The sequence below is a fragment of the Schistocerca americana genome, chromosome 5 (genome assembly GCF_021461395.2).
Source record: "Schistocerca americana isolate TAMUIC-IGC-003095 chromosome 5, iqSchAmer2.1, whole genome shotgun sequence".
Classification (NCBI taxonomy): domain Eukaryota; kingdom Metazoa; phylum Arthropoda; class Insecta; order Orthoptera; family Acrididae; genus Schistocerca; species Schistocerca americana.
The window spans coordinates 543,200,652-543,272,740 of NC_060123.1; the positions used below are offsets into that span (position 1 = coordinate 543,200,652).

At 43.6% G+C, this 72,089-nt stretch overlaps 1 protein-coding gene across 1 annotated transcript; it reads left to right on the plus strand.

Annotated features, from left to right (window-relative positions):
- The first annotated feature begins 4,367 nt into the window (after nt 1-4,367).
- Nucleotides 4,368-14,258, plus strand: LOC124616270 (trypsin alpha-4-like). The gene is made up of 2 exons (XM_047144574.1): nt 4,368-4,736; nt 13,741-14,258. Exons 1-2 carry the CDS (start codon nt 4,368-4,370, stop codon nt 14,128-14,130), a joined length of 759 nt encoding a protein of 252 aa, XP_047000530.1. The 3' UTR covers nt 14,131-14,258.
- The last annotated feature ends 57,831 nt before the right edge of the window (nt 14,259-72,089 follow it).

Below are 72,089 nucleotides of genomic sequence, written 5' to 3' on the forward strand. Positions count from 1 at the left end.
AGATTCCTGTTACTAGCGACCAGATAACTTCACTATTACACTCAGTTTCAGACTCAGTAGAATGATTTTGTCGACTGCAATGCAAACTGTCCCTCCTGCGGCGTGTAAACTGTCTTTCCGGTGAACATTCCAAGCCTCGCTAAATATCTCAGAGCCTTTTACTTCGGTATTTAGCCAGTTTCAGGTCGTAAGAGTAATTTGACCTTGGGAACTTTCCAGGAAGGCAGAAATTCGGGATCTTTGTTTCGAATGCTTCGACAATTTAATGATAAAATTTTTTAAGTCGGCCTGTGTTTACTCTGTACGCGGTCTGGTGTCCCTATATGCGTATCGACTGGCAAGTGTTCATAAGAGTACCTCAAACTGCAGCTAAGCCTAAAAGAAGCCCCATGTACTCTTCACAAGTATTCTGCTAGCCAAGTAGCTACTTCCTGTGTGTAGAGCACACCTAACCTATCAAGAGGAGTCCTACAAATCCCCACCCGATAATGCTGGTCCAGAAATCTGCGAAACCTTTGGTTGAGACCCTCCGCTTGGCTCCAAAACAAAGGAACCCGGTCATCCCTGGGAACGATGGTGCAAATTGCGAGCACTAGTTGCACCCCACGTGTGAGGCCAGCAGTATTCGCTATTTGCGATAGCCGCCTGTATGAACTGCCACGAGCCGGCCGCGGTGGTCTAGCGGTTCTAGGCGCTCAGTCCAGAACCGCGCGACTGCTACGGTCGCAGGTTCGAATCCTGCCTCGGGCATGGATGTGTGTGAAGTCCTTAGGTTAGTTCGGTTTAAGTAGTTCTAAGTTCTAGGGGACTGATGACCACAGATGTTAAGTCCCACAGTGCTCAGAGCCATTTGAACCATTTTTGAACTGCCACGCAACAAGCGTCTTTGGCGCGCGACATGAGCCACATATTACAGACGACTATACCCTCCACGCTCGATAGCCTCAGGCAAGGCCGCCTCCACATCTTGGATGAGACTCCCCGCCAAACATATCGAGTGCATGTGATCTTTCTTCTCAGACCTGAACACTGTCTTCCTAAGGGGCTCCTCAACGTGCCTAACATTGCAGCTCCTAATCACTCGCAAACATCTGATCACGTGTTCATACTAGGACCCTGCTGAAGTAACGGCAGCCCGTCACTGCCATCAGTATTGTAGCAACTATTTGCAATTAAACGTCTATCTTGTAGAACACGGTGACTGTCAGCTTTGCAAAGTAACGTTATTCACAATACATTCATCGGGGTCATACAATCGATTTTATTCTGTGGGACTTTTTCCCATGCTGTTTAACTAAGATGATCCTACATCTACGGAGATGTCTGTTTGAATGAGATAGTCATATAATAACGAATAGCTCTGCGAGAATGATGCCGAGAGAAAGAAACAAACGAAATTACGTTAGCACACTTGGTTTATACAGGGTGAAAAGTATTTAAACCGACAAACTCTGGGAGGGTGTAGGGGACATCAAAACAAATATTTTTCCCTAATGTCATTTTTGCCTGTGAGGATTATTCAAACCGGTGGAGGCCGTATTACGCTCTTCAGTTGTTAGAGGCCGTATTACGATCTTCAGTTGTTAGAGGGCGTATTACGCTCATCAGTTGTAGGCAACTGCTGTCCACCAGTGTACTACTGCATTGTCTCTGTTTACTGATGGAGCGATACACCTGGAGTGAGTGCACTGCGTACTACGCAGCGTACCAAAACGGACGAGCTGCACAGCGGGTTTATCAACAACATATCCTAATCGGCGTATCCCGCATCGTACGACCTTTGCTGCTGTGTACCAACGTCTGCATGAGACTGGGTCATTTAGCAAATTACCTGGACAGCGACGCCGTCGCACGGTAAGAAAACTGCAATTTTAGGAAGCTGTCTTGCTGCATGTGGAGCGGGATCCTTCAATCAGCACTCGTGCAATCTCACGTAACGTAGGGACCAATCAGACGAATGTAAGAACAGTCCTTCGAGAGCAATTGTTACGTCCATTTTGTTACAGCGTGTCCACAACCTGGAAGCAGTTGATTATCCACTCAGAGCACAGTTCTCGCTGTGGTACGTGGAACAGTGTGAAATGCATCCTGCATTTCCATCATCTGTGTTGTTTACCTGTTAAGCAACATTCGGGCGTGATTGAGTCTTCAACATGCACAAATCGCATGTTTGGCGTGAGGATAACCACATGCCACAGTTACTAGCACTCGTCAAGTGCGGCTCTTCGTTAATGTGTGGGTCGGTGTTGTTGGGGACTGTTTAATTGGGCCGTATCTGCTAGGTAGGCCATTAAATGGCAGGCACTATTACAATTTTCTCGCCGGAGCATTGCCAGAATTGCTGGAAGGCGTCCCACTCCCAACAAGACAATGCATGTGGTTCCAACATGACGAGGCGCCGGCACATTTCAGTGGTCATGTGCGTCGATTCGTGGACCGACGGGTCCCAGAAACGTGGATTGGCGGAGGTGGTCCTGTACCACGGCCTGCTCGATCCCCAGATATGTCCCAAAAAGATGGTTCAAATGGCTCTGAGCACTATGGGACTTAACATCTGCGGTCATCAGTCCCCTAGAACTTAGAACTACTTAAACCTAACTAACCTAAGGACATCACACACATCCATGCCCAAGGCACGATTCGAACTTGCGACCGTAGCAGATATGTCCCCTCTTGACTTTTTTGTGTGGGGAGGAATGCACAACCTTATCAACGCAACTCCTGTTGCATCAGAAGAGGATCTGGTTGTCCGGCTAGTAGCAGCAGCAGGAACAATTCAGGATACACCCCGTGTCAGACAGAACATGATCCGACGTTGTACCCTTTGTTTACGTGTCAATGGAGACATTTTTGAAAATATACTTTAATTGAAATTGGGTTGCGTTAATGTGTTGTCTCTTGGTCATAAAAAGTGGATAAGTATTTGTTGGTTTAATTAATTTTCCGCCAGAGAAATCTTCCTCTACCGGTTTAAATAATCCTAACAGGAAAAAAATGAGATTAGGGAAAAATATTTGTTTTGGTGTCCCCTACGTCCTCCCAGAGTTTGTCGGTTTAAATACTTTTCACCCTGTAGAATCAAAATCTCTGTCGATAGTTGCATGGATTGGGTTCAAAAATTGTTCAAATGGCTGTGAGCACTATGAGACTTAACTTCTGAGGTCATCAGTCCCCTAGAACTTAGAACCACTTAAACCCAACCAACCTAAGGACATCACACATATCCATGCCCGAGGCAGGATTTTGAACCTGCGACCGTAGCGGCCTCACGGTTCCAAACTGTAGCGCCTAGAACCGCTCGGCCACTCCGGCCGACGATGAGTGTATTAGGAGAATAACGTACCCAGTCATACAGCAACATCTTTGAGCAACTGTTCGTGTGCTACAACATCCTTCAAATAGACTGGTTGGCCCAGAGTCACTACCTGAACGCCATGAATCTCCCTTCGATGTGAGTTAGAACGTTTAATTCGTAGCAGATAGCAGCTTCGGCTCTTGAGGAAAAATGGACGGCTATTCCTGAACAGACATTCAGACATTGGGAATGTTCATAACACGACGTGATGAAGGCAAAGTGTGGACTCACACCATATTACTATCGATTAACAGGCTCCCAGGTATCTTTGATGAGGTAGTGTACCACCCTCAAAACGACATTGTAAATATGGCTTAGTGATTATGAGTTCACTGAGAAGCCATTTTGCATATCATTTGGTTGATAGCAGCTATTTTCCATTAAAGTGACGCCCTTCTTTACTGTTTTCAGATCTTGGCGGTCAGTTATATTGATTCTTTTCGGTTTATTTTTACTTCTGTGTTAAGTAAACATTGGGTACTTGCGCAGACAGGAGAGTGAGTATGTGTGAAAAACTGTAAGATCATCGTAATTTATATTTTCATCATTTCCCTAACTATTTCACGTAAACGACAGTGAAAGTTTTCCACTTACTATATTAATCTATACCTTAGTCGATTCGAGATGAGCTAGCGCTCTTTACCTTGTTTCATATATGTACACGAAATTTTAAATCGGGATATTCCATCCTGTCCTTCATAATATTTCAAGAGCCTTCAGTGACAAGAAATGATGACACAGATTTGTGGGGTTATGATACATGAAGTTTTTTAGGAGCAAAATGATGTGCAGTGGGCATCGACTAGTTACATATACACTAATTTCAACCCTGCCACCTGATTATTCTGTTATCCTTTACATATTCAGACAGGTCAGAAATCTGAAGTGGTTGTTGACAGATATAAGAAAGTGGAAAATACCGGTAGTTTATCTAGTGTGTAAGAAGAAAGATAACAAATTGAGTGTAGCTGCAAATATAAAGATGTTGCAAAGCTGGACCACAGTAGCTGCGATGATGTTGCGCCTCCTCCTCGCGGTCCTGTGTCTGGTGTCTTGTGGCCTGGCCGCCCCCCGGCCGGTCAGGGTCAGGGCCAGAGGGGACGGCCGGATAATCGGCGGCACTGGCACCGACATAACTAGCTACCCGTGGATGGTCTCCATGCAGATCAACGGCCACCACTCCTGCGGGGGCTCCGCCATCAGCAGCTACTGGGTGCTGACCGCTGGCCACTGCCTCTACGGTGCCAACATCGGAACGTACAGCCTGAGGGCCGGCACCACGACCCGCGAGAGCGGCGGCGTCGTGACCGCCGTGTCGTACGGCGTACTGCACGGCAACTACGACCCCAACACGATTGACTACGACATCTCGGTACTGCAGGTGAGTGTGATCTACTTCCTAGCACTGCCCGATTCAGTTACTGTACCGGCTCTGTTCCACAGAATGTAGTGGGGAGAGGTACTGGTCATTACAGAGCATCATGGTAACTTTTGTCAAGTGAACCCATACTGTTGGTTAATAAAAAATGCTAAGAAACGAAGTTCTTATGGCATGTAATAGAGCAAGGCTATTTGTATAAGTAGATGACACAACGACTAATACTGGTTGCTATGAGGGGCAGTCAAACGAAAACCGAACACCTGTCTTATCAGGACCATGCAATGGTTCCATTCAGAAGAAAGCACCATACGCGTTAAGACATTTATTTCACTGGGAGACGAGAGATGATCAATTCCTGTCTCGTAGAATCTGGGCAGCTGCTGACGGATTCACGGCCACACTCTTTCACTTCCTCGTCAAACTGAAAGCGATGTCCACACATGTATTTCTTCAGGTCGCCATTAACACATACTGTCTGTACGGAGGATGTCGTAGTGTTTCTCGACCAAAGAGGTGAAGTGTAGCCTCCTACGTATTGGAAGTGTGGGAGCGGGTGTTATTGCGCAACTTTGTCACAGCATTCCGATAGCCAGAGGGCAGACGGTGAAGCTAAAAATTAAAACATACCACATTCCCACGCCATGGATATCTAAAATTGTTGACACAGGTTCCGGTAAGATAATGACGACCTTCTTCTCTGACTGCAGCGACTCTGCTCGTCGATTCCCTCGAACGTGGGACCCCAGTCAATGCGCACCACAACGAAGACCCTTTGCAGAAGCTGCTGTGAACCATAAGGTCACAACACCCAGGGTTACTGTCGGACGCACTTATCCTTTCGTTCGATAACGCTTGCCCCCACACTGTCAATCGGTAGAGGTCTTCAGATGTAGTCATCCTGTTGTACCATAATGCCTACCTCCACACTGAAAATTCGGCAAGTGTTCGCTTCAGCGATGTCTGCACCACGTGATACAGTCGCTACCGTTGCTGCGTATGTTTTCCGGGGTCCCGGGCTCGACTCCCGGCCGGGCTCGGAATTTTTTCTCCCAGGGGACTGGGTGTTTGTGTTGTCCTCATAATTTAATCATCACCATTATTGGTGATAGTGGCTAGATTGGACTGCTTAAAAATTAGACTGTGTAAAAAATGGGACTCTCTACGGTTGCTGACGACCGCGCAATTGGATCTCCCCCAAACACCACAATCTTCGTTTCAGAGGTTCAGTTAGGAAACGCTGCAACTTCCTCCGTACAGCTCGGATCTTTCACCAAGTGATTTCAACATCTTTGGTGACCTGAAGACAGTCAGGGGTGCACCTCAATTTCAGACAGCCGAGGAAGGGCAAAAGTGGGTATTGCTCCATCAGCGGCTAACCGCTTTCTACGGAGCAGGACCTGATGGTGCCGTCTCCCAGTGTGATATATGTATCAATGCGTATTGTGATTTCTTTTGAATGCAACTGTTACGTGGTCCCGGCCGGCCGCGGTGGCCGAGTGGTTCTAGGCGCCTCACTCCGGAACCGTGCGACTGCTACGGTCGCAGGTTCGAATCCTGCCTCGGGCTTGGATGTGTGTAATGTCTTTAGGTTAGGTAGGTTTAAGTAGTTCTAAGTTCTAGGGGACGGATGACCTCAGATGTTAAGTCCCATAGTGCTCAGAGCCATGTGAACCATACGTGGTCCCATTGTCGTTAGCGTTATGTTTTTATTTGGCTGTGACTTATACTTTGACGTGAGGGGCGGTCGTAGGGTGCATATTTCGGATACAATATCTGAATACTTGCTTTCTACACCGCCACTCAGTTTAACATTACATCAGAAATTGACTTCCGTTAACTGAAAAACAAACGCTATTAGCATTCGCCAAGGCAGAAGTCTATAGTTCTTATCGAACTAAATTGCACCTATGGCTGTCAATTTCCTCCCAGTCCCGCCTCAGATAGGGATATTATTATCTAGGAACAACCCTAAGTTAACTCTTCAGAATACATTAACAAAGCCGCAAAAGAACACTCTCTTGGATAAAGGGTCAACATTTAACAAGCTTACCAATAAAATAACTTACCAATAACATGACTTAAAGTTTCACTCTGTCCGATTACTTTTTTTGGGTCATTAGTCTTCCGACTGGTTTTATGCGGCCCGCCACGAATTCCTCTCTCCTGTGTCAACCTCTTCCTCTCAGAGCAGCACGTCCTCAATTATTTGCTGGGTGCATTTAAATCTCTTTATTCCTCTACAGTTTTTTCCCTTTACAGCTCCCTCTAGTACCATGGAAGTAATTCCCTCATGTCTTACCATACGTCCTATAAACCTGTCCCTTCTCAATATCAGTTTTTTCCGCATTTCCTGTTCTCCCACATTCTACGGAGAATCGCCTCATTCCGTACCTTGTTAGTCGACCTAATTTTTAGCATTCGTCTGTAGCACCACGTCGTAAATGATTCGATTCTTTTCTGTTCCGGTTTTCCCACAGTCCATGTTTCACTACCATACAATGCTGTACACCGGACGTTCATTCTCAGTAATTGCTTCCTTAAATTAAGGCCTATGTTTCATACTAGTAGGCTTCTCTTGGCCAGGAATGCCATTTTAGCCAGTGCTAGTCTGTTTTTGGTGTCTCCCTTGCTCTCTTTGTGATTGGTTATTTTACTGCTTAGGTAGCAGAATTCCTTAAGTTTATCTGTTTCGTGACCATCAATTTCGATATTAAGTTTCTTGCTGTTATAATATCTGCTACTTCTCATTAATTTCGTCTATCTTCGAGTTACTCTCATTCCATATTTCGTACTCACTACACTGTTCATTCCATTCAGCAGATCATGTAATTCTTCTTTACCATCACTCTGGATAGCAATGTCATCATCGAATCGTATGACTGATATCCTTTCAACTTTAATTTTCATTCGACTACTGAACCTTTCTCTTCTTTCCGTCATTGCTTTTTCGATGTACACGTTGAGCAAATATAAACTAATCGTCACCTGGTATATTGTCAATTATCTTTTCCATTCTTCTGTGTTTTGATCTTGTTAACAACTCGAATGCGTGATCTGTTACACTGATTGTGGAATATCTCTCTTACTTGTCAGTTTTTTCAGCCATCGGAATTGTTTGGATGAAATTCTTCCGTAAGTCAGATGGTATGTCGCGAGGAACATGCATTCTAAACAACAACGTGAATAGCGTCCGATTACCATCACTTTCTAAAATCCTAAAGGAAATCTGGTATGGATAATATAATAAAACATAATAGGACGAAGCACTAACCGCTATAAGAAATTTCTTAAAATACAACACTTAACATTTTTTCGTCACACAGTCTGGCTACCACTGTTTTAGAGGATACTGCAACCACCAGAGTAAAACATATGTCAATATACTACCTCGATTATTTGGGCCATACAACATTAACGCCCAATACGCACAGTAGTAGCAAGTTCACTAACTCAAGCCCCAGAGCCAAGCTAATTGTCAGTAAGAGTCCCTGCCTTTGAGTTCTGCAGTCAGCATGTGTGCCCTGTCTCACAGTGGGTGCGCTCTCGAATACAGCCTAGATCAAACCAGTTACTTAACCTAATGGATGAAACGTCCCTCTTGAATTTCATATTCCTTGGAATTCCGTGTATCACTTCATAATAGCTTTTTCCCTTCCTGGGAGTTCCACTGCGCTCGTATAATACTCGAAAGTATCTAAGATAATTACGATTCATGAATTTCTGGGTGATAATCCGGATTCCGGTACAAATGCAACCCATTAAAGTGCTGCAGACAACGGGGCCAAGACTCAGATCACTAACAGCACGACACACTTCCCCTAGCTCCACAATTTAACCACCGCCGGCAGTTTCCTAGGTTCACAACCTGTTGCCCACCCAGGACGTTCCAGGCACTCTTCAGTGCAATCGGTTATAGGTGCCAAAGATCCTCATGACAACTAGAGAGGGTCGCCAAGTGGCACTACACCAAGATTATCAGTAATTTAATCAGGTATTGTCACTCACTCATATAATACACTGAAAAAAATGTTGATCTCATACTCTTTAGATCTTGATTATCGAATTAAGTGTAAATTTTATGTAAAGTACTTATCCATTCCATAATGTAGTATATAGTATATGATTTTTGGCGTGCTGGAAACATTTCATTGCGTTCGTGTCATGTTTCACCAAACGATAACATACTCTCTGGTGACAAAAGCCATAGGATAACGACATGCACTTCTGCAGACGGCGGTAGTGTCGTGTACACAATGTAAAAAAAAGGCAGTGCATTGGCAAAGCTGTCAATGACAGGTGATCCATATGAAAAGTTTTCGGACGGTAATATGGACTGAAGACGGCAATTAACAGACCTTGAACCCGGAGTGGTGGTTGCAGCTAGACGTGTCGGACATTCAACTTCGGAAATCTTTATGGAACTAAATATTCTGAAATTCACAGTGTCAAGAGTAGGTCGAGTGTACCACCATTTAGACATTACCTCTCACTACGGATAACGCAGTAGAAGACGGCCTTTACTTAACGACCGAGAGCAGAGCAGCGTTGTTTGCGTTGAGTTATGAACGCTATCAGACAACAAAATATCCTGCGTGGACTAACCATACAAATTTATGTGGCGCATACCGCAAACGTATGCGTTAGGCAGGGCACGATATTTAGCGTTAATGGGTTATGACAGCAGACGACTAAAGCAAGTGCCTTTGCTAGAAGCACGACATCATCTGCAGTGCCTCTCCTGCACTCTTGACTACATCGGATGGACGCTAGACGACTAGACGACTTGGTCAGATGAGTTACGATCTGAGTTGGTAAGATCTTATATGGTTTGAGTGTGACGCAGACTCCACATATCCATGGGGCCAAGCTGTCTAAAGGCATTGTACAAGTTGGTGGTGAGTCTATAATAGTATGGGCTCTATTTGCATGGAATGGATTGCGTCCTCTTGTCCAACTGGAGTTAGGTAAATTGTTATATTCGACCACTTAGGGACAGTTCGCAGCCATTCAACGGTGGAATTTTTATGTATGACGATGAACCAGGCCACAGCTTTCCTCGATTGGTTTGCAGAACATTCTGTAAGGTTCGAGCGAATCATTTGGCCACCCAACGCCCAACATGAATAACATCGATCATTTATGGGACGTAAGCGAGAGGTCAGTTCGGGCACAACATCTTGCATCCCCAACACTTCCGCAGTTATGGACGGATATATAGGCAGCATGGTTCAGTATTTCTGCAAAGGACTTCCAACGAGTTGTTGCACTATGTCGGGCAAAAGGATACCCAACACGATACCATGACTTACATCGCCTCAGCATAATTTTATCCCTAGTTAATTCCATTTTAGTTAATTTATGACCCTAATTGACTATTCCAGTAACCGTTACGAGAGAATAAAGGGAACAATTGAAGTGATCATGCAACACAGTTACAGGCGTTCGCAATGAAGGGGAGGTGCGTGCACATGAAGGGGCAGTTACCCTTTCTGGAATCACAGAAGCTGTTCGCGGGAAATTATGCCTCTTCTTTGGCGCGGTCGGATTTCGACAGTGCCCTGCGTTAAAGAGAGACGTGGAGATCTACAAAATATTGTGAAAATATAGACCCATGATTATCCTATGTCTCTCCATCATGAAGTCACAATCGAGCCCTACGAAAGAACCATTCCAACATGGCGCTGCACCATTTCCTCCACCTGTTCCCAGCCTCAAATAAACTGAGCTAAGTATATCTGCCCAAATTCCATCCACATTATCCACAAGGAGACTCTGCCCTCCTGCTGCACAGCTTAAACTAAACAGTAGTCTCAATTTGTCGGGGGACGAAACAGCCCTTAAACAGCTTTCTCATACCACATTCAGTTTTATAACTGCGCAGCGAGTGTAGCAGGTTCTAAAGAATGCAATCATACTGTACTTCATCTATGGGCCAAAGTGAGAAAATACCAGTTTTTTTTGGGCTAGTGGCGAGGAAGAAAGTGAGAAAAATCGATGTCGAAAAGATCTACACTTCAATAAATGAAGAAATGGGTTTTCAAACTGAATTGAGTGCAACATGGCTCGAAATGCAGCCTTAGAATTGCTAATTCAGCTGTCCAATTGGCATGGCTTCGCATATAACGTGTAATACTGTGGGGAGGGGATAGGTAGGGGGGCATGGATCTCCTTGTTTCAATCCCTGACTATCAAGATTCAATTGTACTGGGTGATTCGTGATTGTTTTGTGAGGTTACCCTACATTAATCTCGTTCAGTGCTGACCCAGACTATCCTTTAACCTAATAACAACAAAAAATATGACTCTGAAAACGCGTATTATTGTATCCTTAGTTTCGCCTGTCAACTTTAAAAAATGGTAGGTATCCAAATAATGTCATAAATAGATTAACATGATGAGGTAAGCAGTTTTATAAGCAGTTTTATTGGCGCCATAACTTTAATAAGCATTTTTAAAGTTTCTTCCTGTTCCTACACTTTGAGAAGTATTAATCAGTTAAATTTTTCTGTTTTTCTGTTAGTAAACAATAATAATTTCTGAGACTGTAGGACATAAAAAATGGCAATTATATATCCTTGCCCACTCTAGGTACATTTCTGTAGACGGCCGTGCGCGCTCCCATCATCTCTTAGTGAAAGATGTGAGCTGGTAGCACCATTGACTGTTGAGATATCAACGACGATAAAGCTTTCCCACAAATAAAATTCATAAATTGGAAGACTACAACGCTGGTTACTTTATTCATATATAACCAGCTCAGCTATCGTTTATTTCGCCCCAACGCTACGATAATCCTTTTGTTATCAGCACTTTATTTTTACTTCCCATATTGTTGGGACAGAAATTAGTATTTCTTTGTTATTGACGCCAGAGTTACAGCATCGTCAGTAACAATAGTTTTATCGTCTTCTTAATCCTTCGTCTTCTTCTTCTAACCTTGTCGGCTTCAGTGCCCGGCTTTGTCTGTGTATTCAGTGAAGATTGAAAAAAAAAAAAAAAATGGAAATCACAACGTCCCTTGTTCTTCCTCATTGGGTTAAAGTATAATGGTTTGTTCCTCAAGTAAAGCAAATCTTCCTCAATATTTTAACTTTTGGTCTTTAAAAACTTCTATTTTTCTTCATGAACGAAAAATTATGTTCGATTTTCATGAGAAAGTACGAAAAACTCAACGATTTTCCTTGCAAAATGGAACCTATTTTTTTCGGCCATACGGAAAGCACCAGTACAGTATGCCAGTCAAGCCGTCAGCATAATATTAAAAAGAGAAATCAGAGGACGAGGATCAGCTGTTGACAGTGACGCTGTAGTACTATTGTCTAAAGGGAAAAAAAATGCTACTTACTGTTGTAAAACGGGAAACTTACATCTTATGCCAACAGTAAAAGATATTTTTATGTGTTACTTGGTGCGAAAATGTCTACGATGCGTGAAAGGTTGTACACTTACTACTTGCTTCAAATGGCTCTGAGCACTAGGGGACTTATCTTCTGAGGTCATCAGTCCCCTAGAACTTAGAACTATTTGAACCTAACTAACCTAAGGACATCACACACATCCATGAATGAGGCGGGATTCGAACCGGCTACTGTAGCTGTGGCACGGTTCCGGACTGATGTGCCTAGAACCTCTCGGTCACAGCGGAACGGCAGTTCAGTTGGAAGTAAGGAGTGCAGAACTAATGAATGCTTTAATTTAAAATCTGAAGTTGAATAACAAATGACAAAAGAATAATTTTTCGTGTGCTATTATTAAAAAATTAGCACTTCTCCGATTATTTCCTGTACTTGTACTTTGAAATCTTGCTTCTCGCCAAATTTCATGATTCTACGCCAACGGTAAGTAGCCTATAGGTTTGGATGAGAGATTTTGCGAGTGTCAAAGTACGTGACGTAAATGACTCGAACTTTTGATTGTCCTTACTTGGAAGGTTAATTCTGTTATCTGGCCAAGAGACAGTAGACCTCAGTATGTGGCATAAATTACAACTTGATCCGCCTACCGTTTCCTGATAAAAAGCGGCGTTAACGGAATGACGAACAGACGGAGACAAATAAGAAAAGACAAACACCTTTTTTCCCCGTACAAATTTACAGTTTTAGGATTTTTCCTTTAGTTGTACTGTGAAACCTTGTTTCTTGCCAAATCTCATGATTTGGCATCGGAAAATACCTATAGGTTGTGATGAGTGAATCAAACAATGTGACATAGACGGACGTAGCTTATGAGTACATCGACTTAAAAGCTGTGCCAAGAGACCTCAGGCCTTAGACATGACATAAAACTCGACTTGATACACCCTCCCATCCGTGAGAGAAAGAGGAGGTAACAGAGGGACTGACAGAACGACAGTCGGACTAGAATTTAGCAGAAATGTTTTTCGAGCGGTATAGTTACAAATTTACAGTTTTGAGATATTTCTCTTCGTTTGTACTGTGAATTCTTATTTTTTGCCAAATTTCGTGATTCTAGTCCAACGGGAAGTACTCCAGTGATTTCTATGAGTGAGTTAGAAATGTGTTAAAATATGTGCCGTAAATGGCGTATTTTTCGATTGCATTTATTTGAAGATTGATTTTTTACAACGTCAATGGGCCACAGACATCAGTGTCCAACCCAAATTAGAACTTTACAACTTTACGCGTTCGTGAAAAAAAGAATATGAAAGTCGAAAAGAGAGAAATACAAAAAAGTGATTCTGTAGCGGTTCGATTTTTACCTGTTGCAAAACTGAGCTCTAAAAATATGAAATTTGCAAAAGGAAACCTGAATCCCATCTGACGTTGGTCACAACACTGAACTAGTTACGACGAAATAAATAATCGATCGAAATATGGGACTATTTTCAGTTTCTATAATCAGTCATATTTGCATCTAATGTGTCTTAAAAGTTTAATTAAGAGTTCCTTGTATGTCTATATTGATTTGCTAACTGGCTCATTGTGTGTCCCGATGTCCCCTACGCACATAATCAGAAATTAACGAACTGCTTGTTACCCTGCAGGCAGCCACTCCTTTCCCCGTCGGTGGCTTCATACAGAGCGTGGGTCTCCCTGCCGAAGGCTACGACCCACCAGGCGGGCTCGCAGTCACCATCACTGGCTGGGGCGCCACAGCCACCACGGGGTCGGCGCCGGTCAGGATGATGAAGGTTGACATCACCGTCATCGACCGCGCCAGCTGCGTGTCCAGGTTTGGCGTCACCGACCGCATGATCTGCGCCGGCGAGGCCGGCAAGAGCACCTGCTACGGAGACTCAGGCGGTCCGCTCGTCAGTGGCAGCACTCAGGTCGGCATCGTCTCGTGGGGAAGGGAGCAGTGCGAGTCCGATGGAGCCGTCTACGCTAACGTCGGCAACCTCCGTTCCTGGATCAGGAGTACCACAGGAGTCTGATCATGTTCTCTCATTCTATCTGCATTAATGTAAAACGAGTTGCAGCCTAATTAGTTTTGATACAAACTCAGAGCTTCTTAAATTTCAGTCTCCTGCCAAGTTTAGCGTGATCGTGTGTGTCGTACGTTATTATCAGCAAATAAAGAATATTATCTCTTAATTGAAATATATTTTATTTTCACTCATTATTTTCTGGGAGTAGGTGGCAGGCGAATTGCTGTGTGAAAACGTAATTCGTCAACATTATATTACTGTAATAACTTCCAAGATATGGATCACGGTTGCCGATGGCGTCTGATCAAGTTCTCTCATTCTATCTACATTAATAAACAGGTTGCAAAATAATCAGTCCTCATGTACACTCAGAGGTTCTCAAACTTCTGTCATGTATCAAATATGCCTTTACGGTTTGTGTCAAAGATTAGTAGCATCAAATAACGGATATTATCTTTAACTTGGAAAGTATTTTTGATCAATGCTTTCTGGGAGTAGGTGGCAAGTAAATTACAGTGGCAAAATGTGATTCGACACAAGCAGCGACGTCATATTACTGCAATGGGTCTCAAGTGGGAAAAGGTATACGCAGCTTTTCGCTGTTGCATTCCGAGGAAGCAACTGGACATACCTCAGCTTACAATGGTTTTGGGTAAATTATAGGCATCTGTAAAGCGATTAACGTTGTTCGTTAATTGTGCAGTTGCTATGTGTGTCTTGTATTAGAGCTGGTAGATACCTACTCAATGCGTACCTGTAAAAATGACTTCGCTGGATACGTAAGGTCGCCGCTTCATCCAATCAGTTTTCCCACAGTGAAGACATCATAACCCGCATGGTACTGTCGTCCTCCGATTAACATGATTGAGAAAACTCTTTATTTTTAAACTCCAAGAGAAGTTTATTAAAATTTTTTCCGTCTGGGTCATCACAAATGTATGATTTTTCTCTAAAACATGCTTTTTATTTTCGTTACTTCGAACATAGCCATTGGTATGAAAATAACACGAACATGGTCACTTGAAAGCTTGGGTTTCTTCTACTTACGGCACATTCTCTTTTTATTTGACAATTATGTGTTGTATATATTTCATTTTGACACGTATTTGCCAGCCTAAGTGGCCGTGCGGTTCTAGGCGCTGCAGTCTGGAACCGCGAGGCCGTTGCGGTAGCAGGTTCGAATCCTGCCTCGGGAATGGATCTGTGTCATGTCCTTAGGTTAGTTAGGTTCAACTAGTTTTAAGTTCTAGGGGACTAATGAACTCAGAAGTTGAGTCCCATAATGTTCAGAGCCATTTGAACCATTTTTGACACGTATTTTCATATTTGATATACACTCCTGGAAATTGAAATAAGAACACCGTGAATTCATTGTCCCAGGAACGGGAAACTTTATTGACACATTCCTGGGGTCAGATACATCACATGATCACACTGACAGAACCACAGGCACATAGATACAGGCAACAGAGCATGCACAGTGTCGGCACTAGTACAGTGTATATCCACCTCTCGCAGCAATGCAGGCTGCTATTCTCCCATGGAGACGATCGTAGAGATGCTGGATGTAGTCCTGTGGAACGGCTTGCCATGCCATTTCCACCTGGCGCCTCAGTTGGACCAGCGTTCGTGCTGGACGTGCAGACCGCGTGAGACGACGCTTCGACCAGTCCCAAACATGCTCAATGGGGGACAGAACCGGAGATCTTGCTGGCCAGGGTAGTTGACTTACACCTTCTAGAGCACGTTGGGTGGCACGGGATACATGCGGACGTGCATTGTCCTGTTGGAACAGCAAGTTCCCTTGCCGGTCTAGGAATGGTAGAACGATGGATTCGATGACGGTTTGGATGTACCGTGCACTATTCAGTGTCCCCTCGACGATCACCAGTGGTGTACGGCCAGTGTAGGAGATCGCTCCCCACACCATGATGCCGGGTGTTGGCCCTGTGTGCCTCGGTCGTATGCAGTCCTGATTGTGGCGCTCACCTGCACGGCGCCAAACACGCATACGACCATCATTGGCACCAAGGCAGAAGCGACTCTCATCGCTGAAGACGACACGTCTCCATTCGTCCCTCCATTCACGCCTGTCGCGACACCACTGGAGGCGGGCTGCACGATGTTGGGGCGTGAGCGGAAGACGGCCTAACGGTGTGCGGGACCGTAGCCCAGCTTCATGGAGACGGTTGCGACTGGTCCTCGCCGATACCCCAGGAGCAACAGTGTCCCTAATTTGCTGGGAAGTGGCGGTGCGGTCCCCTACGGCACTGCGTAGGATCCTACGGTCTTGGCGTGCATCCGTGCGTCGCTGCGGTCCGGTCCCAGGTCGACGGGCACGTGCACCTTCCGCCGACCACTGGCGACAACATCGATGTACTGTGGAGACCTCACGCCCCACGTGTTGAGCAATTCGGCGGTACGTCCACCCGGCCTCCCGCATGCCCACTATACGCCCTCGCTCAAAGTCCGTCAACAGCACATACGGTTCACGTCCACGCTGTCGCGGCATGCTACCAGTGTTAAAGACTGCGATGGAGCTCCGTATGTCACGGCAAACTGGCTGACAGTGACGGCGGCGGTGCACAAATGCTGCGCAGCTAGCGCCATTCGACGGCCAACACCGCGGTTCCTGGTGTGTCCGCTGTGCCGTGCGTGTGATCATTGCTTGTACAGCCCTCTCGCAGTGTCCGGAGCAAGTATGGTGGGTCTGACACACCGGTGTCAATGTGTTCTTTTTTCCATTTCCAGGAGTGTATGTGTAGTACTTCAAGCCATACACTTTGTAACCTCCCAACAGTTCAACTCCCGTAAGCTCGCAATAAAAATCTGACTAACCTCCAATGAAGCACGCCCGGTTGGCCTTGTGGTCTAACGCACGGCTTTCCGGGCGGGAAGGAGTACCTGGTCCCCGGCACGAATCCGCCCGGTGGATTTGTGTCTAGGTCCGGTGAGCCGGCCACCCTGCGGATGGTTTCTAGGCGGTTTTCTATCTGCCTCGGCGAATGCAGGCTGGTGCACCTTAGTCCGCCTCAGTTACACTTTGTCGGCGATTGCTTCGCAAACAAGTTCTCCACGTACGCTTACACCGCGTGGGGCGGCCGAAAAATGAAGTGGACTGCGGTAGTCGTCGTGGGGTTGCGGACCACTGCGGCTGAGGCGGGGACGGAGCCTCTCCGTCGTTTCTGTGTCCACAGTTAACATAAGGTAACATAACATATCCTTCAATGAAAATGTGACCCATATATATTCTTTCAATGATTAACTGACTGTGAATCCAATCAGGGAAATCTAGACGTCAGCAATGCTGCGTCATGGACCTGAAAAGTCTTTCTGAATGAACCGAAAATTCTTACCTCCGCGACGTCGCTGTATAACGCGTATATATTATCTCCCACAAGGAATATTTTTGGCATAGGCCAGTGCAATGCGGGCCACTAGTTTTAGTTATGTATGAAAAACAACTGATTTTATTTGCGATAACTGGCATGACTATGGATAGGAGAAATTAGTAAAAACTTAAAATTCAGATGAATGTCTGTCGAAAGTTATCTTTATAAGAAAGATTATCATTGGAAAATATTTACATGTGACTCAGATATAACTATAGTACAAAATAAGTTGTTGCAAATTACATATACGCGCGGCAACAAATAATTATAATTTTTGCTTTTACCTTATACTACATCGCTCAGGCACCGCCATCGTTCTCCACGTCCAGCCTTGGTATTTCCATACAGGACACAAGTGCTTTCTGTGAGCTATACAACTCGACAGCTGTTCTCTAAGAGCGACCTGACCCAATCGCCCGTCTGCGAGCTACTACTCCTACTTTAACTGCTGCCGACACAGCTCTCTGGTCTGCGATTCTATTGTAGCTTACATATCGCAAGCAGCGCGTGAGCAATCCACCGAAGCTACATCTGCTCGATTACACCAGCAATAAATTCCTTAGTCATGGACCTCTTACAACTTTCTCGTTACTGTATACAGTTTCACATATTGTATAAATTTCAATCGTGTACATTCAGTTTACTCACATTTAATTTTTTTTGTTTCATCAGCTTGCTTTGATGTGATTCAGGATTATAAATCAGATTAAATGCGTATGAGATACAACTTCAAGCTACTTTATATACAAGTGGATTTAGTCTTTATGAAGTGTGTTTTTATACACTACTGGCCATTAAAATTGCTACACCACGATGATGACATGCTACAGGAGCGAGATTTAACCGTCAGGAAGAAGATGCTGTGATAGGCAAATTATTAGCTTTTCAGAGCATTCACATAAGGTTGGCGCCGGTGGCGACACCTACAACGTGCTGACATGAGGAAAGTTTGCAACCGATTTCTGATACACAAACAGGAGTTGAACGGCGTTACCTGGTGAAACGTTGTTGTGATGCCTTGTGTAAGGAGGAGAAATGCGTACCATCACGTTTGGACTTTGATAGAGGTCGGATTGTAGCCTATCGCGATTGCGGTTTATCGTATCGCAACATTTCTGCTCGCGTTGGTCGAGATCCAATGACTGTTAGCAGAATATGGAATCGGTGGGTTCAGGAGGTTAATACGGAACGGCGTGCTGGAACCCAACAGCCTCGTATCACTAGCAGTCGAGATGGCAGGCATCTTATCTGCATTGCTGTAACGGATCGTGTAGCCACATCTCGATCCCTGAGTCAACAGATGGGGACGTTTGCAAGACAACAGCCATCTGTACGAACAGTTCGACGACATTTGCAGCAGCATGGACTATCAGCTCGGAGACCATGGCTGCGGTTACCCTTGACGCTGTATCGCAGACAGGGGCGCCAGCGATGGACTCAACGACGAACCTGGGTGCACGAATGGCAAAACGTAATTTTTTCGGATGAATCCTGGTTCTGTTCACAGCATCATGATGGTCGCATCCGTGTTTGGCGACATCGCAGTAAACGCACTTTGGAAGCGTGTATTCGTCATCGCCATACTGGCGTATCACCTGGTGCGATGGTATTGGGTGCCATTGGTCACACGTCTCGGGCACCTCCTGTTGGCATTGACGGCACTTTGAACAGTAGACGTTACATTTCAGATGTGTTACGACCCTTCATTCAATCCCTGCGAAACTCTACATTTCAGCAAGATAATGCACGACCGCATGTTGCAGGTCCTGTACGGGCCTCTCTGGATACAGAAAATGTTCGACTTCTGCCCTGGCCAGCACATTCTCCAGATCTCTCACCAATTGAAAACGTCTGATGAATGGTTGCCGAACAACTGGCTCGTCACAATACGCCAGTCACTACTATTGATGAACTGTGGTATTGTGTTGAAGCTGCATAGGCAGCTGTACCTGTACACGCCATCCAAGCTCTGTTTGGCGCAATGCCCAGGCGTATCAAGGCCGTTACTACGGCCAGAGGTGGTTGTTCTGGGTACTGATTTCTCAGGATCTATGTACCCAAATTGCCTGAAAATGTAGTCACATGTCAGTTCTACTATAATATATCTGTCCAATGGATAACCGTTTATCATATGCATTTCTTCTTGATGTAGCGATATTAATGGCCTGTTGTGTACTATATGTTCACTCTCAGTTGCCCGTTATCCATCCAGTGGCTCATTTATCAGCACTTCCATACAGCGCATCAGTGCTGCAGAGATGAGAGCCGATCACAGGAAACGTCACAGCCCAGGGCGTCTAGTGATAAGCATTCGTAACTTACCGCAGTCATTTGAAAAACTGTCGTCGCTAATAATTTATACTGGTGTAATTAGGAAGATGCAGCACTCTTAACACATTTTGCCGTAACTTAGGGTCTCGCATATTATAAGCTCAATACTCGGTCATGAAACAGCTGTCACGATTATATGCGAATAAATTCTACATGTATTTTCAGCTACTACATTCGTATAGAGTTAACTTTAGGTGACTTTCCCTTAACATTCTATGGTATGTGTAACTTCTTGAACGAAACTGTTGGAGTGCGTTGCAGTTCACTCAAAATGTTTGGACGGGTGCTGTACGAGAGACAATCAGTTCACACATTCAATGAACCTGTATTTTTCAATCTTGGTAACTATAATCACGCTAAAAATTATGATGTAACTTTCACCGTCACGTTGAAATGTATTTCTCATATCGACAATAGATGGAAATTCATCGGATTATGGATTTACTGGTCTTATTTATGACGATAAAATCAAATACCCGGTTTCTGGTATGAGAGAGGGGAGAGGGGAATGGAGATAGTGCGATTGCGTAAGGTATAATATGACATTTGCTGGAAGTTAGAATGTGTAATTGGTGTAAGTGCTGATATTGTTATATGTGGAACCTTAATATATACACATATCAGTATAGTGATTGCTTTCTCTCTTTGCCGAATGGTCTTGCCATAGACACATCACAAATTTTTCGACCTGATGAAGTCTGCACGGTCGTAACTGCACCACTAAGCGGACTACTCCTGTCAGTATAGCCTACCCGGCTTGCATCCACACTTTGACAGTTGACCTGTTGCTCCAGGGAGAATAACCCTTAATGGCTTGCTTTTGCCACATGTTCTTGGAGCTACTCGACAATCTAAAAACATACTTTTTGTATTAGGAATATATATTAGCCGACAAATTACGTAACTGCTGATGCAACGTTCTTCGGTTTACTGCCCTCAGTCACCAATAGAAATATCTGCAACTCTACCTGCTACACGCTTTATTAATGACGAGAAATTAAATATCACACTATTAGGAAACTGTGAGCTGTTAGTCACGGCAATCAGGAATATCATACAAGGAGTTTTTCAACGGTTGGTAGTTGGAAAAGGGAAAAATATTATAATTGCATTAATGTTGTGTCATCATTCGCTTGCTTTTCTATTGCAGAGTACTAAAAAACCAGAACTGCTATTTCCTGTTTGGTGTTTTTACCTATATAATGTCTTCTTATCCCCATCCGGATCAGTTCCTATTGTCACGTGACCATGTAGCTCAACATTGTTGGCAACAAGTTTGTTGAATGATAATGTTCTACTGACATTTAAGGTAATGCCAGATGGTTGCTAAAGTAAGCGAAAGCAAGAGTGATTCTCGAGTCTGAACACGCACTTACATTATCAAATCAACTGTAAATTACCGTGGACACAAATGGTCATGACAACAACAGCAACCAGAGAAGGTAGCAAAAGTTATACTTAGTGCCTGCATACAGGATAGTGGGAAAACTACGTGATTATAATGTTTTTAGATTGTAGGGTATACATAGCCCGAAATGTAGTACACTGAGTTACCACTTCTGGTAACAATTACTGCTGCAACCCGGTCCAGCACCGAGTTTATCTGTGCTTCCGTGAGAGAAGCGATTACATCATTCATTGTTCAATCAGTTCTGTGGTGGAGCTCGTCAATCGTAGTGGCTTCCCAGCTGAGGTGTGCCTCTCTCTTGGCACCCCATGACCAGATAGTTTCAGTGGGTAAGAGATGGAGAGAATGTGCTGGCTATAGCAACAATCAGAGGTAGGTCAGCACTGCATGAACAACAAGATTTGTCCTGATTTTTTTTACGTAACTCCACAACAATGCCGGGATGGTTCTTTTGAAAGAGAACTGCCGATATCCTTCCCACTCCTTGACTCAGACGGAGCTCGTGTTCTATCTCCAGTGACATCGGTGTCGACAGGACGTCAGACCATGATCTTCTTTGCTCTTACAGCCTGAGCAACTGAAGGTATTGGCTTGCTTTAGGGAACGATATGCTGACATGGAAGACAGGGGAACTGTCAGTGTCATCAGCAGGTTTAAAGCCTACAGTCCAAACTACCAGCCATTTGAACCAGACGCGCTATCTGACATTAACCACTTTCCTCGGGGATTACACAACGTGATCATAGAGTTGTCGTATGCCGAACCGGGACGCATCAAAAACGAAGACGTGACCGCTCTTCTGTGTTCAGTGTTATCGTTGGAATCACCAGTGGTTGTACGCCTCGCTACGACGCCGAGTCCATGCAAACTGAAACAATGGTTGCCGTGCTGGAGGTCGATGGTGTTAAAGTCGACATTTCGGAGTCCGTGAGGTTGCCGATGCAGTCGGTACAAAAAACAATATCGACCACAATAATAATAGCAATGATAACGAGTACAAATGGATACAGGTTGTGATGAATTGCCGGCTGGTGTGGCCGAGCGGTTCTAGGCGCTTCAGTCTAGAACCGCGCGTCCGCTACGGTCGCAGGTTCGAATCCTGCCTCGGGCATGGATGTGTGTGATGTCCTTAGGTTAGTTAGGTTTAAGTAGTTCTGAGTTCTAGAGGACTAATGACCTCAGCTATTAAGTCCCATTGCGCTCAGAACCATTTGAACCATTTTTTGTGATGAATTCCAGGTAACAGACTAGAGTGTAATTAATACTATTCAAATATGATGTATTCCTGTCAGATATATTCGACAGGATAGACACCGCTTATCATCATATGGATATATTCTCGTTAGAATCCCGGTCCAGCACATACTTTCACACGTCCCGCTGACAGTCCTAAAGGTCAGACAACAGACATTCATACACTCAATAACTTCTTTCCCAACAAGTTTCATTTACCTCGACAACCACACTTCAGTACATCATGTACTTTCATTATTTAGTGTAGTACACGACGACAATTTTCTTCCAACACTTTGATCGTGTTATATTACTTACTCCATAACCTCCAATACTTCATCAACAAAACAAAAACTTATCCGAAGACGCCGCTCTCATGGCTCGTGTGGGTTACTACTTTGAATTATCACACTATTTTCTCATTTCTGAAATTTATCTCATGTATTCTATCGCTACTATCGCAACTCCACCACATTTAACGTATTGGGAACAGATCGCAGGTGTGAATACGTTACTTAAATTATCACACACTTTACATATAAAACATCCGCACTGCCAAACATAGTATGCAATTCAAAAATAATTACTACAATCGTAGGAACAAAATCTTCGAAAGTTAGACACAGTGGAACAAAATCAGAGACAAACACACCAAAAGCTTCAAAAGTTAGACACAATGGAACAAAATCTTCGGAAGTTAGACACCACGCTTGAACAAACACGTAAGGTTTAACTACTGAGTTACGTAACACTGAATCGAAATGTCAAAAAGTTTGTACTGACGTAAAACACAAATTTGTGAGCATTTTCAACCTATTTTTTCGCGGCATGAAAATGCATTACAGAATCACGAAGCAGCCATAAAAGAACAGCAAACTATTGTTCGTGAAAATCATGAGACCTTACAAGCTAAAACTGACTCAGTTGCATCTACCGATTCGGTTACGCAACTTGCAAAAACGCAGGAAAATTTAAAGGACACAGTAGATACGTGAAACGTCCCCTTAGAACAATTATACATGACTGTGTTTAAACTGACACACAATATTTTTAGCGCAAAGCAATCTGACTTTCAAAAATCCCTACAAAAGAATGGCCCTGGTTAACATTAACCTATATCTTTCACAAATCACTTACCTCACAAAAATCTTCGTTACTCGAACTACTGCAATACAGCGAGCGCCACTACTGCCAGCTAAATAAAAGATTGAAACTACGGAAGGCACTAACTACTGATAGGCATAGTTAGCAAATGAAAGATTTTAATAGAGAACAAACAATGTATTTACCTTAACAGTGTTGAAAAATCATAATATACATAGCAGTTCATGACATCCAGTCTTACAAATTTCAAAACTCCGCCAATTCTCTCCCCACATCCACCACTGCTGGCGGCTCACCTCCAACTGCGCTACGCTACGCGCTGTTCACATCCAGCTGCCCAGCACTACAATGGCAGACAACAATGCAAACTAGCCACAGACTGCACACAGCACAGCCAGTGATTATCATACAAAGCGCTACGTGGCGTTACCAATATAAGAAAACATAAACAGCCTACTTCTATAGCCCCCATGCTCCCCACAAAAAATTTTACGAATTGTTTTGGGCAGTGGCCAATAATGATATGATAAAATTTTTCATAATTACAATAACAAAGATATCAAATGCACACACTTATTGATACAATGTTGGTCAAAAGCTAAAATTTTCTCACAGTCCATAAAGACAGTCCTGATTGTTCATCACAGTAAAATTGCAGTGTTTTTCTCAAAGTCTGAGCAGTAAAAGAAAATGCACACGGAAATAGTGGATTTCCATGCAGTCTTGAAGAAGTAGCGTTGTCCTTCCAACAGAAAGACAATGCTGACTCTTGACATGCTGACAGGTAATGAGTCACAACAGAGCAAACCCACAGCAGAGCCAGTCGAAGTTTTGAAGAATATTGGTAGGTTGGTCATCACAGAGCAGACCACTGTAGTCCTGGTAGAGATTACTGTATTGGTGGGCCACCAGAGGTGCAGACCCACTGCAGTCCTTGTAGAAGTAATAGTAGTGCTGAGTCATCAAAGGTGTAGACCCACTGTAGTCCTTGTAGAAACAATGGTATTGGTGGGTCATCAAAGATGCAGACCCACTGTAGTCCTTGTGGAGATGGCCAGCAACCATCTGTTGTGACTGTGCAGGTGCACAATCACCATTGAAGAGTCTTGCAGACAATATAGCAAGTCCATAACCACCACTTGTGCACTCACAAAGTTTTTGGAATTGTCCTTAGAACCAGCAATGCTGTTATCCAGTCCCTTGCTGAATTATTAACACATGTGCAAACATTAACAGTCCCTACTTCTCACATATTGTCCATATACTATGGCCAACAGAAACGTGTGCAGTGAAATGGAACTTACAAGTTAAAAATGTGATGAATTGGTGTCAATTACAATTTTATAACATAAGAATACAATTACAAAGGTACAAAATACATCAATAAAGAACATAACAATACAGATAGCATTTGTAGTACAGGCTTTACAAAAGATTTGTAATAACATATATATCAGTGTTACAGGAATTATGACATGAGCACATACATAAAAGATCAGAATAACTTTCGAAACATCAACATCACACATGAGCATTAAAACAAAACAGAATAAATAATATCGAAACATCTCTACAAAGTAAATAACATATTATCAGTAAAATTCTACAATGTAACTCTCATCAGATAAACACATAAAGACAGGAAGAAAACAAATACCCAAGGTTACACAAACACATATTGCGATAACACAAGGAAAGGACAGGGTTTCTTTTACTGCAGTATTTTGCAAACAAAACTTTCTTTACTTCTAGGAGATCTCACTTTGTTCTTCATTATTTCCAAAAAGGCCTATCTATACCTGCATTCTGTACTTTTTTCGTATAACTTCTCAATGCATTTCTTCCAATTCATCGTAACTCATTCTCTTATATAGTCTACCCCCTCTTAAGCTAACTTAAATATACTGAGCTCAGATGCTAAACTAAGGGACGAGGCTATGCAGCAGCAGAAAACAGTTAATACAAACAGCAATGAAAAAATGGAAATAGTCAAAGCAAGATGCAGTAAATCTAAATTACCAAGCAATGCAACATTACAACTAAAATGAGCCAATGTGCAGCAACAAGAAAAATAAATCCGTAGTAAAAACGGCTTAACAGAGTAATACAAAGTCAAATTCGGTGTCATTATGCCTGGCAAACAGCAGCAGAAAATGCAATAACTTTTATCTAAACATGACAAAGCCCAAGCAGAAAAAATATTACAGTAAAAATGGCCATGTTTAATACCTATGTCACATCTTAACACTAGGGTGATGCATCACCTTAATTTAGACTACTTAATAAGTTACCCAGTCATTGACAAAAATTATGTATGCAATTCCTGTGAAGGGAAATGTCTTTTTGTAATCCCTCGTTTTTTTTTAAGTAGATTATAAAATGGTTATTTACTGGATCCATAGGCATAAAATATCTATATTAGTACATCTATTAAATTTTATTTTAAACAATGCTGCAGTGCAGCTAGAGACTAAATATCAAACAAAATGAGCAATCTCTCAACTAGAAAGACTATAGATGTAAAATGTTTCTCATAATTTCATTAGGCATTTTAGTAAATATCATAAATTAAGAGCTCCACAGTGTAATCATATATTTTCATGTTTGAGCTTGTCGTATTTGCTATGCTTTCTACAAAGGAATGTCTATAGCGAGGATAATGGCCTCTTTTTTTCCACCTGTACCTCTGAAAGGCACACACTAATGGCTTTTTTCCAGGACACTGTCACGCAGCTGGGTGCCCACAACTCATTACGTTAAGGTGGTCACTTAACTTTCTTACTGAAATATTTATGACACCAGTTTGCATTTCAGCGACAGTCTCATAAAAAATTTCACAGGTCGAGAATTTGCATTGCAATTGTATAGAAAAAAAATCTTATGAATATAACAGTGTGCTAAAAATTTTCGCCTCCATTGTGATACATTAACACATTTACGCACATTTCATAACTCTTAAAGTATGATTCTTGGTTTCCAACATCCTTTTTCACAAGTCAGAGTCCCTAACCACTACTCATTATTCCTCACCTTACTACACATACACATATTCGACGACACTTCTTCAATATTTCATCTTAATAAATATGTAGCATAGTCAAATTCCTCATATAACATCAACTTATTGATCATAAACGTACCTCAACAGCATAATACACATTGTCGTCGTAAAAATAACATCATAACACCTCAGTCAAATCTCAAAAACGTCGTAGCCTTCTGCAATAATGTCAAAACCAAAAAAAATTCTCTGCTCATTTCAATAGTGTCATCTACCTCAAACATACTTTAAAAATCATGATCCCATACCAAATACATAATTCAAAGCTCTTGTAGTATCACAATGGTTCCAAAAAAGAATATGAACAGTTCACAAAGTACAGACAAAATACAGTCTCATAAGTGTGAAGTTATTCAACTGTGTAATTACGTAAACATCTGTCAGTGATGTAGTAAAATAAATGTTTGTCTCTTCCAGTTAAATGATCAGATAGCTGTGTAAATTATATGTTAGAGAAATATAGTACCGATGTGTAAAGCTGTATAAGCCAATACCATATTAGCTAGGGCTCCTTGTGCTTGCCAAACACATGGTACACAAAGTAGGCGTGTACCCCCTTGAGGATTAATGTAATTATACCCTCAGGTGTTACAGATTACAGCAATGGAATGAAATGTATCACGGAAAACCTTTGTATCATTGTACTTCAAATATCTTTAAAAATAAATGACTTAAGGACAAAATTAATCACTCAAATACGTGTCCTGTAGCGCTAAATGTGCGTCTTGCTGTAAGATAATCTCTGTGGAAGTGTCATAGTTATTTTCCTCCGAAAGCTAAGTTCTGCAGAAGCTAATGTACTTACCTCATGATAAACAAAAGTGAAATGCTTTGCGTATAGATATTGTAGTTATTACGTGCAGTACCGTGATCAATAAAGTACTACACTGTAACGTATTGTTGTGCTACGAAACAAAAAAAAGGCTATCTTACTGTAGCTATACCACAAAGGTTACTACTAAAACATGTTCTACATTCCAGAATAATTCAGAAAAACTGTGCAGATATAAAACAGAAACACCGCAAAAGCAACATTGTAAATTGTGTCACATATTAGTAGCGTCGTGATATAATCGTGTAGTTGTCAGAGAAACCAAATACTAAGTCATCTTTAATCTCACAGAAAGTACTTCAAATAAAGAATGTCTTTTCAAGTAAACCAAAATGTTTCAATAAAATCACATTAGAAGTATATTTTCTATTTAAGTAAGCCTTATAGTCGTTACATAATCGTGCAATTAACAAGCAAGAATGTACACACACAATAACACCGTGTCCGGTGTTCACTACAACAATACATTCGTAATTTCTGTTTCAATAAGTTCTCTTGGTTCTTGACTGGATATTTAATTTCAAACATTGTTGCATGTTAACAGATTCTAAGTCTGACAAACCATACTAGTAATGTAAAGTGAAAAGTTATATGGCAAAGACAAAGTTAAAAAACAGATTATCTCCCAATAAATGGTTTTACATGTGAAATGTGGTGTAAACATTTACTCTTCCTAGTACGCAGCGTTTCAACTTCAACGCAATTATCATGTTGTATACGTCGGTAAGGATTACTGGAATTTTTCTCAAGGTTAGTGCCTATGTTATTTTTCTCTGAGCCAGCCGGCGCACGTGGCTGCCCGCAGTGCAAGTCATTGCCTGTCTCTTTGTTGGCGCGCGTCGTTATTGGGATTTGGGATTTGGAGATCTAACTTCTACAAATTCACCTTGTCGAGAGGGCCCTGCACTGTTTGAATCCCGCCAGTTCTGATGCAATTCAGGTCTGTCGTTACGATCATATCGTCTGTCGTCATGTCGGTAAATTCCATAGTTTCTTTCTTGTCGGTCACGTGGTGGAGAATTTCTCTTGGAATCGTAACTGTGCGCTGGAACGTTGCGTCTGAAGTTATTCTGTCTCCCCTGATAATAATTATTTTGGTTCCCACATTGTCTGTTTCTATGGCTGTCTCTGTGATAGTCATTACTATGGAAATGCGATCTTTCTCTGTAATTATTTTTACTGTGCCAACGGTTGTCACACGGGTGGTGTCTGTTTTGGTCACGATTTACGTTGTAAGAATAGCCTTGTCGTTTCCAGTTATTATTTCTTTCATGGCGGAATTGCGACGGATGTGACCTGTAATTGTTGAGTTCCTGTTTTCGCGTTCCTCGATTTCCGCGATTGTCAGTGTTAATTTCCAGTTCTTTTAACAGTCCCTGAAAAGCATCAATGTCGTCTTTGCAACGTCCTGCTAAAATAATATGTCGTAAATGTTCAGGCAATTTGATTAAGCAGGAAAACTTAAAGGACACAGTACATACTCTGAAAATTGGTTCAGAAAGACACATGGAGGAAATTAGTTCATTATCAGAGAAAGTAGATAAACTTGCGGATCGGCTAAATAATTTATCTACGAAGGTAGATGATAATCTGAATGACACAAAACCGATAGTTTTTAATGACACAGAAGAGTGTGAACAAATTAGAAAATTCAAACAAAATCAGAATCAAATTAATACGCAACACCAAAGAGAAATTCGGGAAGTAGAAGATCAGCTGACACAGGTAATGCAAGAATTACGTATTTCAGAGGACACTCGCGCCCCAGTACGGGAAGAGGGACATAGAAATACGAACAACCACAAAATAATAACACAGGACATTTCGGAAATTGTGAATGAAATTGGCAAGGTGCACCGAATTTTGAAATGGAACCGCAGAAACGACGTAACAATAACCGATATGCGACTCGCCGACATGATGATTTTGACTATAAGCTGTTCATTACTACACATAAATTTAAAACATTTAAGAATTTTGGCAACGACTTTCATCCACAAGTGTGGCTCCATCAATTCTCTCATTGTTTTCCTCCCAAATGGTCATTAGAGTACAGATTAGAATTTATATGTGGCTATGTAGAGAATGAACCAGCTGTAAGAATGCAATCAGTCATTCACGATTGTCACAGTGAAGGAGAATTTTACCATGCCTTCCTCTCAGCCTATTGGCCTCAAGCTACGCAAGACCGAGTAAAACATAGCATCATAATGATGAAACACTTCGAACAATCTGAATTTTCCAGTCTCGTGAAATATTTTGAAGACATGTTGCAAAAGAATCAGTACCTGTCAAGCCCATACAGCCCCTCCAAACTAATACGCATTTGCTTAATCAAATTACCTGAATATTTACGACATATTATTTTGGCAGGACGTTATAATGAAGACATTGAAGCTTTTCAGGGACTGTTACAAGAATTAGAAATTGACACTGACAATCGCGGAACGCGAAAACAGGAACACAACCATTACAGGTCACATTCGTCGCAATTCCGCGATGAAAGAAATAATAACTGGACATGACAAGGCTGTTCTCACAACACAAATCGTGACCAAAACAGACACCACCCGTATGACAACAGTTGGCAGAGTACTAATAATTACAGGGAAAGATCACCTCTCCACGGTAATGACTATCACAGAGACAATCAGAGAAACAGACAATTTGGGAATCAAAATAATTATTATCAAGGGAGACAGAATAATTTCAGACGCAACAGTGCAGCATGCAGTTACAATTCTGGCAGAAATTCTCCACCACATGACCGACAAACAAGAAACTATATAAACTACCGACAAAACGACAGACCTGAATTCCATCAGAAATGACGGGATTCAAAGAGAGCAGAGGACTCTCGACAAGGTGACTTTGTAGAAGTTAGGTCTCCTAATCCCAATAACGACGCACGCCAACAAAGAGACAGACAATGACTCGCACCGCACATAGCCACGTGCGCCGGCTGGCTCAGAGAAAAATAACATAGACGCTAACCTTGAAAAAAATTTTAGCATTCCTTACCGACGTATACCACATGATAATTGCGTTGAAGTTGAAACTCTGCATACTAGGAAGAGTAAAGGTTTACACCACATTTCACATGTAAAACCGTTTATTGAAAGATAGTCTGCTTTTTAACTTTGTCTTTGCCATAAAACTTTTCGCTTCACATTTCTAGTATACATTGTCAGACTTAGAAACTGTTACCATGCAACAATGTTTGAAGTCAAATATCCAATCAAGAACCAAGAGAACTTATTTAATCAGAAATTTCGAATGCATTGTTATAGTGAACAGACATCACAGTGTTATTGTGTGTGTACATTCTTGCTTGTTAGTTGCACGATTACATAATGACTATAGGGCTTACATACTTAGAACATATACTGGTACTGCTAATGAGATTTTAATGCAACATATTGTTTTACTTGAAAATACATTCTGGATTTAAAGTACTTTCTGTGAGATACCAGATGTGACAGTGGTTAGTTTATGTGACAGCTACACGATTTTATCACGACGCTACTAATGGGTGACAATTTACAATGTTGCTTTTGCAGTTTTCTGTTTTATATCTGCACAGTTTTTCTGTATTATTCTGGAAAGTAAAACATGTTTTAGTAGTAACTTTTGTGGTATAGCTACAATGAGACTGCCTTTTCCGTAGCACAACAATACGTTACAGCACTGTGCTTTCTTCATCATGGCAATAAGCGTAATAACTATGATATCTATACGCAAAGCATTTCACTTTTGTTTATCATGAGGTAAGTACATTGCCTTCTGCAGAACGTAGTTTTCTTGGAGGACAATAACTACGACACTTCCACAGAGATTATCTTATAAGACGCACGTTTAGAGCTACAGGACACGTATTTGAGTGATTAATTTTGCACTTAAATCATTTATTTTTAAAGATATTTGAAGTACAATGATACAAAGATTTTCTGTGATACATTTCATTCCATTGCTGTAATCTGTAACACCTGAGGGTATAATTACATTAATCCTCAGGGGGTACACGCTTACTTTGTGTACCATGTGTTTGGCAAGCACAAGTAGCCCTAGCTGATATGGTATTTGCTTATACATCTTTACACGTCGGTACTATATTCCTCTAACACAGAATTACATAGCTATCTGATTATTTAACAGAGAAACAAAAACTTTTTTTACTACGTCAGTGACAGATATTTACGCAATTAGACAGTTGGATAACTCTACACTTATGAAAATGTATTTTGTCTGTACCTTTTAACTGTTCATATTTTTTTGGAACCATTGTGATAATATGAGAGCTTTGAATGTCGTATTTGGTATGGGATCATGATTTCTAAAGTACGTTTGAGTAGATGACACTATTGAAATGAGCAGAGAAATTTTTCAGGTTTTGAAATTACTAGAGGGAGCTACAACGTTTTTGAGATCTTACTAAGATGTTGTGATATTATTAAGATGACGATGTGTATTATGCTGTTGAGGTATGTTTATAATCAATAAGATGATGCTACCGTATATGAGGAATTTGATTATGCTATGTATTTGTTATGATGAAGAATTGAAGAAGTGTGGACGAATATGTATATGTGTAATAAGGTAAGCAATAAGGAGTAGTGGGTAGGGACTCTGACTTGTGACGAAGGATGATGGAAACCAAGAATCGTACTTTAAAGAGTTATGAAATGTGTGTAAATGCGTGAATGTATCACAATACCGACGAAAATTATTTGGACACTATTATATTTAATGGATTTTGTTCCTACACATTTGTAACGCAAAATATCGACCTGTGAAATATTATATGTGACTGTCACTGTAGTGCAAACTGGTGTCGTAAATATTTCGGTAAGAAAGTTTAGTGGCCACATTAACGTAATGTGTCGTGGCCACCCAGTTGCGCGACAGTCACCTGGGAAAAAGCCATTAGTCTGAGCCTTTCAGAGGTACAGGTGGAAAAAAAGAGGCCATTATCCTCTCTATTGACATTTCTTTGTAGAAAGCATAGCAAATACGACTTGCTCAAACTTGAAAATATACGATTACACTGTGGGGCTCTTAATGTATGATATTTACTAAAATGCCTAATCAAGGGATGAGAAACATTTTTACATCTGTTGTCTTTCTAGTTGAGAGATTGCTGAATTTGTTTAATATCTAGTTTCTAGCTGCACTGCAGCACTGTTTAAAATAAAATTTAATAGCTGTACTAATATAGATATTTTATGCCTACAGATCCAGTAAGTAAATAATTTTATGATCTACTTCCAAAAAAAACGAGGGAAGACGAAAAGACATTTCCCTTTACAGGAATTGCATAGATAATTTTTGTTAATGACTTGGTAAATTATTGGTACACTAAGTAAAGGTGATGCATCACTCCAGTGTTAAGATGTGACATAGGTATTAAAGATGGCCATTTTCACTGTAAAATTTTTTATGCTTGAGCTTTGTCGTGATTAAATATAAGTTATTACATTTTCTGCTGCTGTTTTGCCAGGCATAGTGTTACTGAATTTCACTTTGTATTTCTGTGTTAAGCCAGTTTTACCACTGATTTATTTTTCTTGTTGCTGCACATTTCCTCACATTAGTTGTAATGTTCCATTTGCTTGGTAATTTAGATTTACTGTAGCTAGCTTTGCCAATTTGCATTTTTTGTCATTGCTGTTTGTGTTAATTGTTCTGTGCCGCTGCATTGCCTTGTCCCTTAGTTTAGCATCTGAGCTCAGTAGATTTAAGTTAGCTTAAGAGGGGGTAGACTATATTAGAGAATGAGTTGCGATGAATTGGAAGAAATGCATTGAGAAATCATATGAAAAAAGTACAGAAAGCAGGTATAGATAGGACTTTTTGGAAATAATGAAGAATGAAGGAAAATCTCCGAGAAGTAAAGAAAGTTTTGTTTGCAAAATACTGCAGTAAAAGAAACCCTGCCCTTTCCTTGTGTTATCCCACTATGTGTTTGTGTTCCCTTGTGTATTTGTGTTTATCCTGTCTTTATGTGTTTAGCTGATGTTGTTATGTTGTAGAATTTTTCTAATACTATGTTATTTACATTGTAAAGAAGTTTAAGGATTATTTGTTCTGTTTTGTTTTAATGCTCATGTGTGAAGTTGATGTTTCGAAAGGTATTCTGTTATTTTATGTATGTACTCATGTCATAATTCCTGTAACACTGATGTATATGTTATTTCGATTCGTTTGTAAAGCGTGTACTACAAATGTTATCTGTGTTGTGATGTTCTTTAATGATGTATTTTGTACCTTTGTAATTGTATTCTTATGTTATAAAATTGTAATTGACACCAGTTCGTCATAATATTAAGTTCCATTTCACTGCACACGTGTCTGTTAGTTATAGTATATGGACAATATGTGAGAAGTAGGGACTTTTAGTGCTTGCATGGGTGTTTATAATTCAGCAAGGGACTGGTTAACAGCATTTCTGGTTCTTAGGACAATTCCAAAAACTTTGTGAGGGCACAAGTGGTGGTTTATGGACTTGCTATATTGTCCACAAGACTCTTCGATGGTGATTGTGCACCTGCACAGTCGCAACAGATGTCTGCTGGCCATCTCTACAAGGACTACAGTGGGTCTGCATCTTTGATGACTCACCAATACCATTATTTCTACAAGGACTACAGTGGGTCTACACCTTTGATGACTCGCCAATACCAGTATTTCTACAAGGACTGCAGTGGGTCTGCACCTCTGGTGGCCCACCAATAACATAATCTCTACCAGGACTACAGTGGGTCTGCTCTGTGATGACCTACCTACCAATATTCTTCAAAATGTCAAATGACTCTGCTGTGGGTTTGCTCTGTTGTGGCCCATTACCTGTCAGCATGTCAAGAGTCAGCACTGTCTTTCCATTGGAAGGACAACACTACTTCTTCAAGACTGCATGGAAATCCACTACTTCCGTGTGCATTGTCTTTTACTGCTCAGACTTTGAGAAAAGAAACGGCGATTCTACTGTGATGAATGATCAGGACTCTCTTTATGGACTGAGAGAAAATTTTAGCTTTTGACCAACATTGTATCAATAAGTGTGTGCATTTGATATCTTTGTAAATTTAATTATGAAAAATTTTATCAAATCATTATTGGCCACTGCCCAAAACAATTTGTAAAATTTTTTGTGGGGAGCATGGAGGCTATGTAAGTAGGCTGTTTAGGCGCTTCAGTCTGGAACCGCGTGACCGCTACGGTCGCAGATCCGAATCTTGCCTTGGGCATGGATGTGTGTGATGTCCTTAGGTTAGTTAGGTTTAAGTAGTTCTAAGTTCTAGAGGACTGATGACCTCAGCAGTTAAGTCCCATAGTGCTCAGAGCCATTTTTTTAGTAGGCTGTTTAGGTTCTTATACTGGTAACGCCGCCGCCACGTAGCGCTCAGTATGAAAATCACTGGCTGTGCTGTGTGCAGTCAGTGGCTGGTTGGCATTGTTGTAATACTCGCCATTGTAGTGTTGGGCAGCTGGATGTTAACAGCGCGTAGCGTTGCGCAGTTGGAGGTGAGCCGCCATCATTGGTGGATGTGGGGAGAGAAATGGGGGAGTTTTGAAATTTGTAAGACTGGGTGTCATGAACTGCTATGTATATTATGATTTTTCAACACTGTTAAGGTAAATACACTGTTTGTTCTCTATTAAAATCTTTCATTTGCTAACTATGCCTATCAGTAGTTAGTACCTTCCGTAGTTTGAATCTTTTATTTAGCTGGGAGTAGTGGCGCTCGCTGTATTGCAGTAGTTCGAGTAACGAAGATTTTTTGTGAGGTAAGTGATTTGTGAAAGGTATAGGTTAATGTTAGTCAGCGCCATTCTTTTGTAGGGATTATTGAAAGTCAAATTGCGTTGCGCTAAAAATATTGTGTGTCAGTTTAAGGACAGTCATGTATAATTGTTCAAAGGGGACGTTTCAGTTTGTAATTCAAAAATAATTATTACAATCGTAGCTCGCATCTGAAGCAATAACTGATGACACGCCTCTTCAAATAACTGTTCTTAAAGGCATTCCTGTGATCTCACTCAGTGTCAACTATAATTTGATATTCTGTCAACTGTTTTTGGTCTCATCATAATTCCTCTGACAGCTTTCTATACTCTTATTACTTCCAGTGAACAGAAGACTGATACAAACTCTCTGTTATCACACCTATATATCATCCCATTTTCAGGTTGAACATTGATTTTCTCGTTAGCCAGTGATCAGATCTGGAGGCATCTCATTATTTTATTGACACTCTCTGCATCTGACTTTATACTTGGTATAATATCGTTCCTTTCTCTATGCGTACAGTTCATGTCCTCTGACACGTGCCAGTTAAAATATACAACTATGTATTTTGGAGTGTGTGAGTTACTGACGATTTCATCTTTGTCACATCCTCGTGTTTCTCATATTCTCTGTATCATTTGACGACGTGAAGATTGGGAGAAACGAATGCTCTGCCACTGCGTCGGTCCATACATGCTGTAACTGTGTCAAAACATGCGACACTCTCCCTAATAAGGTATCTCACTGCTATCAATTACTAGCGAGCAAGCATTGATATAGCTTCAGTAGGGCTGCTGCTATGTCCGCCATAATTTGACATCGTAATGAAACTGTTTCTTGTGGAGACGAATCAGTTTCCCGATGTAGCGCAACATTGATTTGAAACCAAGTCAGTCTCATTTGATCTATCCATGATTTCGTTACAGATGTCGCTCATTATTTGCTCTTCAGAATCTGGCATTACTACACCCGCACAATTTCTGGTAGTTTCTCCTGCTTCGCGTCAGTCGGTGTGTATGTGGAAATACAGTGCAATGCATGTTCCGCACATTAGGCTTTTTTCCGCAAATTTGTGATTATACTTTCCCCACTACATGCTGAGTTGATCAAATAAAGCTTTTCATCTCTCTGAAAATTTTGTATTCACGTGATGTATGAGCCTCTCTACGATCTGCATCATTCTTCAGCTTTGTATGGAACTGAATTTAGCTTTCATTCACTTTCAAATAGTGGATTGAGTTGTTTCCTCATCATTTACCTATCATCATGACTAGCCTCTACATTAGATTTGTTTCGGGAAACTAGCCTGCTGCCAGCCGCAGTGGCCGAGCGGTTCTAGGCGCTTCAGTCTGGAACCGCGCGACCACTACGGTCGCAGGTTCGAATCCTGCCTCGGGCATGGATGTGTGTGATGTCCTTAGGTTAGTTAGGTTTAAGTAGTTCTAAGTTCTAGGGGACTGATGACCCCAGATGTTAAGTCCCGTAGTGCTCAGACCCATTTGAACAATTTTTTTAGCCTCCTCTAAGCACATCTTCATTTTCTGCTGACTTCAAAACAGCCACTACATTCAGTACTCCGTCGAAGCAAACAATTCACCTATCCTAATTTCCCCCAAAACAAGACAAAAACAAGATCAACCCAACATTGATATGCATTGCCGAGAGATTTTGATTACCAAGGAATATGAAAAACCGGTAATCAAAATTGAAACTGTACTAGAAGTGATAACCATATTCAGAGAATGTACAGCATACACACGTGCATTCGCATTCGCAAGTCTACTACTAACTGCTTGAAATGCTGTTCTGTTGATTTAAGTTAGTGAAACTTCCTGGCAGATTAAAACTGTGTGCCGGACCGAGACTAGAACTCGGGACCTTTGCCTTTCGTGGGCAAGTGCTCTACCAACTGCGCTACCCAAGCACAACTCACGCCCCGTCATCACAGCTTTACTTCTGCCAGTATACGAGATGGCCCGCGAAAGGCAAAGGTACCGAGTTCGAGTCTCGGTCGGCACACAGTTTTAATCTGCCAGGAAGTTTCATATCAGCGCACACTCCACTGCAGAGTGAAAATCTCATTCTGGATTTAAGTTAGTATTAAATAAAGTGTCTTTAATTTAGAAAAACATTGTCTCTTAGGAAATCAAAAATATGCGTATTTAATAACAAAGTCATGGGAGATAGACACTTAATGAAAAATACGCGCCCAATTTTGGCCGCCATTTTATGTAATGGTTGAAATATTCACATTAATACGTGTAGAGATACGGAAATGGCTTTCCTAACAGGGAAGATTAATATTACAAGGAAATCAAATAGTTTTTTACAATTGCCTTTAAAGTTAACGTTGATACTCCTTGTATTTTGACAGGGGGTGCAGCGGGCTTTTAACTCCCTTCAGGTGGTAGATTTTATTGTTCTTCTAATGATGATTTTACGCTGCATGCAGTTCTAATGGACGCCAACAGGTCTTATAGCAATGGTTTCTTCTCTTACGTCGCTGATTAATATTTGCGTACTGGTTTTTAAATAATTCATTTAGACTATATTTCAAACTTGAAAACTTTTGTAAAATATAAATAAATATAAACTTTTGTAAAATACATAAACATTATCATGGGTATTCAGCCAGGCACTATTTAAAATTCAGCTATTGCGACAACACAGAACAGATAACAAAAGACAAAAGAAGATCGAAAATGTTTACTTTAATTACGATTGGAAAAAATTTAGAAAAAGTGTGGTACATTTCGATGGGATCAAACTGCAGGGGACATCGGTCCCTAGGCTTACGCACTACTTAAACTAACTGAGCCGGCCGGAGTGGCCGTGCGGTTCTAGGTGCTACAGTCTGGTGCCGAGCGACCACTACGGTCGCAGGTTCGAATCCTACTGCGGGCATGGATGTGTGTGGTGTCCTTAGGTTAGTTAGGTTTAATTAGTTCTAAGTTCTAGGCGACTGATGAACTCAGAAGTTAAGTCGCATAGTGCTCAGAGCCATTTGAACCATTTGAACCAACGAAACTAACTGAAACTAACTTACGCTAACGGCAACACGAACGTCCATGCCCGACTCAGAATTCGAACCTGGGACCGTAGCAGCAGCGCGGTTCCGCACTTAAGAGGCTAGAACCGTTCGGTTACAGCGGCCGGACCATACGACGTGGGGTTCCACGGGGCAAGTCGCCGCGAGGCAAGTCGCCTCACAAGGGGAGGCCACGACGTTTGGAACGCAGATTTACGGCAAACTTCGTACACTCGTAGTACTCCAGTAGGACAACAGAATATGTAAGCAGTAGCGCGTACTTCTCAAGCATTATTTTGAAAATCGCAAGATAATTTCGGTCGTCAAATATATATATATATATTCGCCGCCGTGCAGTGCGGACGTGTTATGGTTCCGCCTGCGGACCGCGCGCGCTCGCTGTTGTTTACATTTCAGTGGCCGTCACTTACGTGTCGCTTACGTGCACTAGAACCATGGCCAACCGTTTTAGGATATCCACATTACGATTCAACTTCTGAAATGACTACGCACGACCAAAGGCCTTGGAAGTAGAACGCTTCCTACGCGACGTTGCTAAGATCCCAGCTTCCGACATCTTGGGCATCCATTTGTCCGTATTAAGCAGTACGGTGTACGTCAAAGTCGACAATGACGCGGTATGTGAAAGAATATTTCATGACACCAACCATGGATTACGCTTCTGCCACGCCGACGGCAATGTAGGAGCGGTCACTGTCGACCATGCAGTCTTAGCAGTGCGCCCCATACGAGTTTTCGAACTCCCGTTCGAGCTCCCGGCGGAAGACGTTATCGCGGCTTTCCGCCCCTGTGGCATTGTACATGGCCACACTAGCGAACGCTGGGCACAATTCCAAACGTACCCCGTCGTTAACGGTGTACGGCAGATCACCATCGCTCTCCATCGCCACGTGCCATCTTACCTGCAAATTAGCTGGTGCAGCGCGGTTGTCATATACGACGGCCAACCCAAGACCTGTTCCTGGTGCGGCAAAGAAGACCACCTCAGATCTGAGTGTCTTCAGCGACGAATCACCCAATTGCCAGCCGCTACCGTGGCACCTCCGGCTGCGACGACGGTTTTACCGATCACCTACGCATCGGCGCCCTCTTCTCCTCCCACCGGCCGCCGCCCTTCGGACCATGTACCGGTGACACTTCCAGCTGCTACGGATACTGCCGGGGCCGACACGTCGCGCCCACAGCCTGACGCTACTCCGGCGCCACTACCAACAGCGACGACTTCGGACCCCATACCCGCCCGATCCTATGGACGCCCCTTCAATTGACGTTCCCGCGACGGCCTTCCTCCCAGAGCGATGCAACTCCCTTCCATCTTCCGACACAGAGGGACGAACCCGCAAACAACGTTCACCTAAGAGGCGCAAGAGGAGGCGCCGTATGGTCTCGGAACGAGACGGATCACCTCCCCCTGATACTCCAGAGTCCGTCCGACCAGACGAGGCTTCGGAGAATCTGCATGACGATACGAATGACGAAGACATGAGGCCGACTGTTGCTGTGTCGATGCCTACTCTACTGGCTCGCCAAGGTGCTCCTGAACCAATGGACTCCACCGTTGCGACTGCCGACGAGACGTCCTCCGCCCCTATGACCGAAGTGGGACGTACGACCATCACAACGACAACGCCTTCAATGGTGTGGAGTGAGGACGTCGATGAGGACCCGGAACACACGCTGGACACAGAGTTACCCTAGGCGGAAGCATCGTTACGCCGCTGATAACGCCGTCAGGTGGCGTACGGCACTACTCGCCGTTGCCTCGCCCCTCTTCATCCTCCGCTGGTGGAGTTCCCCTCCACGGTGGGGTACGGCTCCAAACCTACCGAATAGCGAGGATCAACACCAACACCATTAGCTCACCCGTGAAACTTCAACTGCTGCGAGAGATGATATGGGAGTCGGATGTCGACATCGCACTACTACAGGAAGTACACTTGGCCACACACCCAGACGTCGTGGGATATAACACTTATCCTTCTCCTGGTGACCACCTGGGACGCGGCGTAGCCATCTACGCCCGAGAAGGCATTCCAGTGGCCGATATCACACACCTTCCATCTTCCAGAGGCAAGGCCGTCACCGTCATGGGGACGCGTATTGTCAACATTTACGCTCCGTCAGGCTGCACCCGCAGACGCGACAGGGCACTCTTCTATTCAGAAGAAATCGCTCCTTTGTTTCTTGGACGCTGCGACCATTACTTGCTTGGCGGTGATTATAATTGTGTCTTGCACCCTAAAGATCAAGTGCCCCACTACAACACCTGTCAAGAATTGCGTCTTGTCGTCCGAGATCTGTTGCTCCGCGACACTTGGGAAGTTCGGCATGGCGACGCGCCTGGACATACTTACCAGACGAGTCACTCCGCGAGCCGCCTTGATAGGATTTACGTCTCTCGGGAACTCACGCCTGCAGTCCAAGGTGCAGAAATTTGGCGATTGGCCTTTTCGGACCACAGTGCCTACGTCTGCAAGATTCTCTTCCCCAAGAAATTGGTCTGGCGCATTCGTGCACCGTGGAAGCTAAAGACCTCCCATCTTCATGATGCCGAATGTCTTCAACGTGTTACCGAGACATGGGCCACCTGTGAACGTCGCTTACCTAAGTACTACACGACCTGGACCTGGTGGCTGGAATGTGCCAAACCTGCCATTCGACGTACTTTGATTCAGTATGGAAAGGAAGTTGCTATGTGGCGCCGGCACACTACCGACTATTTCTACGCCGTTCTCAGCGACCTGGACGCTCAACCGCCCACCCCCGACACCCAGCAGGATTGATGCGCAAATTGTAACTTTGACCTGCCGTAGACTGCAGGGGGCTATGGTGCGAACCCGATGTCACGATTCGGCGGACCAAGAACATCCCACCTTGCATCAAGTCGCCTCCGACAGGAAACATCGACGACAACGACTCATCACCGAGGCCAGCACGTCACTTGCCAGGCCGAAATCGTCGGTGCCTTTGTCGACCACTACCGCACAATGTACCAGGAGGAGACTACCACCAACCACGCTCAGGAGTCTGTGTTACCACACGTAACTCGCACCCTCACCAGCGACGAAGCGGACGAGCTGATGGAGCCAATTACGCGTGACGAAGTCCACGATGCAATCAACAAAAGTGCTCTGAATAAGTCACCTGGTGTCGACGGATTTCCGATATAATTATATCGCGGGTTCCTCACACTAATGGCGTATCGGTGGACGACGATTGTTTCATGAACTGATGATAATGGGGAACGCCGTACCGCCGTCCTTTGTCACGGGAATTATTATACCCATCCACAAACCTACACCAGGTGTGACGCAGCCCATTACCGTCCCCTGACTCTGCTTAACGCAGACTATAAAGTTTTTACACGCCTACTGGCAACGCGTTGCCGCAAGGTCCTGCCTAGCATTCTATCCCCGGAACAGACAACTCCGGGCGGCTACGTTAATATACAAACGGCCACGGGAGAATGTCACGATTTATTTGAACTGGCAGCAGCGTGGTTGCCATTGATTTTGACAGCGCATTCGACAAAGTGCGGCATCTTTTTCTGTTCTCAGTTATGAACCGCAAGGGTTTTCCACCAGCCTTTATCGACGTCATCCGGCGCCTGTACGGCACCGCCGTACTGCAAGGCTGCCCACTTTCGACCCTATTCTAAGCCATAAGCCTGGAGCCGCTCATCAGGAGGCTGACGAGCCACCTTTCTGGTCTCACTTTGCGACAGCACAGTTTTCGATGTCGTGCGTATGCAGACGACCTCCTCCTCTTGATCCGCTCACGGAGTGAAACAGAAACGGTACTTGATTTGATATCAACGTACGGAACTGCAGCGGGCAGTAACATGAATGTGGCTAAATCCGCTGCGATGCCCATTGGACGCGGCCTCTCACACGACGACTTAGCGCCTCTCCCGTGTGTACAAAAACTACGGTACCTTCGTATCATTTTCACTTCCACCGTGCGCCGCGCCCGCTGCCATCAATTTTCGGCATGCACTCCAAACTATCCGCACGACGGTGCGACAAAATCTTCTGCGACGACTCATTTCTTTACAACGTGTCCAATACCTCAATCAACATATGGCGTCCACAATGGTCCACATCGCACAGGTCCTCCCGCTGCCATCAACAACTGGACGCAGCCTCCAGGCTGCCTGCGGATACTTTCTTACGGTCGGTACGCTCTTTAAGGTCCGCTACGACCCGCTCACCCTTCCCCCGCGAGCGGGAGGCCTCGGCCTTGCCAATGTGCGACTCCGAGCGGCGTCCTTGTACATGTCCACCATGCACAAGCAGTGGCACGGGGGCACCTCCCTTACGCGCAGCTTGCTGGAAATTCTTGTGCCCGTGACCATAACACCACCAGTACCAGTCGGACACATGAAACACCATCTGACGCACATTTCTGATTTCATCGTCAACTTCACTTATGCTCACACACACATACCGACCACGCGTTCTCATCGACCTAAAGATTTTTACACCCCACTGCTTCGTTCCATATCCAGCAACAATATCGAACTGACACATCCGTCCAAGCGGTGGCCCATGGTTTGGCCTCATATCCACCAGCCATTTCTTCCCTCCAACGTCCGGGAAACATGGTACCAAGTCGCAAATACAAAATTCGCCACAAACCAACGTCTTCATGCCATCGGACTAACAGACTCTCCACTTTGTTCCATTTGCCACCTCATGGATTACGATGTCCATCAACTGACTTGTGCTGCCACCAGTGACGTCAGGAAACTTGCCCGACAGTTCGTTGCCTGTTACCTCCGCGTTCCGCCGGACTCGATTGATCCATGCACTTTAATCCATCCTGAGGATACTTATTTCCCCGACACCAAAAATCATGCGATTGTATGGGTCAAGGGATAGACGATCACCTACAAGTATAATGATGGCGACAAATGACGCCTTGATTTCTGGCAGTACTTACAAACCACCCACGGTGAAGTCGAACACTGACCGCGCTACCTCGCCTTCTTCGCCAATTACCTAAATGCGATCTTTACGTCACCCCCGCTCAGTTGGATGGTGCCACACGCCGACAGCACCCCCCCCCCCCCCTCCCCGCCACTGCTGACATCTGAAACTCCCCGCGCTACTTTCCATATTGTAACCCACAGTGGAGTAGGCAGCATGGACACACGCCTCCTTTCTTTTCTGTACTATACCAGAACACACTGGTTCTTCCCCCACTCCACTGTATATTGCTTCACACCTCTTAACTTACATCAGTATTATTATTTTTTTTCCTACACCTTGTTCATACAAAAACAAACTTGCTCGCCTTGTACGAGTGTAATGTCTTGTGTTATTTTCGCCGGAAGGATGGCATTTCTGTTGTATTTAAGTTGGTACCAATAAAGATCCTTTGTTCATTTACCCTGTTCCTGGTAAAAAAATAATTTTAATCATAATAAAATAAAATAAAAATAAAGCAAAAAGGTACTTTGAGGGAGTGATTCAGTGACGGGAGTGGGGAGACATCGTGGCCAGGCCTCGGGTCCCGACCCCTGCCCGCCTTGTCTCCACCTAATCATAACTGAACACACAAAACAAGAAAAAAAAAGGTGGTTGGCGTTCAAGTTCCGTAATCACTAGGTCGCTGGATCGAGTCCCACTCATCAGTTTTTTTTTTTTTTTAATTTCTAACACAGACATATACTTTACTATTCATATTACTGTTGATGTATTGGGAAAAATACGTGTAATCAGATGAACTGTTATTAAATTTACAATGTTATTTGGCAGTCTACAAATGTTTGTTGTCATAAATAATATAATATTCATAACTACCGACTAGTAAACCACCAAACGCATAAAGTGATACTGAAAATGTATGCTTGTCATGGCTTCGAAATTGTTCGCATTTACTCGAAAGAGAACGAGAAATTGCTTCTCGTGAAGACGCTATTAAAATACACTCCATACTGCACGACCAATGATCAGCACCGATATTTAAGGAAGTGCTGCGTTATGCATGGTTTGCTTCCATATTATCTGCTGAAAGAGAGGTTTTTGAAAATGTTAACGACGTTTGTTTTTCCGCGGAAAACCTCAAAAGACCTTGCGTGTACGGAAACATAGCATTTATACAATGCATCTGGTACCATTCAACTTTGTTTTTCATGTTTTTACGAAAAATACCAACCCGCAGCTTGTACTCGTAATGTCGATAGCGACGATTAATTCTACATCTTTCCAAAGCCGTCTGTGCCGGTCAAAACTTGGAGGTAACAAGTCGTTTCGGGCTCCTTCCAGGTACAACGGATTTCTCAAATCGCGGACAAGCATGCATTTTCAGTATCACTTTATGCGTTTGGCCGTTTAATAGTCGGTAGTTATGAATATTATATTATTTGTGATAATAACAATTCGTAGACTGCCAAATAATATTGTAAATTTAATAAAAGTTCATCCGATTACACGTATTTTTCCCAATACATCAGTTGTGATTTAAATAGCTTGAACGTTAACCACTCGGCTGCCAGTGCTTCACGGTAAAAATGGTCACGCACAGGTATAATTTGACGACCGAAATTATCTTTCGATTTTCTCAATAACGCTTCAGAAGTACGCGCTACTGCTTGCACATTTTGTTGTCCTAATGGAGTACTACGAGTGTACGAAGTTTGCAATAAATCCGCGTTCCAAACGTCGTGGCCTCCCCTTGTCAGACCACCCGGCTACCCCGGGCGCCATTAAGATTGCTTTGATCTCTGCAACTCAACTGTATCCCAGTTTTTCTGCACATCTTTATACAACTTAATTACTGATTGTGAATAAAATTTTGTTTTCATCGTCAGCCTTTGTACCATTGGTGATTCAAAATTATTGTCTCAGCTCCGTTGTACATTCGTTACATCACATGGTTGAAATTTTACAAGTTATATTATCAAATTGTACTTGAGTGTGGCATTACTCCTTATCAAGTACAGGACTCTCAGGGTCGCTCCCAAGGCGTTTAAATCGTGTTTGCTCTGCAACAACCTGGCAGGTGGCCTTGGATGACAGCAGTACTACCTTTTGATTGACGTTGATAAGACGGTTATCTGCGTGAAGTAAGGCGCACTACAGACAGCTGTTAATGTGTCGTTGTATAGCACAAGCGGCGAGCACGTGCGATGCACACGGCTGTCCCTATCTGACGGCAGTGTAGATGAGGTGTGCAGCGCTGTCTCGATCACAAGTGCCTTCCTTCTCATCTGGCGATCAGCGTCCTTCCAACGTGCTCTCTGCGCAATCGCGAGCTACGTCCATGGGTGCGGCCACACACTGGTTGGCTCATATTTTCCTCCAGCCCATCAATTTACTGTTTCCCATATTTGTTACGCGACCTGTTCCATCCATAATCCCCATTACCAGACAAACCCATGTGCATCTCATGATGGGTGAAATACCCTCACTAGCCAAATTCCATGTGATCAGTTAGGAATAGTGTGACATGTGCGCGTGACGTCTTCAGAATCTAGTATCGATAGTATCTGTCCCGTACTTTCCATAACGTACGCCAGTTTGGAAGAAATTACTATGCAGTCAGTGTGCGATACGCAGATATATTGTGTAACTTGTTTTTTAATATTAGTGTTGACTTTAGTTCTTATTGAAAAATGTTCCTAGTACTTTAATTTCCGCCACCTGCACTCTGATTCTTCCTTCTGATTTCAACATAAGTACCGTATATATTTTAGTAATTTGTAATTTAGTATTTAAAAGTACCATTGTTATGTAAGGTTACTAGATTTTACTTTTTAAATAAGTTTTGGGATGTAGAACACAACCGTGTGTAGTAGAGATGGCGCTAGTTACTACTGACGTCACATACAGAGGTTATGTGTCAGGAAACACAAGCAACGAACTGAGTTTCAACCATGTTTGTTATCCGTAATTGGTAACATGTGCCATTATTGGTACGATAAAGCATCATGACTTTGATGTAATAGGTATGTAATTTTACGTTTTACAAGCTGATGCTTTTGTGACATTGTTTAATTTGTATTTGAATGCCTAGCGCTCAATGTGTTCGTGAATTCATACAGCATTGAAAATAATCCTCAGTTCCCTAATAAATAAATTAAAAACTTTCCACCCTGGCCTCCCTTTCTTCTATATTGATTCTTATTAATAAGGTCGTGGAGCACGATAGTGAGAGTGCAGTATACGCTCACTCGCCAGAAGACAATGTTGTACCATCTACAGTCGAGAAATGTGCAGAATTCAGACGGTTTTCTGAGGACTACATGTGGTTTAATGCGTCCAAGTGGCAAACTAAATTGATAACGCGTCACTCGGAAACAAGGGACACAGAAGATGACGCCCTGTGTACAGACGGTCAGCCAGAAGTGGGTGTGGAGAAAGTAGAGGGTGATTCGTTCCGAATACTGGGAGAGAGTAATCAACCTATTCCATGGCTGAGCGCGGAGCAGAGACAGGAGAAAATGATAATGGAATTCAGGGATACATTCGCGTTCCTACTGAAAAGTTTTCTGAGAGAAATCCACAAGTTTTTATGGTAACGTGTGACCGTCTGCCGACAAGGAAAGCGTTCTCAGTAGCCTGGAAGCACCGAAAAACTACAGTCGATGCAGGCAGTGGAAGTCATATCGAGGGGGCGCGTTGGAATATATGAATCCGCTTGTAATTGAGCCTAAGAATGGCGGAATGGTACATGCCTCTATGCAACGGTGTCCAATGATCACACTAAGGCAGAGGGAACAAGGCCGGAACCGTGCTGCTGCTACGGTCGCAGGCTCGAATCCTGCCTCGGGCATGGATGTGTGTGATGTTCTTATGTTAGTTAGGTTTAAGTAATTCCAAGTCTAGGGGACTGATGACCTCAGATGTTAAGTCCCATAGTGCTTAGAGCGATTTGGGCAAGGCCGGATCCTTTCCAAGAAGTAGTATGCCAATTCTCTGGACAAATTTGGCAGATAAGCTTTGACATCACAGCTGGTTTCAATCAAGCTGAGCTCTATCCATCCTGCCGAAAGTACACCGCCTTTTTACTCGAAGGGGAACTACAGTACGTGTACAGCTGAGTACTATTCGCGATTCAACACTGAGGTTCGGCTTTTGTGGGGGCCCTGAATAATCGTACCACAGATCAGGGCATTTTGTGTTTTCTACATCGACGACACAACTGTCGTGTCTGCAGTATTTGAAGAACTCATGTGTCACATAAATCAGCCTATGACGGCACTCTAGAGGTATAACGTGACGGCCAGACCTGACAAAGTGAAATTGTGAGCAAACAGGGTGATATATCTTTGGTTTTATACCTCGGCGGAAGGTATTCATCCGGAAAAGTGCAAACTAACGGAAATCGCGAAAATGAAATGGCCATCTCGCGTATGAGAATAAAGACAGTTCTTGGGGATGATTTCATTTTAAAGTGGGCACGTTGTCACCTTCGTGCAGATGTTGAGTCCTCTATACGCGCTGTTCAAGAAAGGCAACAAGTGGAGTTGGGAAAAACAGAGGAAAATGCGTTCAAAAGGGCAAGATTGGGTTTCTTGACTGTATTTCTTAGGCGCATTCTGACGTATCGGTGTGTTTCCATCTCTTCAGAGACGCAAGTGCGTAAGGCATTGGGGGACGTCTATAACAGTAAGGCAAGGATGGGGCTACGCACAATAGTGATCGCATGTAGCCAGGAGCTACCGGACTCAGAGACACCGTATTTCACTGACGAACTAGAAGCCACTGTCTATGCGACAAAACAATATAGAAGTTACCAGCTGGCTGGAAAACGTTTATATATAAACCACCAAGCGCTAATGTTCCTAAGATCCTTTTGTTATACGAGTAACACAATCATGTGTTGGGTCCTGGCGATTCAGGAATTCGATCTGGAAATCGGTTATTGCCGGGGGAAACGTAACAGATTCGCCGCCTGGCTGAGACGAAATCCTCCGCGGTAGAGCAGCGACGAAAATGTCGTGAGACAGTAATGAGTTCTTATGGCAAAAACTGAAACTGGTCATTAGCAAACAAACAGAACTGGCAGTAAATAGTTATTCAATTTTTCGTATTTTTACGACTTCGGTGATGGCATGGAAAGGGGAGGGACTCTCCTTGGTAGTAATGTCTGAGGACAATGACATCACAGGCACCCTACAAGTTCTAACTATAGCAGGTTGTTATTCACGAAAGTTAGTCAAAGTTTGGGATAGAAATGCCATTAGGTAGCGCGAGTACAATAGTAGTGACACTGTTTCAGTTAACAATTCTACGATGTTGTAGCTGTGTGGACGATGAAGAATGTAGCCGATGACATTGCTCCGCAGCTGCTGTTGCTACTGCTGGTTGAGAACCACGAGCCATCTCCAGAGCCACGGATAGTTATAGGACAGGCTATAGTTATAACTGCAGCTTCCTTCGCCTATTCACTCCTATCGTGCTCTCAATACTCGAGGGTTAACGAATTGGGTGCACCTACTCTGGCGCGGTCATAGCTGCACACCGCGTCTGCGGGATCACCCAACAAACGCTTCCCCATCTTTTATGACACAAGCTTCTCTGCTTCCTCTCTTCTCGGAGCGTGACAGGAACTCTCCACAGGTAGGGATAAACAACGGCGCAGCTACTGCCATTTCTACGTTGCTATCGATACATGTAAATAATGTTCCCTATTACCCAGCAATTTACAATATTTACATCATAATTACAGTCAATTGTATACATTCACAAATAAATACACTATTACATCTATTACATGTAGGTTTAGTTTCTATAATAAAGCTTACAGCTCCACAATTAGAAGCGCTGTACAAGATTTCAACGTGTATTAGACGGCGAAAAATTTTGAATGGTGGAGAAGGTATTTTATCTGCAAATTTCGGTGTTACAGATTTTGTCTGCACAGTCTGCACAGCTTACAATATGAGACATAATAAATGAGATTATTTAGCATATTAGAACTTAAAGGTGCACAAAGTTAGGTCTATTTCTTTTTTAGTTTTGGTTGACGTTCGAGTCCGTACACGTTGCTCGCACAGCTGGCACTATGCATCGTCGTAAATAAGAAGGAGACCTCCCAAATATCAGTGATGCGCACGTTTATCAGTGATGTGTAGCTTATACGTAGTGGTTGTAGGGTCTGCGTCATAAAAAAAGATTAACATCTTATTTGTCCTTTTTTTTGCAATCCTATCTGTCTTGGCACAGTACAGTTGAGATACGTGTCACGATAAACCTATTGTTATGCATGAGCAAGTGTTTAAACTGACACCCATATTGCATCCGCTTTATTCAGCTCTTTTAAGAACAATACTATTTTATAGGGTCAACTTCTGTGTCACTTGTCTTACTTCTAAGTGTCTTGTGTGTTTTCCACATTGGTGTCTCTAAAGTACAGCTCATTAATAAAACATTGCTACGGTGTAAAGTTATCATTTGTGCCGCATGTTGTAATTCTAAGTGGTTTCTGTGTTTCTCATGCTGAAATTTGTGACATATAACTCTTTGATAAACATCCTTGTTTTCATTTTTGCTTCACGTATCTAAAATCATTGAGTTGTGTAGGTATATAGTATTGTCACCTATGATGTGATGAACAGAATCACTATGCGTGGCTTATTTTATACCTTCACACATCATGATTCCATGTTCATTTTGCATATGTCCTGCGAAAATCTGTGATGTTATCATCATGTTCGATGTAATTTTTGTTCCTAGTGTATTGTTTACGTCTTTTTGTCTTTATTTATCAGTGCACGTCTTGTATCTATTCGTAAAGGGCGACTATATATGTAAAGAGTGGATTGGGCTTGAAACGTGAGAGCACAACGAAAATGCAATTTTTCCCCCAAAGCATAGATTAGTGAATGAACTATTAGTGTTACAACTAGGGAGTGACGATTTTTGTTTACTTTTTGAAATGTGTGTGCAACAGGCCAAGTGCACATTGATGAAGCACTCTGCCATGAAACGCAATCTTCTGTATCAAATGCCTTACAGTCACGAAAAGGAGCTGTGTGATACATACGCCTGGGGCATTATTCCGCGTCTTACACCACCAGCGGCCGAGGAGAAGACCACACAGAGTGTAGGCGGGAGATGATCTCGCCTCACTTAAGACAAGACACATTGCGAAGCACCTGGCGGACAGTGGGAAGTGTGCCAAAAACTGATGGACACCTGCAGACATTATGATGGAACATCAGGAATGCACACTCGAAAGCATGTGAGTTCTTCTAGCCAGGCATTAGTCTGCTTTAGAAAGCAATTCCTGCACACCACAAGCAATGGGAGGAACGTACACAAAGAGCAGTGAATTGTCGCAGGGAGCCACGTCAAAGAGGTTTGCCTTCTTAGAAAGACGTTTCCCGCGCAGTTAAGACATCCCTTATACGTTATGGATGCCAACAGACTCTGCGTTGAAGCACATGCACGAGTCTGTTCAGACGTCATGCAGAGATAACGGTTACGAAGAGGTGTTGTGTGGATGCTCTCACAAGAACTTCAGGATTCAAAAAACAGCGGAAGGATGTGTCATCGACACTGGTGACATCGTGAGAAAGACGCCAATTCCCGAAACCAGCCTACCCAAGATGGCTGATTTCCACCCTGCACGGAGAAGCACGGCTATGAGACGGCAATCAGTCGTAGGGCGACGCTGCAAGTGGAGTCCGGTCAAATGGTTCAAATGGCTCTGAGCACTATGGGACTTAACATCTGAGGTCATCAGTCCCCTAGACTTAGAACTACTTAAACCTGACTAACCTAAGGACAGCACACACATCCATGCGCGAGGCAGGATTCGAACCTGCGGCCGGTGGAGTCCGTCAGTGAAAACGCAGCGAGAGGAGAAACTTTCGAGTGTCCGTTAAACTGAGAGAGGGATGAGTGGTGAAGAGGGCAATGGGTCAGACAGCGCAGAAGCAAGGGGACTTTGCGGCTTTTTCGTCTGCCGGCAACATTCACCTTCCGACATCGTGATAACGCTGCTTCGGCTGTCGGGACACATGGCGACTTGTCAACATGGAGACCATTCCGGCCGAGATTCACGGCCTCAGAACACCGAGTCAGAGCATCCAACTCGCGCCGCACTGCTCCTAGGCGATGCACGGTACCAAAACAGGGCGTGCCGCCGACAGCACTACATTACGAAATATCGCGAAGAACGGTGAGATGATTCGTTGCCACGGCCTTTCCTTTAATAACTTAGTTGTGTCCACGCCCAGTCAAATCAGCCCCGATATTTTTAATTTCTGTTCATTTGTGTAAACGGTATTGAAATAAATATATTTTTTTTACATTTTAATCATCTAAGCAATCTGTTCCATTCGTACACCAAACATGTAACCTCATAACATTTTGTGGCTGATTTCATTTAATTATGAACATTGATTAATTATTGGCGCTCAATGTGGGGTGATCTCATTGTTGTTTTTCATGTTATGTGATGTCACTGACATTTTCTAGAATACACTACAGGGAATGAAATAGGGAATGAAAGTTATGAAAAATATGTCGCTATTAAGGCAATTTTGAAGCTAGAACTGTTATTTGGTTTCTCGGTCACATATAAAAAGAATATTTAAGCATTTGTGGGAATTCAGTTCCTAAGTGGATGAAGTACCCGACCCATTTTTAAAGAAAATTATTAATTAAAATATACTAAAACATTTTCAAAGCAACACATGTAACATTGATACTTGACTTCTCGACAGGGGAAAAGATTATTTTGGGAAATGAAATGTCTTATGAAAATATTTTCCTATAAAAGGATTGCTAAAGCTAATTCTATGAAAATTACTATTTAATTTTTAGAGATAAAAAATATGTGTTTCAATTATTTTGGAATATCAACCCCTAAGGCAGTGTAATAGAGGATGAAAATTGTTATGAAAATATTTAGTTATATTAAAAAACATTAAATTACATTTGGGAAGGGTTTGATTTTATATTGTAGGCACAGATTAAGAATGGACTTCTCGAAATTTTACCTCTAGGTCCTGAAAATTGGGGCAAAGTTTGTTGAAAATATGTCACTATTAAGCTAATTTTGAAACTAATTAATAAAGAAACTAAATACATGTGCATTATTGGAAATTTAACCCCAAATGGGGTGTAATTGTGGGTTAAGCTTCTATAAAAAGTAAATAATTGTTAAAGACTACTAAATCAGTTTTAAAGCTACTGAAATGGAAAATGGTATTGGACTTATCAGTTGAAAACATAGAGATATGTGTATCACTGTTTTTGGGAACTCATCTGGTAAGGGGATGCGAAAGGGAATAAAATGATTTATGAAAATATAGTCTTTTCATGGAATATATAAAAGCATTGCAACGTGACATTTTACTACCGGTGGTTTTGTTAAAACTCGAAGATTGCAGTCCCTTGTCATGTCCTACAGATCCTGCAAGCTACCCTCTGTAGTAATGGTTTAACAATTTCGTGTGGTGCACGAAATTACAGGCACCTGCGAGTTACTGCTGGGGTATTAATAATTTCTAGTGGTTGGTTTTAACCAACCGGTAGAAATTTGAACGCAACGGATAACGCACTGGTTTAGAAACACTACAGAAGATACCTATGCAGGGCTTAGTAGGCAGCATAGAGCTTTTATTTACTTTCATTTGTCGACCCAGCCTTCGACTATGGTAGTGACTAACTTTCACCTATTCTTTATGATGAACGGAGGAAATAATTAGTTGAGGGTATGGATTAATTGATATTTATTCAGCACCGATGGCATTTCAACATCCAGCCGTGTACCTGTTGGAATATAAATCATCACAACTGGTCTCTTTAATTAACATGATTCACTTCCTCCACGTAATTATGGAAAGGGCGAGAGGAGCGCAGGCCTGGCTTCAATGGAATTTTATGCTGGCACAAAATTACACCTAAACCCATACTTATTACATTTAATTGCTATAGGTTACGCTGAACAAGTTCAGCAAAGGCATTAGAAACGAAGTCACTCAGGGCGGAAGAGTATCTGCCTACATATTTTAATTTTCATTAAAATGTAAGCTGAAGACGGGGTAGCAAGTGCTGCATTTTACTATAAGTGCCAACTTTGGTTTTATGTTCAGAAACAACAGCACGTCACTGAACTGTGGGGGAAGAACTTTTACTATCATATTGCGGTTATATTTTGCAAGTCTTTATCCCATCAGTGGGCATTAAAATCTGGTCTTTCCTAGATACAAGAGTTGAAACCGCATATTTTATGTAACTCACAACATTGCAAGCAAATAAATTATTTATTAGTGTACAAGAAACATTGACTATCACATTAATACCATTCCACACACGTGGCCAAATTGCGGTAGCCAACAGAAGTGCAAAAATACGGACAGATACGCTTATTCCTTCCCTATCTTACACTCATCCACTACCGTATGGTCTGCTATACATTTACAGACCGAAATTACGCTTTACCAATTTGGCGGTGGCTCCAACCGACCACGTGGCGGTTGAGCGTACGGCATTGTGGGGCGGGAGTACCGCATTCGGGGAAGGTCGGCAGCTGGGAAGCGAACACGGGCCCCTTGGCGTGGCATTCAACTGCGCTGACCACTCAGCTAACGAGGGCGGACTACGTGGCGGAAAAGCAAGTACCCAAAGAAAACGCATGAAAAATAAAAAAAATCCCCCAAAATATTACTGTTAATGAAAGACCACATTAAAATACATTAAACCAGATAACTTTTGTTCGGCACAGAGCAATAATACGACTATGAGCTTAAGGCAAATGGTGCGTTGCCTGTCCGAAGCATAAACGTAAAGTTCTTACTGAAATTTGACTAAATTACGAAAATAAACTCCCTTATGGGGGTTTAGCGGTAATCTCACACTTGATATCAACATCTGGCCTTTATTAACGAATAGATTTGAAACATTCTAATACATTGGTTAACATTACCAAAATTGTCCGCCGCTACCCAGGAACAAGTGGAACTGCACCCACTTTGCCTAAACCGTTGCTCGCTCCAAATGTGGTGGAGGGGATGATTCGCCATCGCACAGAGCCAATACCCATGCCTTCGCGCCCTCTCTGACTTGAATTGCCCATTTTCTTTGCCAGACTTATTCGCGTTTAATGGTTGATACTACCCTACCACAGAACCACGCTCCTCATGCAATGCTATGACCTCTGACCAAGGCTTTCTGCTATTTCACACAATTTCTCAGTCATACAGTCCAGGTCGCTTAAGGGAAAGGTTGCAGGGAAACGTGTCACACAAGTAATAAAAATCAGTGAATGATTCAATGAATACCGTTTGGTCCATTATCCCCTTGCTTGTTGCCCAACTGATTTATTTCTGCAAACACGCTCTCGCTGTAATTGTCCTGTATCGGAATTTACTGAAAAAAAAAATGAAACGGGACAACAAGTTCCGTCTCAGCATTTTTGAAGCTTAATCTACGAAATAAATTTCAGTTAGAAATAAAGAAATTAGTGTTTCATGGTTTTTGGAAATTCTACCCTTAAATGGATCAAATTAAAGCCCTCCGTCTTCAGGCAACAAATGGCCCATCGGGACCATCCATACGCAGTGTCATTCTCACCGAGGATGCGGATAGGAGGGGCGTGTGGTCAGCACACCGCTCTCCCGGTCGTTATGGTAGTTTTCTATGACCGAATGCGCTACCATTCGGTCGAGTATCTCCTCAATTGGCATCACGAGGCTGAGTGCACCCCGAAAAATGGCAACAGCGCACGGCGGCCCAGACGGTCACCCACCTAAGCGTCGGACACGCCCGACAGCGCTTAACTTCGGTGATCTGATGGGAACCGATGTATCCACTGCGGCAAGGCCGTTGCCAGAATTGGATCGAATGGGGCCTGAAAATTTATAAGAAAATATTTCGTTGTATTAAAACGAATTTTTAGCTAAATCTATGAAAACTGGTACTTGATTTCTCTGTTAGAAATAGGGAAATATATTCAGGGCATGAAAGTTTCCACGGAAATATCACCACAAGAACGCAAAAGGCAGGATTAACAAAAACTTCCGACGCCTGCAACCAGAATCACTTTCTTCTCAGAAGTACATCCGGGAAAGGCCTCGCTTCTATGAGCGTGAAAATTTACCAAGGAAGGGTGCGCTCCTGTCGAAATATCGGCGATTGTACACGACGTCATACGGCTGCATTCCCGGCAGTTATTTGAGTAACAGTTCTCATAGTTACTGTCTATGGCGTCTCTCAGGCTTTGACTCACTGAAGTAACCATTCAAACACCAGCCCAAGCAGTTCCACTCAAGGCCAGTTATGGGGTAATCTAATGCCTCAGGGACTCGCTGAGTTTGCTCACAACGACAAAAGCTATAACAGGCCAACATCACAACGCAGCACTGATTTTTGGTTCATCAAAAGTCTGACAACTATGACATGTTGACCAGTTGCAATTACAGCATACACGAAAGCACACATCACTTCATATTCTGCTCTGTATCGCCATAACCAGAACTCTGTGCCACCTTTCCTCCGTATTTATGAGCTGCTGTCATCGTCTGGACGCCAGAAGGGACGCACTGTCTGCCATCCCAGCTCAACGATGTTTATGTTACAGACCATGCCCCGTCCTGGTCATTACATTCCACTGCTGTTGCTTCGACGTTTCTCTCAGCTCCACGAAGCTCTGCTCCGCAGGGTCTGTTTGCTCTAATAGCCGTCAACGAACTCTCTTGGTGCTCTGCCTCGTCTCAGCTAGGGACCAAGTTTACCCTCTTACACAGGTACGCCGATAAGAAGACAACGCGCTATCCAGTGTTGGTGTCGAACCCAAAGCTTGTCTGCCGCGGACAACAGCGTCTCCTGGCGCTGGGTGTAATTGTTGAAGCAACTTCTGCTCTGTACTGACACCTCCCTCCGACCTGACATCTCCTGGCCATCCGACATTTTCAGACAACTCCGGCCGTCACGCAAATGCATAGCCCGCAGCAGCGCACCACACAATTGTGAGCGATTTCCACTCTGTGGCCACAAATCTGATATTGTAAAAGGCTTGTTTCTTTTTTGTATTATAGTATTGTGCATGTATTATTACTAACCGTTTAGAGTTCCCTAAAACATTGACGAAGTCAGTGTGTATATTTTCTTTTGTTGAGCTTATTCCTCTTTTCTCTGTTAACGTTGCTTATCTTGAGTTATAATGAATTTGTGCATTCAGTTGCCATGAGATGTATTGTGTGGGAATCAGTAATGTTGTTCATTGTGTAATGTTATTTCCAAATGTGTATGTAATTTCGTTGTACTTTTAGGAGCTTCGACCGATTAGCAAAATTAATATCTGCGAATAATTTTACGAAGAGACAGTTGAGGAGTGATTGTGAGCTATGTTACGTTCCAAATACGAGATTAGCTGAACATTACTAAGAGCTAAGTACCGTCTTCCTTTGAGTTAGTGAGCTGTCCATATGGCGTGGTATGGTAAAAATTGCATTGCAGTCTGAACGGTTGATTTTGGTGAAGTGAAAAAAAGAAAAAAGGAAAACGAAAAGAAAATACGGGCTGACTTCTCGTCGGGATTGACGCTCGGTCAGTCAATTACTGTCGTATCTGGAAAACTGTGTTTTTGGTATTGGAGTAACTCGATTGGCATTGCCCGGTTCTGCTTTTTGACCAATGAGGTTTATATTCACGGTGTGTTTTGACCGACCGGCGATTGGCGAAACAACAGAGCGCCGGCACCAGAGATGCAGCAGTCGTCTCAGGTACGAAGCTGCCGACCACACATCTGTGCAATCACACCGTCAACTTCCAACCGATTTGTCATTAACTGCGAGGCATCAATAGACATAAAGTCTTATAGACAAATGTTAGTTAAGTTCGTTGAAAAAGTTCAAGACAATTTTCAGTTTACATTTTAACAGTTGATTTTCACAAACACCTCGAATGAAAATTATATTTATGCTCTTAAGGGCAATTTTAGCCTCAGAACTTAACGTAGTTGCAGCATGAGTAATTGTGTCGACCTGATCATTATAAGCCAATTACCGATATTTTGAAGACGCTCTAGGTAAAGAGCGAGCAAACTTATTCTAGTGATTTTGTGAACTCACATTATTAATGATAGTGTTCGTGAAACAGTAGAGGCACATATAATCAGTTAACAGGGGCTTAAAGTCGAAATTGCTTACAGCTCTATCATTTCCCTCCAGATTAACCCTAATTCTTCGTTTCTGACTATAACTTTATTGCAATCAGGCATCATGTACTTGTTTGTTGACTGCATTGTTTAACAATTAGAATTTACTACCAAGAACATTACTATTCCCAACAGATCTAAATTGGTATTGGTAACAAGACAATAGCCATCAAATTTTAATAATTCTGTGAAAGGCGTTTTCGTATAAGAATGTTGCACTGCCTATCCATATATCCATCTTCAGTAATAAACAGTAACCGAGAGTTATTTACTGTTGTAGCAACTCTTGCTAAATAATATTTGTATACCTTTTGTCTATATTTCTTACATATATGTATTTATTCTGTATGTGACTGAAGTGTGCTTGAGTCCATGTATGTAATCTCAGTCTTTCTTAGTGATAGACGTAGTCCACCAAATAACGTCAGTGATGCATTAGTTCATTATACAAACACACTTTCTACAGGATGGAGGGTACCTGCATAGGAACTGTGGGAAACAAAACTATCTAAACTACACTAAACGCCACCCGAACGGGTAATGAAGGCCAAATGATACCGACTGGCCTCCGTGTCATCCTCAACACACAGACGTCACTGGATCCAGATACAGAGACATGGGATCAGCACACGACCGTATGTCAGTTTACGAGACCAGAGCCTCTACTTCTGAATCAAGTAGATCCTCAGTTTGCCTCACAAGGGCTGGGTGCTCCCCGCTTGACACCAACGTTCGGCAGATAGGATGGTCACCCATGCAAGTTGTAGCTCAGCCAGACAGCGCTTAACTTCAGTGAACTGACGGGAACCGGTGTTAGCATGCAGCAAGCTGCTGGCATGAGAAACGGAACACATACTTCATTTGATCAACGTAACAGATACGTACAGAGATGTTCAGGAAATGCAGGACTACTGAAATACAAGTCACTGAGGTACGAAATTAATCGGAAGTGCAGGGAAGCTGAGGTGTAATATCTCCATGAGAAACGTGAAGAAATCGAAAAAGAAATTAATGTCATAGAGACTGACTCATAATATAGGAAAGCCAAAACGACCAACGGTGAAAGTAAAAGGAAGGATGGTAACATCAACAATGCACTGGTCATTCCACTGTCAAATGCAAAGGAGAGAGGGGATATTTGGAAAGGGTACAATGAAGTCCTCTATGACGGGGAAGATCTCTCTGATGACGTGATAGAAGATGAAACAGGAGTGGATGTAGAAGAGACAGAGGATTATTATCAGAATTTAAAGCAACTTTGAAGTGAATGACGTAGAAGGGAGAGATAACTTTCCATCAAAATTTCTAAAATCATTAGGGGATGTGGCAACAAAACGTGTATTCGTGTGTAGACTGTTTGAGTCTGGCGTTATACATTCCGACTTTCGGAATAACATAATTCACACTGTTCCGAAGACTGGAGGAGCCAACAAGAGCGAGAATTTTCGCACAATCAGCTTAACGTCTCATCAATTCGAGTTTCTCAATGGTTAATAAACAGGGGAATGGAATTGAAAATTTAGGATCAGTTTGGCTTTACCACTGCAAGTTCTGACGTTGCGCTTGATAATGGAAGAAAGACTGAAGAAAAACTGAGACACGTTCATAGGGTTTTTAGACTTGAAAAAAGCGTTCGATAATGTCAAATGGTGCAAGATGCTCGAACTTTACTGAAAAATAGCGGTAAACTATGAGAAAGACGTCTAGTATACAATATGTAAATGACCTGGAGGGACTAATAACAATGGAAGACCAAGAACGACATGTTCGGATTAAAAAGTGTATAAGAACGAGACGTAGGCTTTCACCCCTACTGTTTAATCTATACAACGAAAGCGCAATGACGGAAATAAGAAGAAGACTGAAAGTGGAAACAAAATTCATGGTGAAAGGTTACAATGATAAGATTCACTGATGACCCAGGGGATACTGGGTGTTTGTGTTGTCCATATGATTCAATCATCATTCACGACAGTGGCTAGATTGGACTGTGTTCAGATTGGGACTGCAAGGGTGTTGATGACTTCGCAGTTGAGCGCCCCACAAACCAAACATCATCATCATCACCATCATCATCATCATCATCATCATTCACTGATGACATTTCTACCCTCAGTGAAAGTATAGAAGAACAGCCGGAGCTGCTGAATGAAATGAACGGTCAAATGTGTACAGAATATGGATTGATGGTAAATCGAAGAAAGACGTAAGTAATGAGAAGTAGCAGAAATGAGAACAACCAGGAACTTAATATCAGAACTGGTGATAACGAGGTAGATGAAGTTAAGGAATCCTGCAACCTAGGTAGCAAAATAATGCATGACGGATGGAGCAAGGAGGACATAAAGAGTTGACTAGTATTAGCAAAAAGAGCTTTCGTGGCCAATAAAAATCTACTAACAACAAACTTACGTCTTTCTGGAAATGTACGTTTGGAGCATAACATTGTACGGTAGTGAAATATGGAATGTAGGAAAGTGGTTCAAATGGCTCTAAGCACTATGAGACTTAACATCTGCGTTCATTCCTCTAGACTTAGAACTACTTAATCCTAAGTAACCTAAGGACATCACACACACCCATGCCCGAAGGAGGATTCGAATCTGTGACCATGGCAGCAGTGCGGTTCCGGACTGAAGCTCCTACAACCGCTCGGTCACAGTGGCCGGTGGAATGTGGGAAAACTGAAATAGTTGAGAATCGGTGCATTTGAAATGTGGACAGAGGAATGTTGTACATTATGTTGGCTGATTCGGCGTATAATCAAGAGCTTTTCGGCAGAATTGTGGAGGAACGGAATATAAGTTAAACAATGACTAGAATAAGGGTTAGAATGGTGGGACATATGATAAGACAAGACAGAGAAAGATCCAGTTCAGTAGAAGGAGCTATAGAGGGCAATAACTGTAGAGGAAGACAGAAATTGGAACACATCCAGCAAATAACTGAGGACGTAGGTTGCAAGTGAGCACTGAACAATGTCTCTTATTTTATTCCAACCACACGAGTTTGCAAACGAAACTTGAAACTAACAATAGAAGAAACGTGTAGCTTGTATTTCAGATGTCTTGGGATGGCGTGTACCCTTTCACAACAGATTTTTCCCCTCTTGGCATTGCAGCTGAGTTCGAATAACGCTCAAAGGTAGACAGCTATAATTTTTACAGTACTGGACGCTAATCCGGATACCGATACAAATGCAGCCCAGTAACTTGTTGCAGTAAACGTAGCCATGTATGGGACCACTACTACCACAATACACGTGACGTAGCTATGCCAGATGAACTCGGCCAGCATTTTACAAGTATTGCCGGCATCTTCACGTTCGTAGATTGACAACAGACTGCCCTCCACGTCCGTTCCGGGCACTCTTGCCAGCAACCAGTTACAGGGGGCGCCATCGCACGAACCGACAGATTCTCGCCACAGCTATAATGGATCGCCAAGGCGGCACAACACCGAGATTATCATTAATTTCATCAAGTGTTGTCACTCACTTATATAATAAACTAGTAAAATATCGATTTGATAGTCTTCAGATTTTGATTACTTCCATTACAGGTATCGGGTAGTAAATGGTATTATATGTAAGGTATTTACTGTCTGCATATTGGAGTATGTAGTATCGTAAATGATGTTTGCCAAGCTGCAAACTTTACATTGAATTTGTGTCAGCATTAACCAAAATATAGCCTACAGTGAGGAGGCAGACGTCATGGGATAAAGATATGCACGTAGACAGATGGCGGTAGCATCGTGTACACAAGGCATAAAAGGGCAGTGTATAGGTAGAGCTGTAGTATGTACTTAGATGATTCACGTGAAAAGGTTTACGGCGAGATTATGGCCGCAAGACAGCAATTAACAGCCTTAGAACTCGGAATGGTACCTGAAGCCAGACGCGTGGAACGTTCCGTCTCGAAAATCATTAGGGTATTCAACATATAAGGATGCGCAGTGTCAGGTCCCGAGAATACCACATTGGAGACATTACGTATCACCACGGACAACGCTGTGCGACGGCCTTCACTAAACGACCGAGAGCAGCGATGTCTGTGAAGAGTTGTAAGTGCTAAAACATAGACAACACTGTGTCAAGCAGCCGCAGAAATCAATGAGAAACGTACGTATCCGTCAGGATAGAGCGGAGAAATTTACCTTTAATGGGCTGTGGCAACAGACGACCGACGCGAGTGCCTTTTCTAACAGTGCGACGTTGCTTGCAGTGATTTCTTGTTCTCGTGAACATTTTGGTTGCACTCTAGCTGACTGGAGAACAGTGGCCTCTGGTCAGATGAGTCCCGATTTCAGTTGGTAAATGTGGTATCGATAGTAACGATGCCACATACACTCCTGGAAATTGAAATAAGAACACCGTGAATTCATTGTCCCAGGATGGGGAAACTTTATTGACACATTCCTGGGGTCAGATACATCACATGATCACACTGACAGACCCACAGGCACATAGACGCAGGCAACAGAGCATGCACAATGTCGGCACTAGTACAGTGTATATCCACCTTTCGCAGCAATGCAGGCTGCTATTCTCCCATGGAGACGATCGTAGAGATGCTGGATGTAGTCCTGTGGAACGTCTTTCCATGCCATTTCCACCTGGCGCCTCAGTGGGACCAGCGTTCGTGTTGGACGTGCAGACCGCGTGAGACGACGCTTCATCCAGTCCCAAACATGCTCAATGGGGGACAGATCCGGAGATCTTGCTGGCCAGGGTAGTTGACTTACACCTTCTAGAGCACGTTGGGTGGCACGGCATACATGCGGACGTGCATTGTCCTGTTGGAACAGCAAGTTCCCTTGCCGGTCTAGGAATGGTAGAACGATGGGTTCGATGAGGGTTTGGATGTACTGTGCACTATTCAGTGTCCCCTCGACGATCACCAGTGGTGTACGGCCAGTGTAGGAGATCGCTCCCCACACCATGATGCCGGGTGTTGGCCCTGTGTGCCTCGGTCGTATGCAGTCCTGATTGTGGCGCTCACCTGCACGGCGCCAAACACGCATACGACCATCATTGGCGCCAAGGCAGAAGCGACTCTCATCGCTGAAGACGACACGTCTCCATTCGTCCCTCCATTCACGCCTGTCGCGACACCACTGGAGGTGGGCTGCACGATGTTGGGGCGTGAGCGGAAGACGGCCTAACGGTGTGGGGGTCCGTAGCCCAGCTTCATGGAGACGGTTGCGAATGGTCCTCGCCGATACCCCAGGAGCAACAGTGTCCCTAATTTGCTGGGAAGTGGCGGTGCGGTCCCCTACGGCACTGCATAGGATCCTACGGTCTTGGCGTGCATCCGTGCGTCGCTGCGGTCCGGTCCCAGGTCGACGGGCACGTGCACCTTCCGCCGACCACTGGCGACAACATCGATGTACTGTGGAGACCTCACGCCCCACGTGTTGAGCGATTCGGCGGTACGTCCACCCGGCCTCCCGCATGCCCACTATACGCCCTCGCTCAAAGTCCGTCAACTGCACATACGGTTCACGTCCACGCTGTCGCGGCATGCTACCAGTGTTAAAGACTGCGATGGAGCTCCGTATGCCACGGCAAACTGGCTGACACTGACGGCGGCGGTGCACAAATGCTGCGCAGCTTGCGCCATTCGACGGCCAACACCGCGGTTCCTGGTGTGTCCGCTGTGCCGTGCGTGTGATCATTGCTTGTACAGCCCTCTCGCAGTGTCCGGAGCAAGTATGGTGGGTCTGACACACCGGTGTCAATGTGTTCTTTTTTCCATTTCCAGGAGTGTAGTTTCTCAAGTTGGCACTACGAGAGACACAGACGACAGCACCCTCTAGCCGGTGCTGTCGAGGTCTACGAGCTCCGCGACTGCTTCACCCCATTTCATCAGATGCAGACATTCAGGACAAATCGCTTCAGCTTCGCACCTCATTCAAAGTTATGTATTCATATTGCCTGAGTAAAGGGCATTTAAATTCATACAGCAGTACCGACGTGTTTTACCGTTTCCTGATCCAACCCACGCGCCGCCTTCCAGGCAGGACACATAAGTAAAAGCTGATGGTAGTCTTCTTGTGGGACGCATATCCATCGAACAAATGGACCCAAGCTAGTGGTGGACTGTATTTATATAGATTGGACTGGATCCTCTGGTCCATCTGAATTTCTTGGAGACCAATTGTTGCCGTTCATGGACTCCACGTTCCCGAACAGTGATGGAATTTTTATGGGTAGCAATATACCATGTCACTCGCCCACGTTTGTTCGTAATTGGTCTGAAGAACATTCTGGACAGTTGGAGCGAATGGTACACCCACCCAGATAGGTCGACATGAATCCCATTCAACATTTATAGGACATAATTGAGAGGTCAGTCCGTGCATAAAATCGAGCAGCGTTAAGACATTAGCAACTCGTACATATGACTGTAGAAGCAGTGTGGCTCGGTATTTCTTCAGCATACTTCCAACGACATATGGGGCTATGCCACGAGCTGTTGCTGCGCTACACCGGGTGAAAAATGGCTCGAGAAGATATTTGAACGTATTTCACATTTTGTATCACCTCATTTTAGGTTTCAGTGATTGAAATCACGCAAGGCAACACAACACTCAAGTGGGAAAGTTCTGGAACATACGTTTCGCTGCTGTTGCCCACTCACCCTTGTGTGGACGTGTTTCGTATAATGTAGCGATGAGAAACGATGGCTCGATACAATAACCAGAAACAGGCTGAGATGATCGACGCATGTGGCCAAGCAAATAACAATGGTTGGGAGGCCGCACTCTAGAAGCGGGGAAAGAATCCCGCCGATAGCACCGCACCATGGATTGTTAACAACGGTATTTGTTCGTTTGTGTGAGACAGGCTCGTTTCAGAAAGTGGGTAACAGAGAAAGCTGGATGGGCCCAGTACGAGCACAGGTCTTTGATATATGACACAAGTATCAGCACCAGGCAGGAGGACCACCAGAATGGGTTAAACCAGACTATCGTGTTGAACTCTCCCGACAACTGCCACTACTTGTTTCACAAGGCTCACAGGTCTAATCACACACGATCTCTCTACGGCGACGGTTTTGTCGCTCGTTGTCGAACAGGCCACCATGCTGCTAGGTTGCCTGTCATCCAACCGGATGAGGCAACCTGTGCAAGGGGCAGTATCTTTATCCTTCACAAAATTCACCTTTAGTCTACGGCGAGTCTCCAGTATGACAGTGAACGATCAGCACCGCTTCAGCCTCGATGTATGGACGGCGATTACTAGTGGCCACTACATGGTGTGTTCTACAGCTTCTCAAAGACTAGGTGGTCGTTTCCTGTAGGTTGGCCCCATTTTGCAAAGGCGTTTTGTGGACATATAAACAGAACATGGGCTGCCTTTGTGATGGATAGTATCCTTCTTCGCAGGTATCAGTTGGAAATGGTCTGGCAGATTCTGATGATTGTGTCTCTTGCAGCTCTTAGGTCTGCCTATGTGCTTATTTTGTAATTACAACATAATTAGCTATAACTATGTAATATGTTATTTGCTTTGCTTTACTTCATCACTGACTGTTTTTAGTGGTAATTTAGATCACCTGTTACTATTATAATTTAGTAGTACTTCCAATTTTATTTAGCAATTCCTAGTCATATAATTGTTGTTATTGTAAGTTACTAGTTAATTAAGAGTTTTACCTGACTCGGTATGTAATCCTTTACTTGTTTATTACTTACACTATTAGTTCCTGTACTACCTTAATATAATGTAAATTTTTTAACAATATAGTGTCACACCACTGTTACTTGCTTAACACTGAAGAAAGGAGACCCAAGGAGATGTAGCAACTGTGGAGAAATTACAATTAATAATAACTTGAGTATGTTGTTACTGAATCCATTGACACCATACGTCGAGGAGGTACTTGGATTCCAACAAGGAGGGTCGAGAAAGGAACCGTAGACCACCTATATAAACGAGGGTTGGAACTTTAATAGTGGCAACTATTTATTTATACCTTGTACAAAATAGATATATGTCTGAAAGTTTTACTGACCCTCGAAGTAGTCACCAGCACTGTGTATAACCCGTTGCCAGCGGTGTTGAAGTTGTATGAAAATTTCAAATTTTACATTGCAGGATGCTCTTAGCAGTGACAATTGTGTTGACAGTTCGAGCGGCGCGGTCAATTTCCCGACGAATTTCTGGCAGCTTTTTTCAGTTTAGAAATCGAGTTGAACTTACGAGGGCTAAAGCCAGGGGAGCGCAGTAGATGGTATAGCAAACAGCAGCCCCATCAGTCAAACAAATCAGTAACGGCTTGCACTGTCCGTGCTAGAGCATTGTCCCGCAAAATGATGGTTAGGTCCTGCAGAAAGTGTCATCACTTCTGCCTCTATACTGTTCATTTTTGGAACACAACCTACGACTGGCTTAGAAGTGATGACTCTTTCTGCAGGAATTGACCATCATTTTGCAGGACAATGCTCAAGGACGTACATTGCAAGCTGTTACTGATTTGTTTGACTTATCAGGCTGGTAATCGCTATACCACATACTGCACTCCCATGACTTTAGCCCTTGTGAGTTCAACTCGATTTCTAAACTGAAGGAAATAATTCAAGGCATTTGCTTCAGAACTGCTACAAATTTGTCGAACAATAGACCGCGCCACTCGAATTGTGAACTCAACTGGCACTGCTAAGAGTATCCTTCGACTTCTACATCGCTTGCAAAGGGTTATACACAACGCTAGTGACTAATTTGAAGGTCAGTAAATTTTTGAAACACGTATCTATTATGTACGAGGTGTAAATAAATAGTTGCCACTATTTAAGTTCCAACACTCGTAGTAAGGCATATGTCATTAAAGAGCTGGGAATGTCGCAGAGATGTTCACTGTTTTTTCGTGGACTTAAAAAATTAGTAATTTCATGTAAACAGCCCAAGTCATGTGGCATCATTTGCCAGGTCACAGGTAGCCAGAAAACGAGTGAAACTAACCCAAGTATGTAGACAACAGACAATATGAATAGAGGAAATGACCAGTGGAAGTGAGTGGAAAGGTGTGAGAGAAATTGAAAGTGAAGTTTGAAGTACGACATGGAGATTGCCACTCCGCCGTATGTTTAATCTGGTTCTGGAAAGAAACAATGAGAATGGTAATAAGTCTGGACACAGGAACAGTATCGGTTAGTAGGGTCAGGACTCTGACCTATGCTGATGATGTAGCTTTAATAGCACAGAATGATCAAGATCTGGTTCAGAATGAAAGAATGTCAACGGAAGAGGCGCTGAGAGCAGGCTTAAAAATGGATATGAATTGGAATAAGTAGGTCTAAGGGTAAAAAATATGTCAGATACCCCGAGAAGGGTATAGTTTCTTCTTCAAACGTGCCTCAACTTGAGATGGCGCCTACTTAACACACGGCTTGTAGTTACACGCTCATAGATGTACGAATGCATGTAACGAATTCCACAAACACAGGAAACTGTACTGAAGTACTCCTTTCCTTAAGTAAATTGTTACCTGGAAGGCTCCATTTTCCTATTTTGTATATCAGACGAGTCCATTGATCGTATTGGTAGACGGACTGGTTAGACGATGGATGTACTATCAGCTTATTAAAGTTCTTACGGAGAATCCCTTGTATGCCATTGAAGTGTGATCGGTACAAGTAAATCAAGACGCTTTAATTTCATTTAAAGAAATTTTCCACTGACGTTCGGTCGTTTGCCGTGTAGCTATTCGTAAGCAACCTTTCCTACTTTAAGCCTGAAATAAATATCAAAGAACATAGATAATATTATGTAAATGGAAATGACACAGAGTTTAACTTACTTAGCTTATAGAACTTCAAGAACAAGAAAGATGAGTATTAGACAGTAGAAGAGCAGATTTTCATCCTTTTCCGTGATGCTAATTATGTTAGTTACATAGCTGGCACACAGACTATACACGAACATATATAAGCGTGTGTGTGTGTGTGTGTGTGTGTGTTTGTGCCAGCCGGTGTGGCCGAGCGGTTCTAGGCGCTTCAGTCTGGAACCGCGCAACAGCTACGGTCGCAGGTTCGAATTCTGCCTCGGGCATGGATGTGTGTGATGTCCTTAGGTTATTTAGTTTTAATTATTTCTAGGCTCTAGGGGACTGATGACCTCAGATGTTAAGTCCCATAGTGCTCAGAGCCATTTGTGTGTGTTTGTGTGTGTGTGTGTGTGTGTGTGTGTTCGTGTGTTACGCGACTATCACCAGCGAGCTCAATGACGCAGCCTCTGCTCTTTATGAGCTGCAGAATCCTCCCAATAACGTGTCTTCTTGATAGATGTCCCAAAGATTGCCTTAAAGTACCCTGTTTGCAGCTGTACACTTCATGATTGAACACCTGCTTACGCAGACATTCCTGATCGCATCCATCTAGCAAGTGGCCAAGAAAGCCTTTTCAGTGTGGTCACAAGTAGCGCTATTTTCAGTGGCTTCCGTCTAAGGCTCCGTCGCCCTGAATGTGTGATGAAAGAATTGAATACTTTGTCCCTCGTTCAGTGCACTTCGTAACACATTCCTGAATGGCCTTATAAAACAACAATGTTTGGGTACTTTTGTCCGGTGTAAACGGCTGGAACTTGCGATGCTATAAGAGGATCTCTTCTGGTAGTAATCATATCACATTGGATGCCGTCCTCAGCAGTTCATTAGCTTTTTCAGTGTATTCAAGTACAACGTCTAACCTGTACGGGAATATACATAATGGGTGTACGGGTATGGGTCATAGGCGCGTGGTTGCCAATTTATGGAAGTTGGGGTCTGGCTGTGGGTCGTCATGCATAGCCAAATGGCAGTCGGCTCTCAGCCGTGTTGTGAAGCGGACATGCTCGGGGCTGTGTACGACGCTCCGCAAGCGGGCCGTTGTTTACGAGCGCGTGTAGTGGCATTGCAGTGTAAATAGATCACCTCTAACGACGATGGTGCTTTCTTATAGAAAGGCAACGATTAAATTAAATTTCCATGCACAGTACGCAAGACATAAGGCATACGAAGTAGAGCGTTTCCTGCGTGCAGTAATGCACGTCGATCCACAGGAACTTCTCAGTATACATCTTTCGATCGTCTCCAGCACAGTTTACCTGAAATTTGTCGACGAAGCAGCGTGCAAACGGCTTATTCGCCGTTCCGTGGATGGATATCGTTTCCACCACGCGGATGGCAACGTGGGGGTAGTGACTATCGACCGTGCAGGACAGAGCGTTCGGACCGTCTGAATCTTCGAGCTGCTATTTGAAGTTCCTGCCACGCTTGTCGTGAACGCGCTGCGGCATTATGGGGAAGTACTAAGTCACGTGGAAGAAAAGTGGCATACGTTCGAGACGCATCCTGTACTGAATGGAATGCGTCAGGTGCGAATCGAACTGCGCAAACACATCCCATCGTACGTAACGGTTGCTGGCTGTCGAGCGACCGTCATTTATAATGGTCAACACCGTTGTTGAGAATGTGGGCAGGAATGGCATGTACGCTCTGAATGTCTGCAGCGTCGTATTGTCTAGATACCAGGTGCAGACACGACGCTTCCATCACAACCGACAACGCTGCCTATTACATTCGTTGAAGTAGCGAGGAGTATGGTAGCCGCGGACGTTGTTCCGTTCCAGTTACGACTTCCGTGGGCCAGCTTTTTCTTACCACGACGACGCAGCCTCCATCGGAAACGTCGCCGTGCTCGATAGCAGCGACCACGTCAGCACTCCAGCCGTGTGACGAGGGAGAGCACCAGAAGATCGATTCGAGCTCGGACACAGACATGCGGGAAGTGCCTACTACTTGTTGTGATCCACAGGACGCGGACACGCGTTCCCGCCAGCAGAAGTCGCCCAAGTGACGAAAGAAGAGGAGGCAGTGTGCCGGAAATGATTCTCGAGATGGCGACCCGTTCCAGGAGGATGCGCAAAACTCATCTGCGTCCCAGGCTCCAACGGTTCCTGGTCCGCTGCTGGCAACGACCGCCCAAGGACAAAGCCAAGTTGACGATGCCCAATTGACCGACGAGCCCCCTAGCGATTTTGCAGCTAAGGCATCAGATGAACGTCTTGCGTCGCCTAACGTACCATCCCTCAAGCTTGGGACGTGCGACATGGAAAGAATGATATCAGACTCGAGCGACAACCAGGTGCCCGCGACCCCCGGATCGTCTCAGCTGATCAATAATATATACGGTGTGGGTGTCAGGAACGGTCGGGTGGGTGACATGGCTCTTACGTCGTCGTGCTATCAAATGACCAAGGTGTATCGGACAGATACAGTCAATGTCAACGGCATTAGTTCCACGATCAAAACCCTGTTCTTAACGGACGTGATTCGGGCGGTGGACATTGACATCGTGCTCCTTCAAGAAGTACGGCCTGATCTACGCCTGGATGTTTATGGATACTGTTCTTACGTCAACCCAACCTCCGACGGTTTTGGTGGTAAGGCCATCCCACTAAACGATGGCATCGAACCAATGGCTATTCGGTATTTGCCATCAGTGAGAGGCATTGCTCTCACCATCGGCGCAGTCCGCCTTGTGAATCTGTATGCCCCGTCTGGTACTGCGAAGCGTCGAGAGCGAACACTGAGGTAGCTCCATTGTTTCAAGGCCCTACAGAGCACTTCGTGGGGTGGGGGACTTTAACAGCGTCTTACGCTCTGAGGATCAGATTCTTCAACATGTCCCATGTCCAGCCCTTCATGTTATGGTCAGGGATTTCGCTTTGCATGATACATGGACACTAACCCAAGTTCAACGACGAAGATATACACTCTTCACCAGCCACTCGGTCAGCAGGTTGGACAGGATTTACGTCTCATGAGGTCTTCGGGCAGCGACTATCGATTCTGAGCCATGGACCACTGAGTTCACCGACCATCAGGCCTTCATCTACGCCGTGACTCTGCCACGACAACAGACGAGCCGTAGTACGGGACCTTGGACTCTTGACGTCAACATTCTTCAAGAAGAGGCTTCCGCGTAGTCGTTACTGCTACCTGGCACAGCTGTGAGAGACGGTGTCATAACCATGATTCCACAATACAATGGTGGACATACTGCGCCACACCGGCTCTTCGCCGCACGCTCATTGCGTTTGTACGAGACGTGGATCTTTGGTTCCGATCGATCTCCGAGTTTTACTAAACTGTCTTGCGAGAACTAGCGTCGCAACAGCCTTCGCCAGAGCGCCAGATGGCCGTCCACCGGACACATGCACAGCTTCTGTGGATCGTGGCTGACAAATTAGACGGCACGCGGATTCGAGCAAGACTCCAGCATTGCATCCCAGAGGAACGTGCTTCTCTTTATCACATCGTCAGAAAGCGGAGACATCGTAAGAGGCGACTCACCACTGCAGTTATTTCTGCGGACGGGCAACGCGCTGAGACACACAACACCATCTTACGTGCCCTCGCAGATTTTTACCGCACTCTTTACCAAGCAGATCAATGGCGTGACAATGACACTGAGGACGTCCTACATTCTTGGCGGCCGTCGCGAGGGAAGAAATGCACATGCCCCTGTCGCTGGGCGCCAGAAACAAATCCCCTGGAGCCGATGGTCTTCCGCTTCAATTTCACAGCACCTTTTCTGACCTGATGGGAGAAGTTTGGTGGCAGAAATTCTGCATCCGGATGTGTGCCAAAACCAAAGGGTGGAGTGGGGGGGGTGGGGGTTCAGACGGCCGTCGACGTTAGTGAGTTGATTACAAGCTTTTCGCCCGCATTCTTCGTACTCGCCTCCTCGCTAATGTCAAAGATGCGATTCATGCCGACTAAACGTGTCTGGTAGGTGGCAGTAATATACACACGGCGTTGAGCTCGTATAGAGATGTGGCGCTCATGTCGGCAGGCTGCTTAGAAGGCGCGCTCGTGGCAGTTGACCTAGACCAAGCATTTGGCCGAGTTGAGCACCATTTCTTGCAGGCTGTCTTAGAGAAGATGGGACTGTCCCAAATATCGGCAGGTGCGGTTCTCCGTCTCATCCAGGGAGCCTCTCCCACAGTCCTGGTCAATGGCTACCGCTCGCCAAAGTTCACCATTGAGCTTTCAGTCGACAGGGATGTCCCCTGTCAACCTTTCTCTTTGCTGTTGCCTTCGAGCCTCCACTTCACGGCCTACGGCAGTGTTTGGAAGGCATTCGCTTCCGCAGTGTGCATTTATTTTTTGTATATGCGAACGATGTAGTTTTTTTGGCGAGGTCGGCAGAAGATACAAGTACGATGATCGCATGACTTCCGCGATACGGTGAGGTGACCAGAAGCCGTATCAACCTACGAAAGTCACACTACATGCATGAGTGCGGAGGATTGAATATGATTACACCAGTGCCCATTACCAAAGTCCCGGCGATGTAATGTTTGGAAGTGAACTTCCGTGGGAACATTCAGTGTACATCAGCAGATACGTATGGCAGACTACTTAATGTGATCCGCACGTACGTTTGTCTCCATAACTTTCGAGCACTTGATTTGATCATGCGGACACATTTTGTCAACGTCTAACTCACTTCGAAACTTAATCAGGTTCTCCCAATATCCGCTACGGTAGGTGCCAGGTACCAATCGGCCAAGGTCATTTCGTCAGCGAGCGTAGGGTGTTCAAGAAATGATACGAGACGCTTAAGCTACCAAAACATGCAGGCGGCATTGGAATGGTAA

What these genes read in the sequence shown, in the direction of transcription:
- LOC124616270 (XM_047144574.1), top strand. Translation starts at nt 4,368, where the DNA reads ATGATGTTGCGCCTCCTCCTCGCGGTCCTGTGTCTGGTGTCTTGTGGC. An exon ending in ACGACATCTCGGTACTGCAG is followed by an intron (nt 4,737 to 13,740) that starts GTGAGTGTGATC and finishes GTTACCCTGCAG; the next exon opens with GCAGCCACTCCTTTCCCCGT.